General features: G+C 38.4%; 1 protein-coding gene across 2 annotated transcripts; it reads right to left on the bottom strand.

Annotated features, from left to right (window-relative positions):
• Positions 1–15481: 15481 nt before the first annotated feature.
• On the bottom strand, positions 15482–41824 carry LOC133797016 (aldehyde dehydrogenase family 2 member C4-like). Of its 2 annotated transcripts, XM_062234768.1 has the most exons (9): positions 41611–41815; positions 41218–41360; positions 37080–37463; positions 31898–31987; positions 31538–31711; positions 31255–31392; positions 30985–31122; positions 16155–16216; positions 15482–16053 (listed from the first exon to the last, which is right to left on the bottom strand). In XM_062234768.1, the coding sequence occupies exons 1-9, from the start codon at positions 41717–41719 to the stop codon at positions 15780–15782; spliced, it is 1512 nt and encodes a 503-aa protein (XP_062090752.1). In that variant the 5' UTR covers positions 41720–41815; the 3' UTR covers positions 15482–15779. The 2 variants fall into 2 exon arrangements, with proteins under 2 accessions (XP_062090752.1, XP_062090753.1); XM_062234769.1 differs by lacking the exons at positions 15482–16053; positions 16155–16216 and adding an exon at positions 17423–17511 and having other exon boundaries at positions 41611–41824.
• Positions 41825–72089: the final 30265 nt, after the last annotated feature.

The following is a 72089-nucleotide window of genomic DNA, read 5'->3' on the forward strand; positions in this document are numbered from 1 at the left end:
AGGTCGACGGGTTGTAATTTTTACACTGTAATGACCATTTTGGATTGTAAATAACTTTGTAAACACTTGTATGGGCCCATGTATAGTTTCATGTATTAAATAAAATATATCAATTCCTTTTAATCAAGATTTTCACCTTAGCCTATTAATAACACCTAGATGCACGTTTATAACCAAATTACTCGTTTAGCGTGTTAAGCACTGTTTAAAGTCCACAATAACGGTCTTGGAGTAACCAGGGCGTTACAACTTGGTATCAAAGTGTGTCAAGGTTTAGGGTTCCTGTAGACTGGTTGGGCATGTACACTCGCCACTGAAGACAAGCTCGATTCATGGTTTGGTAACTATTTATGTGGTTATATGTTTAACTGCTAAAATAGAATATAACTGCTTTACCTGTCTACATGAAATATGCAACGCCCTGGTTACCCCAGCACAGTTACGGTAAACAGTGAACCAGAAATTTAACTCGCTACCCGAGTTCTTTGGTTAAAAACGTGCTTCTAGGTATTATTAACAGGCTAAGGTGGAAAAACCAATAAAAAAGAAATGATATATTTTATTTAATAAATAAAACTGTTCATGGGCCCATCAAAACATTTACAAGTTATTTACAACTCAAAATGGTCATTACAGTTTCAAGTTTACAAACCCGCCGACCTAAGCGGCAAAAATAGGGTAAACCCCCTAGTTCCTCTAAGAACTCCTTGGCCGTGTTGGTCAAGCGGCCGCATAAGTACACAGCACCACCTAAGCTCTCCATTCAAGGCTGGGTGAGCTTTTCTTTCCCTTTACTTGCACCACATAGCACCCATGAGCCAAAGCCTAGCAAGAAAACACAATATAGCATGAATATAATATCAACAATGATCATAATATACATTCAGGACTTTCAGTCCAAAAAAGATGAGTGACAGTCGCAAAAGTCACTAAGGTGGGTTCCGTTCCCTCTATCCATGTGACGATAGGGTCACCGGGCTTTACAAATAAGTGATCCTTTCACTAGCTTAAACATAATAGGTGCTTGATGAACTAGTCACCAACATAACCTACCTCGTGATCATAGAGTCACAACCGTGGGATTCCGCTCCCTAGCCATGTGACAAGCAGTCACGTAGGCCTTTGGCCCTGGCTCTAAGTAACTAGTCTTAGACTAGTCAAGCGCTTATAATTTTCATTGACCTTAGGGTCGGTCCAGCATTAATCCCCCTAGAGTCATTCAACGCTGATATCGATTAGATCTAATCTTTTATCGGTCCTGCGTTCAAGACGCTTATGCCGTTTCTGACTCTCAAGTCAATAATATGCGACCAGTGTCGTCCCTGACTAATCAGTGCCATACACAAGTAAGCATGATCTGCTAAGCATTTAATATGCAATCATTGTCCACATTTAACTACCAAAATTCCTCAACAACAATCATGCATGTCATATACACAGGGTGCAGTTTTCTTACCTCTGATTCGAGCGAGAATGAATAAAAGAACGACCCTTGAGAACGATAAACCTTTAAGCCTTTAGCGGTCACCTAGTCATAACCAAATATGGGACACCATTAATAAAATGAATAACAAAGGTTCCCGAACCAAGATCTAGCCTCCGGGACATCGAATCCCACTAATCTGGGTAGTAGGAGCGATCCTGAGGCCTAAAACCAAGTTTCCGAGGTCAAAACACTCAAACGGCCTTAAAACCTTGCCTAAGCCGAGGCCCCCAGCCACACCAGGAGCAAGGGCCCGGCGCCCACTACCCAGGGCCGCGGCGCCCCATACGCCCAAAAGCCTCTAGCTGCTTCTTCGAGCTTGAGTAGCGGCGCCCAAGAACAGGGCCGCAACCCCCCACCCAGAACCAGCCATGAACTCGATTTTCTTCATCCCAAACCTTCCAAAACAAACCTAAACACTTCCAAATCCAAAAATCAAAGTTCCCAAACTTCCCAATGATCCAAAACCATCAAATCCGATAGCTCAAACAAACCAAAAACTCAACGATTCACAAAATCAAATTCGAAGCTTAGATTCTCTAAAAACTCAAAACTTAAAACTTAGATTACCTTTGATTGTGTTGTTTCCCATCAAATCCTTCGGTCAAGAAGCTTATAATCTTTCCTAGGATCGCTATGCCTCGATCCTCGCTTGATTCCGACTCCTAGAACTCGAGATTTCTTCGGAATTGTCTCGAACGGTAAAAGGAACTAATGGGAAGAGAGAAAGTGTTTTCAACGTACGGTTCTATCTGACGAGCTACTTCAAACTTAAGTAACCTCAAATAAAACCTAGTGCTCGGGGTCCCGAAAACACCCCCGGGGACATTATAGTCAAAACTCCCAGAATTTCCTCCTAATCTCAATAACTCTTAATTTATCATCAAATAGACATTCCCATTACTCAATATCCCAATAAAAGACCCCGTTATGACAAAACTGCTAATTTATAATATAAGATCGTCTCATGCCGATTAGCTTGAATATATCTCCATAATAATGGGATCTCATCCATAACTCACAATATGCACCAAAACACACAAATATGCCCTCAACGGGCCAAATTACCAAAACACCCTAATAATCAAATGTGGACCCACATGCATGCATTTAACATTATATTATAATATAATTCACATAAACATGCATATTATCATTTAATGGCATAATTAAACAATTATAGCCCTCCCGGCCTACTAATCCAGCCATTAAACTGCATTATGGATTTCAGGGCATTACAACTATCCCTTCCTTACAGAAATTTCGTCCTCGAAATTTACTTGAACGGATCGAGATAGTGACTCTGCATATCTGACTCCAACTCCCAAGTCGCTTCCTCGACTTTGATGTTCCTCCACAATACCTTAACCAAAGGTATCGTCTTGTTCTTGAGGACATTATCATTTCTGTCAAATATTTGGACTGGCTCAAGCTCCAGATCTTCATAACTCAAAATATGATTCACATCAGATACATACCTCCGAAGTGCTAAAACATGAAATACATTATGCACGACTGACAACGCTGGAGGCAAAGCTAGTCTATAAGCCACCTGACCAATCCTCTCCAGGATCTCAAATGGACCTACGTACCTAGGGCTCAGCTTGCCCTTCTTCCCAAACCTTCTCACCCCTTTCCATGGCGAAACTCTAAGGAAGACATAGTCTCCCACTTGGAACTCCACATTCCTACGCTTGGGATCTGCATAGCTCTTCTACCTACTTTGAGAAGCGAGCATCCGAGCTCTAATCTTCTCAATGGCCTCACTGGTCCTCTGAACTACCTCAGGACCCAAGTATCTCCTTTCACTTGTCTTATCCCAATGAATGTGAGATCTGCATTTCCCACCATACATCATCTTATAAGGTGCAACTCCAATGGTAGACTGATAATTGTTGTTGTAGGAGAACTCTATCAAAGGTAGATACTTATTCCAAGATCTACCAAAGTCCAGCACACATGCCTGCAGCATGTCTTCCAATATCTGGATCGTCCTCTCAGATTTCCCATCTGTCTGAGGATGATAAGTAGTACTGAACTTCAATTGTGTACCCATGGCCTTCTATAAACTCCCCCAGAACTTGGAAGTAAAAGTGGGGTCCCGATCTAACACGATTGACCTAGGCGCTCCATGAAGGCGCGCGATCTCTCTCACATAGAGATTTGCATACTGATCGACTGTATAAGTAGTCCTCACTAGCAAGAAGTGAGTTGACTTGGTGTAGCGATCCACTATCACCCAAATAGAATCATGCTGACCAACATTCCTGGGTAAGCCCACCACGAAATCCATCGTGATGTCTTCCCACTTCCACTTTGGAATATCCAGAGGCTGCAATAACCCTGCCGGCCTCTGATGCTCAGCCTTGACCTGTTGACATGTCAAGCACTTAGCTACATACTCTACTACATCCCTCTTCATCCCCGGCCACCAATACAATGATCTCACATCCTGATACATCTTCGTGGTGCCTGGATGCAAATAGTAAGGTGTAGTATGAGATTCATCCAGAATCTCTTGCCTCATAGCAGTGTCTAACGGAACACATATCCGCCCCTTGTATCTCAACAAGCCTAACTCAGACACTGTATAATCTCTGGATCCTCCAGCCAAAACATCCTCTCTAATCTTGATCAGCTGTGTATCACTCAACTGACCCTCCTTTATTCTCTCCAACAGTGTAGACTATAGCGTAATATTAGCCAATTGGCCCACCAGCAACTCTATACCAGCTCTGGTCATATCATCTACTAACTCTCTGGCTATCAACCTCGCACCATAAATCTGTCCCGGACCCTTCCGACTTAAAGCATCAGCTACCACGTTGGCTTTTCCTGGATGATACAAAATCTCACAATCATAATCTTTTACTAACTTCAGCCAACGCTTTTGTCTCATATTCAAATCTTTCTAAGTGAAAAAGTATTTCAGGCTCTTGTGGTTTGTATAGATCTCACACTTGTCTCCATAAAGATAATGCCTCCATATCTTTAAAGCAAAGACCACAACCACCAACTCTAGATCATGAGTGGGATATCTCTTTTCATATTCCTTCAACTGATGTGAAGCATAAGCAATTACCTTCTCTGATTGCCTCAGAACACAGCCTAAATATTGATGAGAAGAATCACAATAAATCACAAACTTCTCCTGATCTGTCGGGAGACTCAGAATCGGAGCTGTAATCAATCTCTGCTTCAATTCTCGGAAGCTGTCCTCACATTTATCTAACCACACAAATTTCTGACTCTTGCGTGTCAGCTCAGTTAACGAAGTAGCAATCTTTGAGAACCCTTCCATTAAACGCCTATAATAACCTGCCAATTCAAGGAAACTTCTAACCTCAGAAGCATTCTTTGGCCTTGGCCAGTCTTTGACTGCTTCAATCTTTGCTGGATCTACCTTAATCCCCTCCTTACTGACAATGTGCCCAAGAAAGGATACCTGAGATAACAAGAACTCACATTTCTTGAACTTTGCAAACAATCTGTGTTCCCTCAATCTCTGTAGAATTAACCTCAGATGTTGCTCATGCTCTGACTTAGACTGAGAATATACTAGAATATCATCGATAAAGACAATCACAAACTGGTCCAGATAATCCTTGAACACTTTGTTCATCAGATCCATAAAAGCAACAGGGGCATTAGTCAATCCAAAGGACATGACTAAGAACTCATAATGCCCATACCTAGTACGAAAAATAGTCTTTGGTATGTCTCCCTCTTTGACCCTCAACTGATGATAACCAGAACGAAGGTCGATCTTTGAGAATACCTTCTTACCTTGCAATTGATCGAACAAATCATCTATCCTTGGCAAAGGATACTTGTTCTTGATTGTTAACTTATTCAGTTATCTGTAATCAATACACATCCTCAGATAACCATCCTTCTTCTTTACAAACAGAACTGGTGCACCTCAAGGTGAGAAACTAGGTTTGATAAAACCCAAATCTAACAGCTCTTGCAACTGTACTTTTAATTCTTTCAACTCAGCTAGGGCCATTCTGTAAGGTGCTCTAGACACTGGCTCCGCCCCTAGTGCCAGTTCTATCACAAACTCTATTTCTCTGTGCGGTGGGAGTCCTGGCAAATCTTCTGGAAACACATCCAGGAATTCACAAACAAGTCGGGTCTCTTCTGGTCTCACTGGCACGACCTGAGTTGTGTCAACCACACCGGCTAAAAATCCAATGCAACCTTCTTGCAATAGATCCCTAATCCTCAAAACAGAAATCATAGGTATGCGAGGTCCATGCACAGTACCAACAAACACAAAAGGATCCTCACCTTCAGGCTCAAAGGTGACCATCTTCCTTCTGCAATCAATGGTTGCCCCATACTTTTCCAACCAATCCATACCCAATATCATATCGTAGTCAGTCATAACCAACTCTATCAAATCCATTGACAACTCTCTGCCCTCCACTGTCACTGGCAAAGATCTGACCCATCTCTTGGATACCACCAACTCTCCAGTGGGTAGCAAAGTTCCAAACCCCACAGCATAAAAATCACAGGGTCTACACAGTCTATCAATAATACTACTAGCAACAAAAGAATGTGTAGCACCAGAATCAATCAAAACATTATAAGGGTTTCCAGCACAAAGAAGCTGACCTGTAACTACTGAGGGAGACGCCTCAACTTCTGCTTGTGTCAATGCGAACACTCGAGCTGGGGCTGAGCTATCCGCTTTTCTGGGTTCTTCTTTTCTAGCCTTAGGGCAATCCTTTCTAAGATGACCCACTGCACCACATGAGAAGCAGGCCCTTGCCCTGCACTCTCCCAAATGACGCATCTTGCATCTAGGGCATTCAGGATAAGACTTCCAGGCTTCATTACCACCTGGACGACCCATTGAAATACCACGGGGTCGCCTGTCAGGACCTGGAACTGGGAAGGTGTCAGGAACCTTCCACTTCAGATCATTGGGGCCTCCACCCCTACTTGAACCCACAAATGGAGGACCTGTCCTCCTGAACTCCTTTCTGGCTGCATTGTCTCACCAGATCTTGTTCTCTGCACTCTCAGCTGTGAATGCCTTCTCAACCACATGTGCATAGGTAGTAACCCCAGCCACAGTGGTAATATGAACATCACGGGCTAGTCTGGGTTGTAGCCCCTGGAGAAATCTCTCCCTCCTGGTCCCATCAGTGGGCACCAGCTCCATGGCAAATTTTTCCAAACGATCAAACTTCAAGGCATACTCAGTGACTGACAAACCTCCCTGAAGTAGCCTAATGAACTCCTCAGCCTTTGCCACCCTGATGGCATCATTATAATATTTCTCGTTAAACAGAGTTTGAAACTCTTCCCAACTTAGGGCATTAATATTTCTGGTCTGGGTAATAACCTCCCACCAAATTCGGGCACCCTCCCGAAACATATTGTTAGGAAAATATAAATTGCCTCAATGGAAATTGATAATAATATTACAACTCTATGCAATATATTACAAATAAATAATGATTGATTTAAAAAGAGTTACAACTCTATAACTGAAAATTACAAATAAAAGGAGAAGGAGATGTAAGATGATAGAAATAGAAAATACAACTCTATTACAAAAGATACAAAAACAAGAACAAGTAAATAGAACAAGAAGAAATAGTAGAAAAGCAAATAGAAGAAAATAAGAACAAGAACAAGAACAATAACAATAAACTCTCACTCACACAACCAAAGTGAAGAGTGTTGGGGATCACCAACTTGAACAAGGTTTGAAACCTTTGTCCAAAAGCTTATTTCCCCCTAACTCAAGCACTAAGGGATCTCTCTCAGATATTGGAAAAGCTTTCTGGAATTATCAAGCCTCAAGGTGTTTCTAGCCAAGTGCTCTAATGGATAGAAATGTTGTGTCTTACAAGTGAGCTATAGGCTCCTATTTATAGAGTTTAGAGACACCCTTTGAATTTCAAATTCCACCAACTCCCATGGCTGTTACCAATGTTTAATCGGATTAATATGGAATTAAAAATGAGATTTGGGAGTTATTTGGGTTTTTTGAGCCGTTCAACAAAGATTGAAAAAACTGAAAATTTGGTCAGTTTTGGCCTGTGGCCGCGGCCAAAGACATTAGTGGCCGCAGCCACTGGTCTCTGACCCACAGGTCGCGGCCACTGAATGTTAGTGGCCGCGGCCACTGACCAAATTCAGCACAAAAAATGTGCTTTTTTTCCAAACGGTTCCAAACCCTCCCAAATGATTTTGTAACTCCCAAAACACATTATTGGGGCTAAAATCATATCTCTAACAGCCATATCACATATGGCTTTATGAAATTCATCTTAATATTGTGTAACAACAATTTACACAATAAAGGGTAATATTTGGAGGTTACAAATTTGTAACACCAAATATGTTACATTATTTGGATATATCTCATATATCTAAATATTGTAACTCTCTATTATATGTTACAATATGTGACACACTTTGTCACATTTATTTAATCTAAAACATTATATTATAATATAATATAATTTTACATTATATTATAAAATAATATAACACATATAAGTGGCACAAGCCACCCTCTCATTACTAGTCACCCTCATGAAATCCAGGATGGTGGTAATCATACTCATCCACTGTTCTGACTTGACAGCATCTGCACTGCCATAAAAAACTGGAGGTTGTTGCTTCCTGAACCTTTCATAAAGAGGCTCCCATTTATTTCCAACCTTAAGCAGCTGCTCAGTTGCTGGCACCGACATAGGAGGTGTCTCTGATACACTAGCCACTGCAGGTGCTTGCTGTTGTCTCAGGAGATGAAGTTCTTCCCCCTGTCTCAACATTGTAGCCTGCAGATCGCTAATTATCTGCTGCCAGTTTACAGGAGCTGGCTGTGGAATCTGTCCTTGGTCATTTTCTTGACCCTGATTGTTATTATTCTGGCCTTGATCACTCTTGCCAGCTGACATATCTGTCTGCCCTGGATTCATTCTTATTAGCTTATACCTTGCTGAAACAATAATCAATACGACCAGTCAAGTAGTGATAACTAAACCTCTTGCCGCCTTACGGTCCAAGAAAAAGCAGACAATTATCATATTCCATAGTCATACAAATATACACTGATAGATACATGATTATAGCATTTAGCACTCAACATGTATCACATAATAATTCACAATCAACAATACTAATAAGTATGTTCCAGCAACTTCAGTACTATTTAGCACACGGTTGCTGATTATATAATATTCAGGGCACAGGTTTAACTGTTATATTATTTTATAATATAATGTAATATTATATTATATTATAATATAATGTTTTAAATTAAATAAATGTGACAAAGAGTGTCACATATTGTAACATATAATAGAGAGTTACAATATTTAGATATATGAGATATATCCAAATAATGTAACATATTTGGTGTTACAAATTTGTAACTTCCAAATATTACCCTTTATTGTGTAAATTTGTTGTTACACAATATTGAGATGAATTTCATAAAGCCATATGTGATATGACTGTTAGAGATATGATTTAAACCCCAATAATGTATTTTGGGAGTTACCAAATCATTTGGGAGGGTTTGGAACCGTTTGGAAAAACAACACATTTTTTAGTGCTGAAAATGGTCAGTGGCCGCGGCCACAGGCTAAAAACTGACCATTTTTTTTCTTCAGTTTTTTCAATCTTTGTTGAACGGCTCAAAAAACCCAAATAACTCCCAAATCTCATTTTTAATTCCATATTAATCCAATTAAACATTGGTAACAGCCATGGGGGTTGGTGGAATTTGAAATTCAAAGGGTGTCTTTAAACTCTATAAATAGGAGCCTATAGCTCACTTGTAAGATACACCATTTTTCTATCCATTAGAGCACTTGGCTAGAAACATCTTGAGACTTGATAATTCCATAAAGCATTTCCTATAATCTGTGAGAGATCCCTTAGTGCTTGAGTAGGGGGAAATAAGCTTTTGGACAAAGGTTTCAAACCTTATTCAAGTTGGTGATCCCCAACACTCTTCACTTTGGTTGTGTGAGTGAGAGTTTATTGTTTTTGTTCTTGTTCTTATTTTCTTCTATTTGCTTTTCTACTATTTCTTCTTGTTCTTGTTTTTATATCTTTTGTAATAGAGTTGTATTTTCTATTTCTATCATCTTACATCTCCTTCTCCTTTTATTTGTAATTTTCAGTTATAGAGTTGTAACTCTTTTTAAATCAATCATTATTTATTTGTAATATATTGCATAGAGTTGTAATTTCTTACCATTTTCATTGAGGCAAATAAATATTTTCCTAACATTAACATGGTGTCTCATGCAAACAGGTAAAGCATATATACTATATTTAAGCAGTTATACATATAACTACATAAATAGTTACCAAACCATGAGTCGAACTTGACTTCAGTGATGCGTGTACATGCCCAGCCAGTCTACAGGAACCCTATCCTTGGCATGCTCTGGTACCAAGTTGTAACGCCATGGTTACCCTAGAATAGTTACAGTGAACTGTGAACCAAAACTTTAACTCGCTACCCGAGTTCTTTGGTTAAAAACGTGCTTCTAGGTATTATTAACAGGCTAAGGTGGAAAAACCAATAAAAAAGAAAGGATATATTTTATTTAATAAATAAAATTGTTCATGGGCCAATCAAAACATTTACAAGTTATTTACAACTCAAAATGGTCATTACAGTTTCAAGTTTACAAACCCGCCGACCTAAGCGGCAAAAATAGGGTAAACCCCCTAGTTCCTCTAAGAACTCCTTGGTCGTGGTGGTCAAGCGGCCGCATAAGTACACAACACCACCTAAGCTCTCCATTCAAGGCTGGGTGAGCTTTTCTTTCCCTTTACCTGCACCACATAGCACCCATGAGCCAAAGCCCAGCAAGAAAACACAATATAGCATGAATATAATATCAACAATGATCATAATATACATTCAGGACTTTCAGTCCAAAACAGATGAGTGACAGTCGCAAAAGTCACTAAGGTGGGTTCCGTTCCCTCTATCCATGTGACGATAGGGTCACCGGGCTTTACAAATAAGTGATCCTTTCACTAGCTTAAACATAATAGGTGCTTGATGAACTAGTCACCAACATAACCTACCTCGTGATCATAGAGTCACAACCGTGGGATTCCACTCCCTAGCCATGTGACAAGCAGTCACGTAGGCCTTTGGCCCTGGCTCTAAGTAACTAGTCTTAGACTAGTCAAACGCTTATAAGTTTCATCGACCTTAGGGTCGGTCCAACATTAATGCCCCTAGAGTCATTCAACACTGATATCGATTAGATCTAATCTTTTATCGGTCCTGCGTTCAGGATGCTTATGCCGTTTCTGACTCTCAAGTCAATAATATGCGACCAGTGTCGTCCCTGACTAATCAGTGCCATACACAAGTAAGCATGATCTGCTAAGCATTTAATATGCAATCATTGTCCACATTTAACTACCAAAATTCCTCAACAACAATCATGCATGTCATATACACAGGGTGCAGTTTTCTTACCTCTGATTCGAGCGAGAATGAATAAAAGAACGACCCTTGAGAACGATAAACCTTTAAGCCTTTAGCGGTCACCTAGTCATAACCAAATATGGGACACCATTAATAAAATGAATAACAAAGGTTCATGAACCAAGATCTAGCCTCCGGGACATTGAATCCCACTAATCTGGGTAGTAGGAGCGATCCCGAGACCCAAAACCAAGTTCCCAAGGTCAAAACACTCAAACGGCCTCAAAACCTTGCCTGAGCCGTGGCCCCTAGCCACACCAGGAGCAAGGGCCGCGGTGCCCACTACCCAGGGCCGCGGCACCTAGCACGCCTAAAAGCCTCAACCTGCTTCTTCGAGCTTGGGTCGCGGCGCCCAAGAACAGGACTGCGACCCCCTACCCAGAATCAGCCATGAACCCAATTTTCTTCATCCCAAACCTTCCAAAACAAACCTAAACACTTCCAAATCCAAAAATCAAAGTTCCCAAACTTCCTAATGATCCAAAACCATCAAATCTCAAGGCTCAAACGAACCAAAAACTCAACGATTCACAAAATCCTATTCGAAGCTTAGAAACTCTAGAAACTCAAAAATTAAAACTTATATTACCTTTAGATTGGGTTGTTTCTCGTCAAATCCTTCGGTCAAGAAGCTTCTAATCTTTCCTAGGATCGCTATGCCTCGATCCTCGCTTGATTTGGACTCCTAGAACTCGAGATTTCTTTGGAATTACCTTGAACGGTAAAAGGAACTAACGGGAAGAGAAAGTGTTTTCAACGTGCAGTTCTATCTGACGAGCTACTTCAAACTTAAGTATCCTCATATAAAACCTAGTGCTCGGGGTCCCGAAAACACCCCCGGGGACATTATAGTCAAAACTCCCAAAATTTCCTCCTGACCTCCATAACTCCTAATTTATCATCAAATAGACATTCCCATTACTCAATATCCCAATAAAAGACCCCGTTATGACAAAACTGCTAATTTATAATATAAGATCGTTTCATGCCGATTAGCTTGAATATATCTCCATAATAATGGGATCTCATCCATAACTCACAATATGCACCAAAATACACAAATATGCCCTCAACGGGCCAAATTACCAAAACACCCTAATAATCAAATGTGGACCCACATGCATGCATTTAACATTATATTATAATATAATTCACATAAACATGCATATTATCATTTAATGACATAATTAAACAATTATGGCCCTCCCGACCTACTAATCCAGCCATTAAACTGCATTAGGGATTTCAGGGCATTACAAAATACATTAATAAGGCCAGGCCTTGACTGCTGCATCATAAGCAAGAATGTGCTTATTAGTACTGATATTGCTAGAACATGTTTATTTGCATTGTTAACTAATAATGGTTAATTGCTAAATTCTAAATGTTAAATGTTATGATTATGTCTCAACATGTTTATCTGTATGATTGTGGAACATGGATGAATATCTACTTGATCTTGGACCGTGAGGTAGCAAGAGGTTTAGTTATTACTGCCTAACTGGCCGCATTGACTATTGCAGCAAGGTTTAAGTTTATAATATGATTCCAAGGCAGACAGGTTCGTCAGCTGGCCAAGACGAGCAAGGCCGGAATGACAGACAGGGTCAAGAGAATGACTAGAATCAGATTCCTTAGCCAGTTCTAGATAACTGGAAGCAGTTGTTTGCTGATTTACAGGCAAGAGTTATGAGGCAGTAAGAAGAAATTTGCCTCCTGAGACAACAACAGGTTCCTGCAGGGAACGTTTTACCTCAGGCACCACCTGCAGCGGTGCCAACAGTTGAGCAGTTTCTAGAGGCTGGAAGCAAATGGGAACCTCTTTATGAAAGGTTCAGAAAATAGTAACCTCCAGTTTTTTAGGGTAGTGCAGATCCAGCTAAGACTGAACAATGGATGAGCATGATTACCACCATCCTTGACTTTATGAGGGTGTCTGGTAATGAGAGGGTGGCCTGTGCCACATACATGTTTCGAGAGGATGCCCGAATTTGGTGGGAGGTGATATCCCAGACTAGAAATATCAATACCCTAAGTTGGGAAGAGTTTCAGACTCTGTTCAATAAGAAGTACTATAACAATGCCATCAGGGCTGCAAAGGCTGAAGAGTCTAGTAGATTACTTCAGGGGAGTTTGTCAGTGACTGAATATGCTCTGAAGTTTGACAGATTAGCTAAGTTTTCCATGGAGCTGGTGCCCACTGATGGGACTAGGAGGGAGAGGTTTCTCCAGGGGCTACAACCTAGAATAGCCCGTGATGTTTGTATCACGACTGTGGCTGGAGTAACTACTTGTGCACAGGTGGTTGAAAAGGCGCTCACATCTGAGAGTGCAGAGAACAAGATCTGGCAGGACAATGCAGCCAGAAAAGAGTTGCGGAGGACAGGTCCTCCATTTGTAGGGTCCAGTAGGGGTGGAGGCCCAGTGATCAGAAGAGGAAGGCGCATGATACCTTCCCAGCTCCAGGTCCTAATAGGCAACCAAGTGGTATTTCAATGGGCCGCTAGGGTAGCCTAAAGTACTTCTTCACACAGAAAGACCTGAAAATGAGACAAAGGCATTGGCTGGAGTTAGTAAAAGATTATGATTGTGAGATTTTATATCATCCAGGAAAGGCCAACATGGTAGCAGATACTTTAAGCTGGAAGGGTCCGGGACAAAATTTTCAGTGCGAGACTGATATCCAGAGAATTAGCAAAGGATAGGACCAGAGCTGATATAAAATTGCTGGTGGGCCAGTTAGCCAACATTACGCTACAGCAGTCTACGCTATTGGAGAGAATCAAGGAAGGTCAGTCGGGTGATCCACAACTGACCAAGATTAGAGAGGATGTTTTGGCTGGAGTGTCCAAATATTATTCAGTGTCAGACATGAGTTTGTTGAGATACAAAGGTCGGATATGTGTTTCGTTAGACACTGCTTTAAGGCGAAAGATTTTGGATGAATCTCATACTACTCCTTACTTTTTGCATCCAAGCACCACGAAGATGTATCAGGATGTGAGATCACTGTATTGGCGGCCTGGGATAAAGAAGGATGTAGTAGAGTATGTGGCTAAATGCTTGACATGTCAACAGGTCAAGGCTGAGCATCAGAGGCCAGCAGGGATATTGCAGCTTCTGGATATCCCATAGTGGAAATGGGAAGACATCACGATAGATTAGAAGTATGAATGAGTAAACTATGAATATTGAAGACAATGTAATGAAATTAGTTAGAATAAGCATAAATAATAATAGTGAGGAGTCAGAAAAAAAATTAATGTATACTTTTTATATGAGTAGCTTTATTCTTAGGTGCACATGTGTCGGGTTTTCGGGTATCGGATGCATCGGTTTCAGATTTTGCAGGTTTCGGGTAGGAAAATAGTGTACCGAACCCACTCTAAAGTTTTCAATTTTTGGGGTGATTTCAGGTTTCGGGTATCGAGTTTGGTTGGGTCGGGTGGGTTGGGGTCGGGTTTCGGGTGGGATCAATTTTTAAATTTCATAATAGAGTAATTTAAAAAGAGAATGAAAAAAGAAAAAAATATTGTTCCCTTCCCTTGTTAATTATTTAATAAGATATTTCATTTTCAATAGGGAATTTACTCATTTGGTACCCTTTGTTTTTGCAAAGTATTATTCTGGTACCATTTGTTTTCAATAATGCTCATATGGTATCCCGTATTTTGAAAACATAGATATTTGGTATCTTAATTGATAAAATTTTGTCAATATGACCAAACTGCCAACAATTATATATAATTTGTAGCTCGTATGATTGAGAATAATTTGATTAAATTGGTAAAATTTTATTAATTAATATTGAGCTTCCTCTTTTTTTAGATGTGGCATTACGTATTTTTCTATCTGTCTACGACCTGACATAAATCTATCCATATTAGGGCTAATTCTTGAAAGCAGCCACTCCTACACCTACCGCTACATTCACTAAAAAACTACCGATTCTCAAAACTGCTTTTGATTTTCCCTTTATGCTTGATAGTTTACTTTCTAGGGCATATAAAGTCTTCTTCTGGAATAAATAAAACAGGGGCCACAGCGAAAGGCAGTATGACACGATCCTTAGAGTTATATAGTTGCTCATTATGGGTACCAAATATGAACAATTTTAAAATACAGGGTATCAAATATGTACGATTTTAAAATGCAGGGTATCAAATATGTACGATTTCAAAATGCAGGGTACCAAATGAGCATTATTTGTAAACATAGGGTACCAAGATGATACTTTGCAAAAACACAGGGTACCAAATGGTTACCTATCATTTTCAATATTCTGTTTAGTGATTTAAAAATAAAAACACTAATAAATTGATCATGTATTTCCATTTTTCACCACTTTGTTGTCTTAGAACATCTCTAATGGGAGATGTAAATATTGTATTATATTTGGCACAAAAAATCAATATGTGATATATTTAGCATAATTTTTAGTATTATGCTCTAATGCACAATTGTAAAAAGGTAAAAAAAATGTAACATTTAATGCTGATAGATACACATAATACTAAAATAATAAAAGTAAATAAAAAAAATGTAGCATTTATGGTGATGCAAAATATACATCATACTATATTGTGTGCCAAATTTGGCACAACTTTTGGCACAATATTGGAGCAACTCTTTTATAAAGTGAATTATACTTTTAGCAATACATCACCAATTTGACACTCTATTGGAGATGCTATTACATACCTATTCAAAAACAATCAAACAAACTATCATTTAAGTCAATATATTTATATTTCTTTGTGTCACGAATATATAAAATAAATAAACAAAAAAAATCCCAAACTAAAGCCAAGGAGAATTGTAAATAGGAGTGACCACTGATTTAACTTGGAGATACTTATGAAGTGCCTCTAAGCCAAACTCTCTTCCAAATCCACTCATTTTGTATCCACCGTAGGGACAGTCTCGATCGAAAGCAAAGTAACAATTGATCCAAATAATCCCTGCTCTGATTGATCTTGAAACAGTGTTAGCCACATTCAAGTCCTTTGTAACAATGCCTGCTGCTAGCCCATATTTAGTGTTGTTGGCTCTAGCTATTCCCTCCTCAATTGTCCTAACAAAATTTCCTCACAACAATATTAGTAATAAGATCACCGATTAGCAATTAATTAACTGTTAAATAATGACAAAGGTTTATTTATTTAGTATACTTACTTAAACTTCATGAGCGCCATAACAGGCCCAAATATTTCATCTTTAACAATGAGCATATCCTCCTGTGACGTTGTGAAATATTTGAACAAAGTTAATTACAAAATAATAATACAATAAGAAATTATCAGCTGCATATGTCTAGTCACCTCCCAAAGACAAGTGCTTATTGTTAGGAAACTCAATTGTTGTATGAATAAAATCAATCCTCATTAATGAAAAATAGTATACAATATATATATACACAGAGTATATGTTGTAACTAATCCTAACCAAATGGTTAGTGATACAAACAAACTCTCTAACCCCCCCCCCCCCTAAACTAAGTGGTGGGAGAAGGACCAACACTTAGTTTGTCTCTTAAATACAAAAATCTAGGGCTGGAGAGAGACTCGGCAAAATACAAGTCTAACTCTATGTGTTTGGTCCGAGCATGTTGGATGGGATTGGCTGAAAGATGCACAGTACTGAGATTGTCACACCACATGACGGATGCTCGGGCTGCACTAAGTGGTGGGAGAAGGACCAACACTTAGTTTGTCTCTTAAATACAAAAATCTAGGGCTGGAGAGAGACTCGGCAAAATACAAGTCTAACTCTATGTGTTTGGTCCAAGCATGTTGGATGGGATTGGCTGAAAGATGCACAGTACTGAGATTGTCACACCACATGACGGATGCTCGGGCTGCAGAAATCTGAAGATCAGCAAGAAGACTTTGGATCCAGACAATTTTAGTTGTTGCACTTGCAAGACTTCGATATTCTGCTTCAGTACTAGATCAAGAAATAGTTATTTGCTTCTTAGAAGACCAGGAAACCATATTAGACCCAAGAAATATGCAAAAGCCCGAAGTTGAACGCCTATCATCAGGGTCAGATGCCCAATCAACATCACAAAATACGGTTAAAGGCAGCTGAGTACATCGTTTAAGAAGCAGGCCATGTTCTAAAGAACCATTGAGATATCTAAGAATGTGTTTCACAGTTTTCCAATGAGAGTCCAATGGGGTCTACATAAACTAAGAAAGACGGTTAACAACATAACTAATCTCAGGTCTTGTGACAATGGCATATTGTAAGGCTCCTACAATACTCCTATAGAAGTGAGGGTCCATAATAGGATCACTTCCAGTAAAGGAAAGCTTTTCACCAGCAACCATAAGCGTGGGGAGTGGATTGGCACACTGAAGTTTAGCTTTGCAAAGGAGATTAATAAGGTATTTCTTTTGACAAAGATAAATGTCTGCAGTAGAATGAGTCACTTGGATGCCAAGAAAATAATTCATTGAACCAAGATCTTTGAGAGATAATTCCTTATGCAGCTGTGTTAAAAGACTATCAACCTCCATGTTTGAAATACCTGTTGTAATGCCCGGAATTCTCTGATGTGGTTTAATGGCAGGATTAGTAGGCCGAGAGGGCCATAATTGTTTAATTATGCCACTAAATGAGTATATGCATGTTTATGTGAATTATATTATAATATGATATTAAATGCATGCATGTGGGTCCACATTTTAATTACAGGGGTGTGATGATAATTCGGCCCGTTGAGGGTATAATTGTATGCATGTCAATGATATGCTGTTGAGACCACATTATAATGTGGGTTTGTTCGAGCCATTCGGCATGAGACAACCATGGTATATTGATTAGCAGTCTAGTCATAACAGGTTTAAGTTCGAGACTCGGGATGATTCTCGGGGTGTTTTTAATGATTAGAGCGTTACCGGGAGTTAAAGGGTAATGAGATATAAATTATTGGTGTTTGTGATTATCGAGAATAACGGGAATTGAAGAGCGTTAATTATAATTAACGAGATAGGTTGGAAAGGACAAATTTGCCCTTGGGAGCCTTTAGAAACCCTTAATTGACCTAGGGTTATAATGGTCTTATTACCCCTAGGATAGATATAAACTGATTTAGGCTGTGGAATTGAAGGGAAAATAGAGCAAGTCTTGAAGCTTACCCGTACCTTCCTCCTCCTTCATCTTCTTTGTGATTTTTGAACACTTGTTGAGGATTTAAGCTTGGGAAGTAGGCCTTGGGAGTTTGGGAGAGTGGTCTACCATTGAAGAGCATCACAACCTGATTTTGAGGTAAGTTTCTAGCCACTAGTTTTCTGGTATGCTATGTTTTGATGTTTAGATTCAGCTTGTGATTTTGTTGTGGATAGTTGGAATTAATGGAAGATTTGGTTGGGGTATAACTTGGGTTTTTATGAGGGAGTGTTATAGATCAAGTTTAGGGGTTGTATTGGATGTTTGAGTGGTTTTTGAGCTTGGTTTGAAAGGTTGGTTCCAAGGAAAATCGCAAGGGAAGAAAAAACCAGGGTTTTGGCTGAACTGGGGGTTGGGCCGCGGCATGGCCAAGGAGGGCCGCGGCTCTTGAGGAGTGCTGAAGGAGGCCGCCTCTGTTTGAGGGGCGGGCCGCGGCATTGCCAAGGAGGGACGTGACCCTTAGTGGCATTTTGGCCAGAAATGAGTTTTTGGCTTGGAGATTCTAGCCTTAGGCCTCGGGATCGATCCTACTACCCGGTTTAGTAGTAGTCAATGTCTCGGAGGCTAGGTTTTGGTTTGGGAACCCTTTGTTATTCATTTTATTGATGGAATCCCATAAATTGGTTATGACCAGGTAACTGCTAATGGGCAAAAGACAGGTCGTTCTCAAGGGTCGTTCTTACCATAATTCTTGCTCGAACCAAAAGTAAGAGAACTGCACCCCATATGTAATATGCATGGTTGTCCATGAAGCATGTTGATTGTGTAAATTTGGACATGGATTGATTATAGAATTCTTAGCAAATCTTGCTCACTTGTGCATGGTACTGGCTCATTAGTCAGAATTGGCAAAGGTGCCAGTATCAACTGTGAAGCTGTGACTCATTAGTCAGGTTCGACAGTGGTACTGGGCACTGGTCACACAGTGCTGACTCATAAGTCAGGATGGCCTTAGCGTGTTCAACGCAAGCCAATAAAGATCAGATCTAATCGATATCTGCATTGGATGACTCAAAGAGCATTATTGCCGGACCGACCTCAAGTTCGATGAATATTATTATAAGCGCTTGTGTGACTTACCCATCAGTCACTCATCTATTAAGTTAGAGACTTACCCATCAGTCTCTCATCTGTTTAAGGCTAGTGGCTTACCCAGCAGTCACTCTTCTGTTTAAATTAGTGATTTGCTTTTCAATCACTCAGTATGGTTTACTAGAACCTCAAGTGATATTCACTCATCTGTTTAAGAGCTATAAGCTTTGTGTGATTATAATGATAATCATTTGATAATGTTTATACGCAATACTGTGTTTTCTTGCTGGGCTTTGGCTCATGGGTGCTATGTGGTGCAGGTAAAGGGAAAGAAAAGCTCACCCATCCTTGAGTGGAGAGCTTAGGTGGTGATGTGTACATCTGCGGCCGCTTGACCATCACGGCCAAGGAGTTCTCAGAGGAACTAAGGGGTTTACCCAAATTTTGCCGACTAGGTCGACGGGTTTGTAAATTTGAAACAGTAGTGACCTTTTTGTGTTACAAACAACCTGTAAATTTTTTGATGAGCTCATGAACAGTTTATATATTTAATAAAATATATCCTTTCCTTTTTACTGATTTTCCACCTTAGCCTGTTAATAATACTTAGAACACATTTTTAACCAAAGGACTCGGGTAGCGGGTCAAATTTCTGGTTCACCGTAATTGTTCTGGGGTAACCAGGGCGTTACACCTATCACCAAGATATCGTCAATATAAACCAAAACAAAGGTAATGTGATGACAGGTAAATCAGATGAAGAGAGAATGATCAACTTTTGAACAGTGAAAACCAAATGAGTTGAGAGCAGACTTGAGCTTGTCAAACCAAGCTCGAGGAGCTTGTTTAAAGCCATTAATTTCCTTATGCAGCTTACAAGCCATTGTTGGTGAACCTGAATCTTCAAAGCCAGGAGGTTGTGCCATATAGACTTCTTCACTAAGAGTTCCATTTAAAAATGCATTGTTAATATCAAGTTTTCGTATAGACCATCCCTTGGATAATGCAACTGTAAGAACAATCTGAATGGTTGTGGGTTTAATGACAGGGCTAAATGTCTCAGTGAAGTCAAAGCCAAACTGTTGGTGAAATCCCTTAGCTACAAGCCTAGCTTTATGCTTGGCTATAGTGCCGTCAGGATGTTCTTTGAGTTTAAAAACCCATCTACATCCTATAGATTTCCTACCAATAGGTAAAGGAACCAAAGACCATGTGGCATTATGTTGCAAGGCATCAAACTCTGCCTGCATAGCCAATTTCCACAAAGGATTAAGAAGAGCCTCCTTGTAAGTGAGTGGTTCCTTTGAAGCAATAAGAGCTTTTGCTTTATACACATCTGCCTTACCCCTGGTAATCATTGCATGAGTGTTGGTGTGACCTATACTAGTACCTAATGTTGGTACTTCTGAATGAGACAAAGATGAAAGAGAAATCTTTACAGGTTCAGAAATAAAAACAAGAGGAGTAGAAGAAGATATGATATTATGATGTATGGAGGAAGAGAGAAGAGGTTGATATGGAAGAGAAGTCTGAGGTAAAATGGTTGTGGTAGTGGGTGGTAACATAGACGTTGGAGCTCTGGTGGAGGGGGGAATAGGTTCAGATGATAAAGTGGCCTGAGGTAATGCATTTGAATAAGGAATAATGATTGTAGTTGACAGTGTAGGGATAGTATTAGAGATTGAAGTTTACAAGGGAGGAGGATTAGAGTGGACAAGAAGGATGTTGTGCAGTAGAGGACAAAGAGGGAATTGTGGGGACCATGAGAAGAATAGTATAAGTTACAGTGGGAACAGTAGAGGGTATAGTAGGGGTGGCTGAAGTGTTCAGAATTTTGGAAAAAGGAAATTAAATTTCATTGAAAATGACACCTCTTGATATATAGACTCTACCATTTGGTGCAAGACACTTGTAACCTTTATGTTTTAAGCTATACCCCAAAAAAGTACACTCAACACTCCTAAACTCTAATTTATTTTTATTGTAAGGTCTGATATTAGGGAAACAAGGACAACTGTGGGAAGTCTGTTTATTAGGAAAGCAGAGGCTCTTACAGCCTCATCCCAGTAAGTAAGAGACATAGATGCATGAGCTAGTAAGGTAAGGGCAGTTTCAATTAAGTGTCTATGCTTTTTCTCATGTAAACCATTTTGCTGGTGTGTTGTAGGACAGGAAACCCTATGTTGAATGTCGTTTTCTAGAAGGTAAGTTTTGAAGGCTTGATATTCCCCTCCCCAGTCACTTTGAATAAATTTAATTTGGCATTCAAATTCCTTTTCAACTTGGGTTCTAAAATGGATAAACATTTGGAAGGCTTTTGATTTGGATTTGTGTATGTAAACCCAAGTGTATCTTGAGAAGGAGTCAATGAAATGAATGTAATATTTGTATCCATTGGATGACAAGGTTGGAGATGGTCCTCAAAGATCAGGATGAATCAATTGTAAAGGTTGAGTATATTGAAAATTGGAAGTAGGAAAAGGAAATTAATGAATTTTTCCTCTGCAACAAGCATTGCATAAATCAGAAATGGTTTTATTATTAAGATGAATATTACAAGAAGACATTATTTTTTTAACTACTTTAGCATATGGGTAGCCCAATCTACTGTGCCACAAAGAAAAAGGAGAACAAGTAGAGACAACATTACTGCTCATCTGAGCATTATTTACAGTAAGAGAATTAGAAGCTAATGAATGTGAGGCTGAAGAGTGTTTGGGCTGATGAAGGAATTGAATTTGAGAAGGGTGGAACACGTAGAGACCTCGATCAAGAGTGCCCTCCATTAAGGTTTCCTTGGAAAACAGATCCTTAACAAGGCATAAATCAGGATAGAATTAAAAAAAAGATAGCATTATCTCTAGCAAATTGAAAGACACTTATTAAGTTTTTGGTAAGAGTAGGAACATGAAGTAAATGACTAAGGACAAGACACTAGTTAGAGGAAGATGAGGTAAAGAGAGACTTACCAACATTCTGTATAGCAAGACCAACACCATCACCCATATGTAATTGTTCAGAACCAAGAAAGGGTGCTTTCTGACCAAGATTACCTTCATCATCTATGCAATGACTTGTAGCACCGGAATTGGGATACCAAGCCAAATCAGAAACTGTATCAACAATAGAAATATTTACAGAAAGCTTGTAAACATTAGTAGCTCCTACCCTAGGGAACTCAATGTTTAACCTTTGATAGCACCTAGAAGCAACATGACTAGTTCTGGAGCATAGTTGGAAACTTGGTCGATTAGTGGAAGGAGCATGAGAACCAGGCACACCACAACCAGAAGAGGAGGGACTAAAGGAGTTGCCACCACGACTAACAGCATATGGATTCCAAAAGCCTCGGGATGAAGGCGAAGAGAATTGATCGAAACCTCTACCAACTGAATTCAGTGAAGGAAAAGAGAAGTTGGATCTGTTTGAACCGACGAGGAGGAATTGGTAGTACGAAGACCACGATGAGCCACATTAGCAGAAGCAAAGTCAAGTTCTTTAGAGTGTTTATCGATCCGATGTTCAGTTGCAAGAAGGAGATACTCAATCTCAGCCACATTATATGGCTGAGATCTAGAGTTGAGTGAAATCACAAAGGTATCGTAATCGAAAGGAAGACCATTGAAGATAGATGCAACATGTTCTTTAACTGAGATCTTGTGACCAATAGAGGTGAGTGTATCGACAATTGATTTGAGACGAAGTAAATACTCATTGATGGACCAAGAGCCTTTCTTGAAATTGCGCAGTTGTGTAGTGAATTGATCGATCTTAACAGCGGTTTGAGTAGAGAAATAGGTGTGAAGAGTCTCCCAGACTTGAGCAAATGTATCGCTCCCAACAACATGAGTTAGCATGCTTTCATACATAGAAGATAAAAGCCAGGAGTAGAGAAGATTATCTTGATGTTCCCAATCAAAAAACTTAGGGTTAGCAGTACCTGAAGTTTGATTGAGCTCTGTGAGATACTGCTTTGGCGGAGTAACAGAGGAGTCGATGTATTGTTGGAGTTAATGGCCTTTAATGGTGGAGAGCACCTGAGGACGCCAGAGATGGAATTTTTTTTGATCAAGCTTGTAATGCCCCGAATTCTCCGATTTGGTTTAATGGCGGGATTAGTAGGCCGAGAGGGCCATACTTGCTTAATTATGCCATTAATTGATAATATGCATGTATATGTGAATTATATTATGATATGATGTTATATGCGTGCATGTGGGTCCACATTTGAATATTATGATATTTTGATAATTTGGCCCGTTAAGGGTATAATAATATATTTGGGTGCGTATTGTGATTTGTGAATGAGATTCCATTATTATGGAGATATATTCGAGCTATTCGGCATGAGACAGTCATATATAGTGGATTAGCGGTTTTGTCATAACGGGGTCAATTTTGGGGTATTAGGAATGTTTATTTGATGATAAATTGGGAGTATTTGAGATCAGGGTGGAATTCTGGAAGTTTTGACTATAATGTCCCCGGGGGTATTTTCGGGACCCCGAGCACTAGGTTTTATTTGAGGTTACTTAAGCATGAAGTAGCTTATCAGATAGAACGTACGTTAGAAAACCTCTCGTTCTCCCTTTTGTTAGTTCATTTTACCGTTTGAGCATTTTTGAAGAAATCTCGAGTTTTAGGAGTCGGAATCAAGTGAGGATCGAGGCATAGTGATCCTAGGAAAGAGTAGAAGCTTCTTAACCGAAGGATTTGATGGAAAACATCCCAATCGAAGTTTAAGTTTTGAGTTTTTCGGGTTTCTAAGCTTTGAATTAGATTTTGTAAATTGTTGAGTTTTTGGTTGGTTTGAACCTTGGGTTTTGAGGGTTTTGGAGATTGGGAAGCTTGGGAACTTTGTTTTGATGATTGGGAAATGTTTAGGTATGATTTTGGAGGCTTTGGAGTGTTAAAAACACGTTTGGGAATGGCCCAGAGTTGAGGGCCGCGACCCTGTTCTTCGGGTGCCGCAGCCCTTCTTTGAAGAAGCAGGTGGGAGTTATGAACCTGCTGGGCACCGCGGCCCTTGCTTCAGGAAATTATGGGGGCCGCGGTCCAAGGTGCCAGGGCCGCAGCCCTTGCCCAGTTTTCACCCTGTTTGCATGTTTTGACCTCGGGAACTTAGTTATAGGCCTCGGGAGTATTCCTACTACTTGGATTAGTTTGGATTGATCTCTCGGAGGCTAGATATTGGTTTGGAAACCTATGTTGATCATTATTATTAATGATGTCCCATGTTTGGTTATGATTAGGTGACCGCTAAAGGACTAAAGGTTGGTTGTTGTCAAGGGTCGTTCTTTTAATCATTCTAGCTCGAATCTGAGGTAAGAAAATTGCACCCTGTGTATATATGACATGCGTATTTGTTATTGAGGCATGTTGATTGATAAATGTGGACATGGATTGCATATCATATGCTAGGGAATGTTGTATACTTGAATATGTACTGACTAGTCAGGGATATTGACCTAAGAGTCAGGAATGGCATAGCGACATGAACGCAAGGCCAAATGAAGATTAGATCCAATCGATATCAGCATTGAATGGCTCTTTGGCATTAATGCTGGACCGACCCTAAGGTCGATGAACTTATAAACACTTGGCTAGTCTAAGACTAGTTACTCAGAGCCAGGGCATAAGTCCCCGGTGACTATTGTCACATGGCTAGGGAACGATGTTCCATAGTTATGACTCTAGAGTCATGAGGAAGGTTATGTTGGTGACTAATTACCATGCACCTATCCTGTTTAAGCTATGAAAGGTTCACTTATTCGTTAAGCCCTAGTGACCCTATCGTCACATGGCTAGAGGGGGCTGTACCCACTTTTGTGAGTTTTGCGACTGTCACCTATCTATTTTGGATTGATAGTCCTGAATGATTATTATGATCATTGTTGATATTATATCATGCTATATTGAGTTTTCTTGCTGGGCCTTGGCTCATGGGTGCTATGTGGTGCAGGTAAAGGGAAAGAAAAGCTCACCCAGCCTTGAGTGGAGAGCTTAGGTGGTGATGTGTACATATGCAGCCGCTTGACCACCATGGCCAAGGAGTTCTCAGGGGAACTAGGGGGCTTACCCTATTTTGCCGCTTAGGTCGGTGGGATTGTATATTTGAAATAGTAATGACTATTTTGTACTGAGAACAACTGGTAAATGTTTTGATTAGCTTTGCAGAGCAGTTTGTAATGAAAAATATCCTTTCCTTTTTATTGGTTTTTCCGCCTTAACCTGTTAATCACATTTAGAGCACGTTTTTAACCAAAGGACTCAGGTAGTGGGTCAAATTTCTGGTTCACCGTAACTGTTCTGGGGTAACCAGGGCGTTACAAAGCTTCACTGGGAGTTTATGAGAAAAGACAACAAGAGCGAAGGAGGTAGAAGCAGTAGTCGAGGATGCCATGGAGAAGGATGAAGAAACGATCAAGAGAAAGAAAATGGGGGGGGGGGGACGATGAAGAAACCCTAGCAGAGCAAGGAATGCTCTAATACCATTGTTGGGTTCAGCTCACTTAAGTTCTATTGTTTGGTAGTTAAAACCGTTTTCTTATTGATTGGTCCAAGTCAGCATTACTTAGTTATAAAAGGAAGGCTGAAATCATTTCTAATACAGAGAAGAATTTTACAGCAAGAGATTAGAAGAGAAGAGAATTCAGAGGAGATTAGAAGAGAAGAAAGTTCAGAGGAGAGAACCTAAGTTCTAAACCTTTCTTCTATTTTATGTCTATTGTTTTGTTTGCGGTGCATGACACCATTGTTGATCTAAGGCTAAGCTTGTTATCTTGTGTAATCTGTACTTAAAGCTTCATTAATATAGATCAGAGCCAACTGGCTATTCTCTCTCGTGGATGTAGGCACAATCATTGTGCTGAACCACGTAATTGTTGTGTTGTGTTCATTTGTGTTCTTTGTTTTGGCTGCCATTATCTTTGTTCTTGTTAAGTTTTATGGTTTCTTGTTTGGTGTTTTCAGGCACCACAATTGGTATCAAGAGCACAGGTTGTATTAAGTTGATTCAAGAAACCGGTTTGGGGTTCAAGAACTGACCAAGAAATGGGGACAGCCAAGTTCGAGGTGGACAAATTCACTGGAGCCAATGACTTCAACTTGTGGAGAATCAAGATGAAAGCACTCTTAGTGCATCAAGGCATATCCGAAGCTATAAATGCATATTTATTAAAGGATGTAAAAGATGAGAAGGTTAAGAAGGAAACCGAATCAAAGGCTTATAGTGCTATCCTTTTGAGTCTTGGAGATGAAGTTTTGAGGGAAGTGTCTAACGAAGATACGATTATTGGATTATGGAACAAACTGAGTTCAATCTACATGAAGAAATCCTTAGCAAATAAATTGTATCTCAAGAAGAAATTATACACTCTTCGGATGGATGAATCTAAAGAACTAAGGAAGCATTTGGATGATTTCAACAAAATTATACTTGATTTGAACAATCTTGGGGTCAAATTTGATGAAGAAGATCAGGCTATAATTCTCTTAAGTTCATTACCAAAGATGTATGAACACTTTGTGGATACAATTCTTTATGGCAAAGATACCTTGACCATGTCCGAAGTCAAGTCTACTTTGAGTTCTAAGGAGATACAGAAATGAGGAGATGACAGAAGTTAAACAGGTGGAGAAGGGTTGTTTGTAAGAGGAAGGTCAAAAAAGAAAGAGTACAGAGGAAGAAAATTCTCTCGAGGCCAAAGTTATCACAGATCCAAATCAAAGACAAGAAACAATGCAACAGGAAAATAATGCTATTATTGCAAAAAGGAAGGCCATTTCAGAGGTGAATGTTTGGCTTTGAAGGCTAAATTGAAAAGGGAAGGTAATCACAAGAACATAAATAATGGTGAGGCAAGTGTAGCTACTGATGGTTATGATTCTGCAGATGTGCTGGTGGTTTCAAATTCTGTTTCAGGTGGAGAATGGATCTTGGATTCAGGTTGCTCATTTCATATGAGTCAAAGCAAAGATTTGTTCAGCTCCATAATAGAAGAACATGGTGGAACTGTGTTGCTTGGGAACAATAAAGCTTGTGAAGTCAAAGGAATTGGATCAATATTGGTAAAAATGCATGATGGCATTTCAAGAACAATACAGAATGTGAGATATGTTCCAGAGTTAAAGAGAAATCTGTTATCAATTGGTATGTTTGACAAGAATGGATTTACAGTTAAAATTGATAATGGAATTTTGAAAATTACAAAGAGCTCATTGGAGGTTATGAAAGGTAAATTGACAAATGGCTTGTATTTCTTGGATGGGAAAACTGTAACTGGAAATGTTGCTACTGTCATCAGCAACAACTCAGAAGAAACAACCAGATTGTGGCACATGAGGTTAGGACATGTGAGTGAAAGAGGTATGCGCGAGCTCAATAAACAGGGACTATTCAAGGGAGGTTTGAAAGACAAACTTGAGTTCTGTGAAGAGTGTGTTTATGGTAAGAGTAGCCCAGTCAAATTTAGTAAGGGTGAGCACACAACTACTGATAAGCTTGCATACATACACTCGGATCTCTGGGGTACTTCAAGAGTTCAGACTTTAGGTGGAGCAAACTACTTCATGAGCATCATTGATGACTACAGTAGAAAGGTATGGGTTTTCTTGTTGAAAAGTAAGGATCAAGCTTTTGAAACCTTTGTTAATTGGAGGCAACTAATTGAAAACCAAACTAGTAAGAGAATCAAAGTGCTGAGGACAGATAATGACCTTGAGTATTGCTCAAATGAATTCAAAGAATTCTGCAACAAAGAAGGGATAAGAAGACATCTTACAGTGACAAGAACACCTCAACAGAATGGGTTGGCAGAGCGCATGAACAGGACACTACTTGAGAGGGTTAGGTGTATGATGAAGAGTGCATGTTTAGAGAAACATTTATGGGGAGAAGCCTTGAAAACAGCATGCTATCTTATAAACAGATGCCCCTCAGTTGCCAATAATTTCAAAACCCCTCAAGAATTGTGGACAGGACAGCCACCAAAGTTTGATCACTTTAAGGTATTTGGTTGCACAACCTATGTGCATATCAAACAAGACAAACTTGATTCAAGAGCACTTAAGTGCATGCTCTTAGGCTATCCTGATGGTGTCAAAGGCTACAAGCTATGGTGCTTAGACCCAGGGCACAATAAGTGTATTATCAGTCGAGATGTGGTGTTTAGAGAGAATGAAATGGCTATGAAACCAAAGCCTCAAGTGACAGCTTGTAAATCTAAAAAATCTGACAGTGTACAGTTTGAGGTGGAACAATAACTTAGGGATAAAACTGATGAAGACAATGCAGATAAAACAGATGAAATAAACACTACACATAAAGATCTAAGGTCATACCAGCTAGCTCGAGATAGAGAAAGAAGAGAGACAAGACCTCCAGATTGACTTGGCTATGCTGAATTTATTGCTTTTGCTCTGTCTGTTGCTGAAGAGATTGATAATGCAGAACCAACAACATATCATGAAGCTACTAACAGTAAAGATGCTGCAGAATGGCTTAAAGTCATACAAGAAGAAATGTTGTCCTTGCAAAAGAACAACACCTGAGTGTAGTAGACAAACCAGAAAAGAAAAGGCTTGTAGGCTGCAAGGGGATTTTCAAGAAAAATGAGGGCATTCCAGGAGTTGAAAGTACAATGTTCAAAGCAAGATTAGTAGCTAAGGGTTTCACACAGCAAGAAGGCATAGATTTCAATGAGATATTCTCACTAATGGTCAAGCAAACTTCAATTAGAATAATGATGTCAAACGCTGCAAAGTACAATCTAGAGGTGGACCAAATGGATGTTAGAACAGCTTTCCTAAATGGAAGTCTAGATGAAGAAATATACATGCATCAACTCGAGGAATTTGAAAGTAAAGACCCAAATAAGGTGTGCTTACTTAAGAAATCTCTTTATGGACTTAAACAAGCCCCAAGACAGTGGAATCTTAAATTTGATGATTATATGACTAAGATTGGTTATGAGAAGAGTAAATTTGATCCATGTATATATTTTAATAATCAGATTTACTTGCTGTTATATGTTGACGATATCTTGATTATTGGAAAGGAAAGAACATGAATTAATAAGCTTAAAGAAAAGCTTAAGCAAAAATTTGAGATGAAGGATCTCGGGACAGCCAAGAAATTTTTGGTATTGACATTAAAAGGCCTCAACCACATGTCATTACCTTGTCTCAAAGAGGGTACTTACAGAAAGTTTTAGAGAAGTTTGGAATGATCAATTCCAAAGCTGTTTCTACACCCATTTCCCAACACTTCAAGCTGTCAATGAAACAGTCACCAAATACAGATGCTGAGAGAGAGTACATGAACAAGGTTCCCTATGCTAGCTGTGTTGGTAGCTTAATGTACTCTATGGTTTGCACAAGACCAGATTTGGCACACTCTATGAGTGTTGTTAGCCGATACATTACCAATCCAGGAGCTGAGCATTGGGATGCTGTCAAATGGGTTATGAGATACATTAAGGGAACATTGAATACAAGCTTGGTGTTCAGAAATGAAAGTCAATTTAATGAAGAAGTAACAGGTTTTGTTGACTCAGATTTTGTTGGAAACATTGACACTCGAAGGTCTCTAACAGGTTATGTCTTCACAGCTCTTGGAAGTTGTATTAGCTGGAAATCGAACTTACAAAAGGTTGTTGCACTATCATCTACAGAGGCTGAATATATGGCAGCTACAGAAGCTATCAAAGAGGCAATTTGGCTCAGAGGATTAATTGAAGAACTAGGATTTAAATCGGATGATATCACAGTTCATTGTGATAATCAGAGTGCCCTACATCTAATGAAGAATCCTATGTTTCATGAGAGGTCTAAACACATAGACATCAAACTACATTTTATTAGAGATATCATTCAGTCTAAATAAGTTTTTGTCAAGAAAATTAGCACTTATGACAATCCAGCTGATATCTTTACTAAAAGTGTCACTACAGAAAAGTTTAGACATTGTCTAAACTTGCTATGTGTTGAAAATTGTTAAGTCTCTTACTGAGACTTATTTATTGGAATGAGAGAATAGTCAGCTCAGTTTCTAGTTGCTCAATCAAATTCTTTAAGTGATCTAAACCAGGTGGAATTTGTTGGGTTCAGCTCACTTAAGTTCTATTATTTGGTAGTTAAAACTGTTTTCTTACTGATTGGTCCAAGTCAGCATTACTTAGTTATAAAAGGAAGGCTGAAATCATTTCTAGTACAAAAAAGAATTTTACAGCAAGAGATTAGAAGAGAAGAGAATTCAGAGGAGATTAGAAGAGAAGAAAGTTCAGAGGAGAGAACCTAAGTTCTAAACCTTTCTTCTATTTTTAGTCTACTGTTTTGTTTTCGGTGCATGACACCATTGTTGATCTAAGGCTAAGCTTGTTATCTTGTGTAATCTGCACTTAAAGCTTCATTAATAAAGATCAGAGCCAACTGGTTATTCTCTCCCGTGGATGTAGGGACAATCATCGTGCTGAACCACGTAATTGTTGTGTTGTGTTCATTTGTGTTCTTTGTTTTGGCTGCCATTATCTTTGTTCTTGTTAAGTTTTATGGTTTCTTATTTGGTGTTTTCAGGCACCACAACCATGTTAGGAAACTCAATGTTGTATGAATGGAATCAATCCTCGTTAATGAAAAACAGTATACAGTAAATATAAATACAGAGTATATGAAGTAGCTAATCCTAACTAACTTAAGAAACAAATATAAATAAGTTAGGAAATAAAAAACTAACCAAATGGTTAGTGATACAAAATAACTCTCTAACACTTGTAAGGAACAAAGAAAATTAAAATTGCACCTTAACATCGGCGAATATGGTGGGCTCAATGTAATATCCCTTATCTCCTACACGTTTACCCCCAGTTAACAAGGTCCCTCCTTCTCTCTTACCGTGCTCAATGTAGCTTAGGATTTTATCGAACTGGGCCTTGTCAACCTGCAATGCATATCAACTCAAAATATTAATGTGGCTACTAGCTATTTTGGAAATATTTAACTACGTATTAAAAGTAGTAGTGTTCGAAGTAATTAGTAAAACTACTGACTAATTTTGGTCTATCTTACTTACCTGGGGTCCTTGACGAACTTGAGGATCAAAAGGGTCTCCAACAACCCAAGCTTTTGCCTTCTCCACTAACTTCTTTACAAATTCATCATAAATCCCTCCTTGAACATAAACACGAGAACTTGCCACGCATATTTCCCCCTGAGTGAACAGAGTTATAAAACGTAAAATTAACAAGGGAATGAGCTAATAGGTTAATTAATTAACTAGCTACAATCCCAAAATGCTAAATTTACATATCAATACCAAAGATCAACTAAATTGTCGATGGAAAAAAGTTAAATACCTTGTTAAAGAGGATTCCAATAAGAGCAAGATCAGAAGCCATTTCTATATCAGCATCATCAAAAATGATTAAGGGTGACTTGCCTCCTAATTCTAGCGAAACTGGTTTCAAGTTGCTCATTGCCGCTGCCTTCATTATCTCTCTCCCTACCTCGGTGGAGCCAGTAAAGCACACCTACAACAAGACATGATCAAACCAAGACAACTATTAATTAGCCAATACATACACAGAATTTGTTAGTGCACATATACTCACTGAACTGTAATTAATAAATTAGAAATTACAACTCGGTTGGACATTAATTAACATTTTCTAGCTAGCTCAAACTATAGTAGTAGTAGTAGTACTAGCTTGCATTACCATGTCAATGTCCATGTGAGAGCTAATAGCAGCACCAGCAGTTGGTCCGAACCCAGTTACGACATTAAGCACTCCATCAGGTATACCAGCCTGAATGAGTAAACAGAAAACAGAGTAAAAGAAAAGAAAACAGAGCAAGGAGAAAGAAAGCCTCAGAATCAAGAATGCTTCCTTATCATTCTGAGGAGAGAAACGTTTTATTTATAGTGATTAGTAATACAATTACACAAACAATAATTCTGTTATAACAGAATTAGTTACAAGAAATTAAACTGAAACGTAAGTCTGACCAACAAAGTCAAACTAGCTTTTTATTGGCTATCATCCCCCCTCAAACGAAAAGGGGTACTAATCACTTTGAGTTTGCTCTTGAGATAATGAAAACGTTCCTTTGGTAGAGGCTTTGTGAGGATATCAGCAACCTGGTCAATGCTTGGTACATGTCGAACAGAGATTTCATTCCGCAGTATTTGATCACGCACAAAATGTAAATCAATCTCTATATGTTTGCAACGAGCATGGAAAATTGGATTAGCAGCAAGAGCTACCGCACCTTGATTATCTACCCAAATAACTGGAGTGTCTTGGAGTTGAATATGAAGCTCAGATAGCAGGGAGAGAATCCACTTAACCTCTGCTGCAGCATTTGCAAGAGCTCGAAATTCAGATTCTGTAGAGGATCTGGCAACCACTTGTTGCTTTTTGGCAGACCAGGAGATGAGATTCGGACCAAGGAATACTGCATAGCCACCTGTAGATCGCCTATCATCTAGGCAACTTGCCCAATCTGCATCAGAGTAGACTTGTACAGATAGTCTAGGGACTGGTCTAAGCAATAGTCCTTCAGTGAAAGTCCCTTTTAAGTACCTTAAGAGACGTTTGCAAGCTTCCCAATGCACACTTGTAGGTGCATGAATAAACTGAGATAGTTTATTGATAATAAAGGCAACATCAGGCCTTGTAAGTGTCAAATACTGTAATGCACCTAAGGTACTTCTATAAAGAGTTTGATCCTCAAAAGGTGTCCCTACAGAGAGAGAAAGCTTGTGAGCACTGCTGGTGGGATTTGAACAAGGTTTAGCTCCCTCAAGGTGAACTTTGACAAGCAAATCTGTGATATATTTGCTTTGTGACAAATACATACCCTCTGAGCTTCTGTGAACTTCAACTCCAAGGAAGTAATGAATGGCACCAAGGTCCTTTAACTGAAAAGAGTGGTTCAGATCAGTTATTAGTTTTGTAATGAGTGAAGAGTTTGGTCCAGTAATAAGAATATCATCTACATACACCAGGAAGATGATCAAATTCTGTCCAGAGCCAAAAACAAAGAGTGAGGAATCTGCCTTAGAAGCAATAAAACCCCAGCCAACCAAAGTTTCTTTTAGCTTGTCATTCCAAGCCCTTGGAGCCTGCTTTAATCCATATATAGCTTTATGTAAGTGACAAACATGATTTGGCTTGGAAGGATCTTCAAATCCTTGAGGTTGCACCATGTAAACAGTTTCTTGAAGAACACCATTTAGAAATGCATTTGATACATCGAGCTGCTTAACTTCCCATTTGAAAGTGACTGCTAAAGTGAGCACCATTCGTACTGTTACTGGTTTAACCACAGGACTAAATGTTTCAGCATAATCAATCCCAGGAGCTTGAAGATAACCCTTAGCAACTAGTCTTGATTTGAATCGATCAACACTGCCATCAGAGTTTAATTTAATTCTATGAACCCATTTATTACCTATAAGATGCATATGAGGCTCATAGGGTACAAGTGTCCATGTACCATTTGATTTGAGGGCTGTAAATTCCTTATGCATTGCTGCATTCCAGGCAGGATCACTAAGAGCAGCTTTTACAGATTTGGGCTCTCGAGGTAGAAGAGACTCTGGAAGTTTATGTTTTGTTGCAAGATAGGCTTTGGGTTTATAAATGCCATGTTGAGACCTTGTAGTCATGGCATGTGTTCGCTGTGGTGCAGCAACAGGAGGAATCTCAGATGCTGAAGATGAAGTAGAGTTGCTGTTGGCAGTGTGAAGGGAAGCAGATGAAGCACTACTGTGAGGAGTTTGAATCTGCGGAGACATATTAGGGGTAGTGCTGGAGGCATCTGAAGTAGATAATGTCTGAGATGGTGCTAAAGGGAGGCCATTAGAGCGTGAATTTGAGGAAGCAGAAACATCATCAAGTGGACGCAGCTCACGTACAACAGCAGGATGTAAAATATCATGAGTATTATTCTTATCAAAATGAGTAAAAAACTGAGCTGTTGGAACAGAAGTGTAGTCATGAGAAGGTACCTGTGAAGAATTGTTGTTGGAGAATGCAGGGAAATAAGACTCATTGAACACCACATTTCGAGCAACAAAAATTCTGCCAGTATTGTTTTCACAGAGATAACCCTTGTGTTTGGGAGAGTAACCAAGAAATATGCATTCCTCAGATCTGTATTCCAGCTTGTGATGAGAGTAAGGCCTCAAATGAGGGAAGCAAGCACAACCAAAAGGTTTCTGAATTGTGTAATCAGGTTGTTGCTGAAACAGGCATTCATAGGGACTTATGTTGCCAATAACTGGAGTTGGCATCCTGTTTATAGAGTAAACAGCACATTGAAAGGCATGCCACCAATAGCTCATGCCAAGACCTGAATGAGCAAGCAATGTTAAGCCAGTTTCTGTTACATGTCTGTGTTTCCTTTCCACTCTCCCATTTTGCTCATGAGTATGTGGACAAGATAGTTGAAATTTGATTCCTTGATCAGTGAGGAACTTCTCAAAGGGTCTATATTCACCTCCTTCATCAGCTTGCACTCTCTTAATTGGTAAGTTAAATTGCTTCTCAACTAAACTTTTAAATCTGATGAATATTTCAAAAGCCTGAGATTTTAATGTTAGTGGAAAAATCCAAGAAAATCTGCTATAATCATCAAGAAATAGAATGTAGTACTTATAGTTGTCTTTGGACACAACATGGGAGGGTCCCCAAAGATCAGTGTGAATGAGCTCAAGAGGTTGAGAGGCTCTACTGGATGACAAAGAAAAAGGAAGTTTGTGGCTTTTTCCTAATTGACAGGAATTACAAAACTTCAGACTTTTCAGAGAGTGAGATATATTGGATGTGGACAGTATTTTGCTTAAAGTTGCAGGAGCTGGATGTCCTAATTTGCAGTGCCACAAGTTTATGTCATTATGCAAAGTAGTGGTAAAAACAGTAGGAGATAAAGAATCAATGTGAGAAGAAAAGTCATCTTTATTGATTGACAAATGAGTACAAGGAGGAACTGCAGTAGCAGTGATTTTACAGCAAACATTACAATTGCTATTGCAGGAAGATGTTACTGAGGTGGCAAGATGACATTCTAGTGAGTGGTGGGACGACTTTGAGTGTTCATCTCCTAACAGGTACAGATCATTCTTGAGCTTCCCTTTGAGTAGGACAGCACCAGTTTGTTTGTCCTTAACAAAACAACAAGATTTATGAAATTCAAGAAAGACATCATTATCTCTAGTTAATTTGGAAACACTAACAAGATTTTTTGTGATTGAGGGAACATGTAAAACAGATTGAAGTTTTAAAGGCTTGGATGTTAAAGAAGGGAGAGTGGCTTTACCAACATGAGAGATAAGCAATTTCTTACCATCTCCTACAGCAACAGATTCTTGTCCATTGTAAGGAGTGGGAGAATCAAGATTTTCCATAGCAAAAGCAACATGATTTGTTGCCCCAGTGTCCACATACCAGCCTGCATCATCACCAAAATCTGGGAGAGTTTGAGTGACATGAACTTGAGGATCAAAAGCAGAATTCTGTTCTGTCAGGTTCACTTGTGGTTGAGAGGAGGTCTGCTTTGGTGTCACCCAGTTTTTGTCGAATCTGTAATGGCAAATTGGTGCAGTGTGGCCATATTTCATGCATAATTGACACAGAGGTCTGCTGTTGGTAGGAGGGCGACCATAGTTGCGAGGAGGTAATCTTGATTGGTTCTCTGCATTAGTGCCTCTGCCAGAGGCAAAAGGGTGACGATAAGGAACATTTCTTGAACCAAAGGTAAGATTGGCAGCTATCTTTGTGGAAAGATCCATCACAGACGTGTGTCTTTCAAGTCGAGACTCATGAGACATGAGAAGGGCTTGAACTTCTTCAAGCGTGAGAGCATCGCTTCGAGAGGTAATACCAGAAACCACAGGGTCAAACTCCGGTCCCAATCCATTAAGCAAGTGAAGAATCAAGTCAAGATCAGTAACGGAGTGACCAGCAATAGCTAAAGAATCACAAATTGACTTGATCTTGTCAACATAGTCAGAAATGCTAAGGTTACCTTTATGAATGTTGGATAATTGACCTTTTAGCTGGAGTAACCTTGCTTTGGACTGACTGGAAAATTTTTGCTCAAGGGCTTGCCAAACAGCATAGGACGAATTGTAGTTAGAAACTGTTCCAAGAATCGCTTCAGTCATGGAGGATCGAAGCCACGATAGTAACAACTGATCTTTCTTTCGCCATTGAAGATACGCAGGATTGTTGTCACCATTGACGAGCTTTTGTGGAGGACTAATATTGCTGAACAATATTTCATCAAGGTCATGGCCAATGACCGTGGGAACAACTTGGGATTTCCAAGCAAGAAAATTAGCTCGATCGAGCTTGATGGTGAGAAAAGATGTCAGGGAATTCGAGAAAGGATTCCATTGGGAAAGTGCAGCAGCATGTGGTGGAGCCTGAGGCCGAGGATCAGTGACACCAACTGGAGACGAGTTGTCGCCGGAGGAAGCCATGGACGTGAGTCAGAATGGCTGTGATACCATGAATGAGTAAACAGAAAACAGAGTAAAAGAAAAGAAAACAGAGCAAGGAGAAAGAAAGCCTCAGAATCAAGAATGCTTCCTTATCATTCTGAGGAGAGAAACGTTTTATTTATAGTGATTAGTAATACAATTACACAAACAATAATTCTGTTATAACAGAATTAGTTACAAGAAATTAAACTGAAACGTAAGTCTGACCAACAAAGTCAAACTAGCTTTTTATTGGCTATCACAGCCTAATTAACCATCATGCAAACGCAGAAATCTTATCAGCTTCGATCAGCTCGCTAAACCACATTTAAAACTTTAAAATTTTGAACTTAAGTAATTGTTGATTATAGTAATTTGCTGAAATCATATAAGCATGTATAAACATAAACCTGCTTAGCGAGATGGGCATAAAACAGAGCCGTGAGAGGAGTTTGCTCAGCGGGTTTGAGGATGATGGTGCAGCCTGCAGCCAAGGCAGGGCTGACCTTGGCAAAGAACATGGTGGAAGGGAAATTCCATGGAATGATGTGGCCCACAACCCCAATAGGTTCAAGCAAAGTGTAAGCTTGAAACTCACGTGACATTTTCAAAACTTTTCCGTGGATTTTGTCGGCCGCGCCGGCGTAGTACCGGAGAGTGGCCGCCACCCCAGGTATGTCGATCGACTTGTTCCGGTTAAACAATTTTCCGGCATCCAGGCTTTCCAGTGTGGCTAGTTCCTCCACGTTTTGCTCAATTAAGTCCGCGAATTTCATCATAATCTTTCCCCTCTCCTGATCATCACCATTTTTTTTTTCAAAACATAGTTAATAATAACTACAGAGAAAAAGTTTACTCTCCCCACGTTTCTACTTTAAACTGCTTTTTTTAAGCCGAGTCATTCAAATATTTCCCTGTTTTTTATTTGAGGTTGAAAAAAAAAAGCAAGAAATCCAGCAATCATCTCAGTAGCATTATGTTTTCACCCCGAACTCTCTCAGTGCGCTTCCTCATTTTTTTTCTCCTCTCTCTTGTTCAAATCTTGAAAAAGAGCTTCTAAAAATAATCTTGAGGAACAAAAAGACAGAGATAGTACATTCGGGAGAGGGAACACGATACTCCTCAAGTAATCACTGTAGAAGTTTCCAAAACCTTATTTATTTATTTATTATGAAAATTTGATGAATGACCAAAAAAGAAATGACGGAAAGAAGAAACATGAAGGATCAATTCCATTTAAGCAGCTTATTATCTAAATAAAGATTATGCAAACTAATATATTAGCAGCTTAATAAGAAAGTCAACCAACAAATAAAAAGATGACTCCTGATTTAGACAAAAAAAAATTCTACAAAATAAATGATATGAAAAATTTTGATATTAGAAGAAAATCTTCAGAAAATATTATTTTAATGAAAAACTAATACTTATATATGGAGTTCTTGTATTTGAAGATATCACATTTTAATTAAAAACCAAAACCTTATATTAAAAAAATAAATAAAGAGATTATAAAATATATAGATCTTGTATGTTGATCGAAGCCTATCGCTCGCCATAGAGTAAGGTTGGCACTCCCATAACATTAAATTGTTGCCAATAAAGTACAAAGAGAAAATTCAGACTTTGTTATATGATTAATGGAAAGTCAAATAATATATCACATCATACACAAGTTGATGATTTAAAGTTACTTATCTTGTTATTTTGCATAAAAGGGACCGTGCAACGTGTATCTAGATCTGAAGCCTATGTAGGTAAGTAATTTAGTCAAACCAGTAAAACATCTCTAACAGAATGCTAAAACGATGACGCAACGTTATATTTAGCGTATTTTAAAAAAAAATATTTATAACTTCAACAGTCTTCCAAAAAAAATATATTAAATTTGACCCATAATAAAAATTGTATCAAATTTGACATAAATAAATACTATTTTTTATTTATTATATTATTATTAATTATTATAATTGAATAATTGACAATTAATGACCAATTATATATAATTTTTTAGTGATAAATTTTTTTAAATATATAATTTGAATAATAAAAAAAAAATTAACTTATAGATATTCTCAATAAATATTAAATGAATTATTGATTTTTTGGTCTTAATTTATATTTTGTACATTAGAACACAATTATAAATAGTAGGTCAAATATATCATTAACTCTTTTTATTATTATTAAATTTAGCAAAAAACTTTATATCTTGAAATGGATGGTCAACTTTAGACAAGCAAAACCCAAAATAACATCAATGGAAATGGTCAACATTAGACAAGCAAAAACCAAAATAACATCAATGATATAAAATCATAGGGTAATTATGTGGTGCATACTTTTTGTAACTTTTTTTATTTTTCGGCTCGTGAACAGTTTTTGGTGCGATTTTTTTTATGATTGTGTTTATTGTAGTTATTTAGAGCATCCTGCAAATTTTCATAAAATTCTGAATAATTTACAATACCAAAAACTATGTTCAAACATACTGTTTTCCACGCGTATAAAAAAAATTAATCACGCGTGCAACAACCTGTTTGAACCTAGTTTTCGGCATTGTAAATTATTCGGAATTTCCTGAAAATTTACAGGGCGCTCTAAATAACTACAATAAACACAGTCATAAAAAAAAAACTCGCGCCGAAAACTGTTTACGAGCTAAAATATACTAAAAGTTACAAAAAGTATGAAGGTATGGACCAGAGCAATACCTAAAATCATATTGCATACTAAAAGCAAAAACCAGCCGACATGCCACGTTTGCCACCTTTAAGTACTAAAGAATACACTACTTTACAATCTTCTTATCTACTCCACATAACTTTAATTTAAACTACTTTTAGTTTCATTTTAATTGTTTTTTAATGCAACTTGCATTAGAATTTTTCTACCCACTACATAGTCACTTACCTAATCACTTAAACTAGTCTCAAATAGGATACTACTTTTAATTAATATCAAAATAATATCTTATATATGATAAAAGCAGTATATAAACATATAAATTTTAATTAAATTTACTTTTAACAGGACTAAAATGTTTTTATTTTAATTACATAATATATCTATATATTAGAAAAATAGAATTTTAATATTATTTTTTTAACAATTAAAATTAAAGTTAAAAAATAATTTTAATTCAATAGAACCTAAAAATAATAGATACATTATTTTATTTAATTAAAAATTTAAGAAGAAAAAGAAATAAAATATTGATTTCTTTTAAATTTATATTTGTAATTAAATAAACTAATTTATTTATTAATAGGAGAATAAATAAATTTGGAAACATAGTACATAATTAAGCAATATAAATAACCTTCAAAATAATAATTATTAATAACATAAAAATCATATTTTTTAAATGTGATTTATTGACTGCATCACAAATTTGTATATTGTATAATAGTAATTAATGTAAGAAATACTCACATACATATTATATACAAAAATTACATAGTATAATATATAATTAACTTTAACTATTAATATTTTCAAGATTGAAATTAATTACTCATTAGTGCATATAAATTACTTATATGCATAATTGTTTGATATATTTTTGTTTACTCAGTATGCTTATCTTATACATAAAAAACAAATAAAAAAGAAAAAAGTTTACTACTTTTATTATATTGTTGATGAAACGTATGTACTAATCTAAATCGTTAAAAATTATTTTATAATTAAGTAATGAAATTTGTATTTAAAATATAAATATTACTCATAGTTTCCTGATAATATAGCATAACCTATCACGTTTATCAAAATTAGAATTTATATTTAGGTACAGGCCACGTATTGTTACTCATTATAATTATAATTATAGATATTTTAAGGTAATCATATTTTTCAGGATGGCAGCTAGCATTATTCTAATCCTTAAGAATTTTAGGTATTATTATTATTATATGTGCATGAAATAAACATTGGCTGCTGCCACATTATACAGCTATTTAAGCCAAAAATACCCTTAAATATAAAAATATAAAAAAAATAAATAAATAAATAAAAACTGCCTGGGATGGGACCAACTATATGTGTGTAGGTAAGGTAACACCAACTTTTCCATCGATGATGACACAACCCGGTCCCCAATGCAAAGCCAAACGATATCATCAATATCTCTTCTAAAAATGAATTGAATGGAGAGAATGAAGATAAACTTTTTATTTGTTATTTTATTTTATTTTATTTGGAAAAGGAGACTAAAGATAATATTTCAAACCATTGAAAATTCAAACGGTGAAGAAGAAAAAATATATACAACTATAGACAGAGATGCATATACAGTTTTTTATTAACGGGATTCAAGGTGCATGTGTGGTGGCCCTTCTAACACGAATTAAAGATTAAAAAAAAGGAAGAGGCATTGTTTTATAATTAGATACTAGATATAGTGATGGATATAGTTAACTTTTTTTTTTTTTTTTTTTGCAGCAAATAGTTATCTGAATTAAATTAAGACGATTCTAGCAAAAAAAAATTTAATTAATTGATTAAGGTGAGAGTCAGATAGAGTAAAAGAGACTGAAGAAGACATACACAGCCCGAGAGGCGAGGCCATGGGCCATGGTCGAAAGCGGCACGGGCGGCTTTCACGGCTAAGTCGACGTCGTTTTGGTCTCCTTCAGCGATTCTCGCTAGTACCTCCCCGTTTCTGGGATCTATTGTCTCGAATGATTTCCCTGTTTTTATTTTTAAAAACTTTAACATGAGAGAATTTTGAGACATGTTTAGTTTAAATGAAGATTTATGGGATTTATTAATTCCAATATTTAAGTTTGATTATACTGTATAGATTTACTAGAGAAACAGATCATAACCATAATAATAATGATGACAAGGAGTACTGAATCTTTAACTATATAACAAATAAAAATGGTAATAAAACTAATTATATAGGTAGAGATCTAAAGAGGGATTGATCGAGAGAACCTGAAACTGAATCAACAAATTCTCCATTAATGAAAAGCTTTGTGAACTTTATAGCAGGCACCTTCTCCAAAGTGCTTCCATTACTGCTGCCCTTGTAATCACTTCCCATATCTCTCTCTCTCTCTCTTTGTAAAGGAGATGTTATGATGTGTTCAATTATTTATAAGCAACAAAAACCAAAATAAATGCACCATAAGACATTTCCCTTCCCCGTGTTGACAAAAGACAAACTTTGGAAATTATTAGAAAATATCATCAGAATTTAGAACATTACAAGTTATACAAGTAATAAAACATAACATTTGTAATTCAAATCTCAACGAAAAAATAATAATAAGGAATAACATTCACATTTATTTTTTTTCCCTAAAAGAACATTTACTTTTATTTTTTCCCTAAAAAAACATTTAATTTTAATTTTTAATAAATAAATATAAGACTATAAATAAAAATATTTCAGAATAAGTAAAATACACTAACAACATTATTGTATGTACTTCCCACAAAAAAAAACATTATTGTATGTACTACAATATATTTCTCTTATACAGGATGTTTTGTAAACATAAAAACACTCATATTAACTCCATAAATAAAATAATAAAAAGTATATATCTTTCAAATTAAAATATCGACTCTTGCTATGCATCAAACATGTGATGGATTGTTTTGCTTGCCAATTTTTCATAGTATTCAATGGAAAACATTTGTTCTAAAAATATATTAATATTTGTTTATAGTTTTCTTTTTCTTTTTATATTCAAAATTTTAAATAAAAAATAATATTTAATAAATTCATTTTTTTTAGAATTCAAACTCATCCAAAATCTAAAAGGGAAAATATTTATAATCTCAATTTTTGGAATTCAAACCGTTAGGGTTTGTTTCCTTCTATTTTAGGCACGTGATAGTTATAATCTTAATTTTTTTAAATGACGATATACACTTTCATTAGTTTTATAGAACATCTTTCAGAATATTTTAAATAATTTAGTAGGCTGAAAATAGGGTTCAACTAGCTTGATGCATACGTGTCTTTTTATATACATATATTTACGTATGTGAAACATGATACTTTAACTCTGTTTTTAACATAATAAAATATTCAAAATTCCTCAAAATTTTGTGGAAAATTATAAATAAATATAATATAAATCGCCATAAAAAATTAGAATTATAACTATTCAGTGGAAAACTAAAAAAAATAGGGCACCATGGACAAACCCTTAATTTTATTATCACAACTATTATATAAGAAAAAAAAATTATATAAATTTAAATTATAATTTATATTAAATACTCAAATCTAAACACTCACACAAAACAAAATTTTAACATCATTTTAACCATAAAAACATCTTTTTTATAATGACTAAAATCATAATCAACACAATATCAAAATACTCATACACTACAAGAAAAAGACTCTACAGCGACGACATCTATTGCGACGAATCCAAAGTCGTCGCTATATGTAGGCAAAATCCACGAAAAATTATTTTTTCTTAAATTATAAAAAAATAAGTTGTGGGTCGTCAACAACACACGATCAGGCCATCCAAATTCCTGATACCCTACAGCGATGATGCGTTGTCACTGTAGGGTACCAAGAATTTGGAGGGAACATGAGGCGGGGACTGACTCTATGGCAACGACATATCGTCGTTGTAGGGTCTTCATAAAAAAAAAAAGAGGAAAATATTTTTGTTTATAGCAACGACCTGTCATCATTGTTGGATGCTCAGGGAACTTAACTACCCAGAGTTGGTTGCCTATTTGCACCCCCTATAGCGACGACTTGTCGTCGCGATAGAGTCATTGTGGAAAAAAAAAGAGATAAATATGTTATTCTAGAGCAACGACATGTCGTCCCTATAGGATAGGGAGGGAACTTAACCGCCAAGAGTTGCTTGCCTATTTTTCTCTCCCTATAGCGACGACATGTCGTTGCTATAGGGTCCAATTTAATCCACTGATAAGTTATTTTGTACTCTATAGCGACGACATGTCGTCGCTATAGGACCAAAAAAACGTGGGAAAGTGAACCGCCAAAAAATTTAAGTGAAACGGTGGGAAAGTGAACCGCCAAAAACGGTAGGGTAGACGCGTAGCACACGAGGGGATTCGTGTACTATTCACTATCCTACAGCGATGACATGTCGTCGCTGTAGGGTCTCACCGTTTGAGTGAAACGGTGCGTTTGATATCAGCGACGATTGGTTTCGTCGCTATAGGTCACAACGATATAACCTCCTAGTCCGAGCCTTCTTCATTTTCTGGAAAATTTCTCTGCCAAACCAGAGACGAATCACCGCCCCTCGCCGATCCAACGCCCCCTAGTCTAATTCTTGCCCATTTCTTCCAAGGTTAGGTAATCTAAACCCAATCTCTATCTATTTTAGTCTTTAAAATGTATTTTTTGTTAAATATTTATGTATTTAGTATTTAGTAGAAATGTGTTTTTGAAATGTTTTTTTTTTTGTTTTCTTTTTAGATTGGAGTAGTGGAGCATCATCCTTAGCTAGAGACGCCTTTGGATAATCCCCAAGTCTTGGGTATTGTTATTACTTTTAATTTTTTTTGTGTTTGATTAATGTTTAAATTATGTTTTTAAGTGTGTGACTGATTTGTTTCTATAGTGTTGAATTTTGTTTTTCATTTTAGATTTGTATATTTTAGACAGTGGTAAATATGTTAATATGTTAATTTAATTGTGTAATTGATTAATATGTAAATTGTGTAATTGGGTATTATAGATAATATTAAATATGTTAATGTCATTAAATGTTAATATGTTAGTTGTGTAATTTGTTATTTTAGATATATAATGTTGATATGTTATTTTAATTTAATTTAAGTAAATGTTATGTTAGATATTAGTTGAATATGTTGATTTATATAAATGTGAATGTGAAGTGTATTTTTAAATTGTAAGGTAGGTTATATTAATATAATTAGATGTTTTATAATTAGTATATGTATGTTTTGGGACTGGTTTTGTAGTTTTTATGCAGATTTTAAATTTTGGGATAGGTTGGATTACAACTGTTATGCTGCCGAAATTTTAGTAAATTTAGAAATATTAAACATTACAAAACAATTTTAAAGTTAGTGTGATTAAATTTTTTAATTAATTTTAAAGCAACTAATACAAATTTATAAAAAAAAATCATAAATTGGAAATTAAAAAAATAATTTTACAATTATAAAACTTTATTGTTATTTTAATTGGACATTAATAATAATCATTAATGGTAAGTTTATAAATTTATTATTAAATATTTGTATATTTAATTAATTTTATAATAAATTATTAAATTTTATAATATATATTCATAAAATTTAATAATTTATTCATAAGATTCAATAAGATTTCACAATTTATTTGAAAAAATTAGTGTCTTGCGATAAAAAAAAATTATTAGCAAATAAAGGTAGTTATTTATGATTATCACATTGTGAAAATTTATTTTCCAATTGAATCAGTTATGACGATTGACAAGAGTTGGATAACTAATAGACGATTTACACAAATGGTCAAGAATCATGTGAATGCTTCGGGAGAAGTCAAATGCTCATGCGCTCAGTGTGTCAATATGCTGAATCAAAAACTGGGTGTGGTGGAGGCTCACATACACAGATATGAGTTTCTGCAGCGATACGTGAAGTGGACCTACCACGGTGAAGTTGATATGCCTTCAATAGTGGACGACGGGGTCCAGTGACTGATGAGATGATTGACATCATCAATGATGTTATTGGTGAACAAGACACTAATGAAGAAGGCGTAAATGAAGGAATTTTATATGGTGGTGGCAATAGTGTGGAGAATCAATTTGATGACCTGCTTCAAGAGGTCGAAGCTGAGTTATACCCTGGTTGTACTTGGTTGTCTTCCTTGAACTACTTGGGGAAGATGATGCACATGAAGGTTATGAATAAATGGACAAATAGTTCATTTGATGAACTTTTGAAGTTTATGAAATTTGCATTCCTGAAGGAGAATAAGATTCCGGCTTCATTTTATGAGTTTAAGAAAAAAATGAGGAAGTTAGGGTTAGGTTATCAATCAATTCATGCTTGCAAGTATGACTGTTGTTTGTTCTAGAAGGAGAATTCCCAAAAACAGAGTTTTCTTGTATGTGGTGAAAGCCGATGGGTTGACAAAGACACTAAGGGGAAAAAAGTCTCCCACAAAGTGTTGCAGTACTTCCCTTTGACTCCTATGCTAAAGCGCTTTATGGTTCAAGGCATACAGCAAATGATATGACCTGGCATAGTACGGGACAGTCGAAAGAAGATGGTGTGATGCACCATCCTTTTGATGAGGGTGCTTGGAAACAATTTGATTCCAGATATCCTGATTTTTCCAAAGAACCCAGAAACGTTTGATTGAGTTTGGCAGGTGATGGTTTTAATCCATTTGGTAACATGAGTCTATCTTACAGCATGTGGCTGGTAATATTTTGCACTTACAATATGCCTCATTGGTTGTGCATGAAAGAGTCATCATTCATGTTGACCTTATTGATTCCCGGTCTAAAATCACCTGGGAAGGACATGGATGTCTTTTTGAAGCTTGTGGTAGACAAATTGAAGGAGTTGTGAGATGAAGGAGTTCAAACCAGAGATGCTGCAACGAACAGTGTATTCAGAATGCGTGCAGCACTATTATAGACTATCAATGATTTTCCAGCTCGTAGTGGTTGGAGTGGCCAAGGATATATGGCATGCCCTTCATGCAACGAAGACACTCCTTCATGTCGGGTAATTGGGAAGACGGCTAATGTTGGTCATAGAAGATTTTAAATTTTGGGATAGGTTAGATAGTTGTAATGCCCCAAATTTCCTAATAAGGTTTAGGACCTTGATTAGGAGGTCGGGAGGGCCATAATTGATTTATTGTGTTATTAAATGATGATATGCATGTTTAGGTGAATTAAATATGCATGTGAACTCATTTTTGAGTAATTGGGTGATTTTCATATTTTGGCCATTTCGGGCATATTTGGCATATATGTGATATGTGTGTGGTACTTTATTATTGCTTGGTTATGCTAGGGTTACTCAGCACAAGACGATCCTAGGAGGTAAGCTAGTGGGAAAGTCACAATGGGATTTAAGCTTGACTTGGAATAAGTCAAGGGGTATTTAGAGTATTACCGGGTTATTGGGTAATGGGAATTAATATTTGGTGATAAATTGGGAGTTAGTAAGATCAGGGGGAAATTGCGAAGGTTTTGACTATAATGTTCCCAGGGGTGTTTTCGGGACCCCGAGCACTAGGTTTTATTTGAAATTACTTAAGCTTGAAGTAACCTTTTAAAAGAATAAAAGAACGTTTTGTACGTTCTCTCTCCCTCAAAGTTTCATTTTCGTCTCCTGATTGTGTTTTCAAAGGTAACTTGAGTTCTAGGACTCGGATTCAAGCGAGAATCGAGGCATAGCGATCCTAGGGAAGATTAGAAGCTTTTTAGCTGAAGGATTTAGTGGGGGACAACTCAATTGAAAGTAATTCAAGTTTTAATTTTAAGTTTTTTTAAAAGTTTTAAGCTTGAATTGGACTTTGTGTTTTGATGAGTTTTTTATTGAATTGAAGCTTAGGTTTTATGGGTTTTGGATCATGGGGATGTTTAAAAACTTTGATTTTTGGATTTGGGGGTGTTTAGGTATGTTTTTGGGAGGTTTTAAAAGGTTGAAAACGGAGAAAAATGGCTGGCCCGAAGTTGGGTCGCGGCCCTAGCTCGAAGAAGCAGGAGGAGGGCTTTGGCCTTGCTGGGCGCCGCGGCCCTTTCTCCTGGTGAGGCTGGGGGCCGCGACTCAAGGTTCTAGGGCCGCAGCCCTTGGGCAGGTTTGAGCCCGTTTGAGTGTTTTGACCTCGGGAACTTGGTTTTAGGCCTCGGGATCATTCCTACTACCCGGATTGGTGGGGTTTGATGTCTTGGAGGCTAGGTTTTGGTTCTGGGATTGGTTTTAGAACTTGAACTTATTGGATCACCATTTTTTGTTGTGACTAGGTTATCACTAGAGGCTTGGAATCAGGATTGTGCTTGTGGCTCGTTTGTTGGTAACCTGTGCTTGAACCAAAGGTAAGAAAACTGCACCCTATATGTGACATGCATGGCTATTCTGGATGCATGTTGGATGTTTAAATATGATGCATGTGATGCACGAGAAACATGTGATTAGGGCATGCCATGAATATTGAATATGAGATTGTTCAGAGCTTGAGCCTCTGTATGTATGTTGGATGCCCTGTATTTGGATATTAGATATATGATATATGTTTGGTAGCATTGCTTACTTGTGCATGGCCCTGATCACTCAGATTTGGCATTGGTCGTGTGTTACCGACCTGGGAGCCAGTAACGGCATAAGCGTCATGAACGCAGGGCCGATAAAAGATTAGATCTAATCGACATTCTGCATTAGATGACTCAACAAGAGCATTAATGGCTGTAACGCCTCAACTCCAGGGACCGCTACAGTGCACATTGCAAGCAGTGCTAAACTCACTAATCGAGTCGTTTGGCCATAAACGTGTAACTAAGCGTGACTAGTGGTTTAGGGGTTAAAAACTTTGGTTAAGGTTTAACGTTTCACTAGAACGTTTACTGTATACATTGGGGTCCCAAAAATATAATTTCAGAGTTTATTACAAGAAAGTGTTTACAACAGGCCGTTCTAAGCGGCAAAACAGGGTTCAACCCTAGTTCCACTTTCAAACCTCGCCCAAGTATTGGTCGAGCAGCTGCATATGTACACGTCATCACCTAAGCTCTCAAACTCAAGGATGGTCCAGCTTTCTTTTGCCTTTACCTGCACCACAAAGCACCCGTGAGCCGAAGCCCAGCAAGAAAACTCATATGCTCATAAACAGTCATATCATGATATCAAATCATATCTGGCATGCCTAGCATTCATAGCTCTATTCAGCATGCAAATGAATTCAAACAGATGTTGGGGTATCCAGGATAAGAAATCCTGCCCTTCTGATTGAAGGACTATCAAGTCAATCCTAATAAGATGAGTGTCGCAACACTTAAGGTTCTGGTAAACCATACTGAGTGACCAACAAGCGAGTCACTAATTCTAGTGGAAGGGTGGCTGTTGGGTAAGCCTCTAACCTTCAACAGGTTCTGGTAAACCATACTGAGTGAGTGACTGACAAGCAAGTCACTAATTCAAATGGAAGGCTGGCTGTTGGGTAAGCCTCTAACCTTCAACAGGTTCTGGTAAACCATGCTGAGTGACCAACAAGCAAATCACTGGGGCTCCAGTGCCCAAAGCCATGCATATGATGATCAAAATGATCATACAGAGCTCATAGCTCTGATCAGATGAGTGAATATCACTTTGAGGTCCTGGTAAACCATACTGAGTGACTAACAACCAAGTCACTAGAGGCCCAGTGCCCATAGCCGTGTAACAACACCGTTACCTAGGCTTTCTCGCAATGGCTCTTATCAAATGAGTGACAGACAAGCATGTCACTAAGGGGCCAGTACCCATAGCCATGTGACCTAACAGTCATGGGGCTCGCTGGCTCTGGCTCTGGCTCTAAATGACTAGCCTTTGGCTAGATAGACGCTTGTTTATGTTCATCGAACTTGAGGTCGGTCCTGCATTAATGCTCTTTGAGTCATTCAATGCAGAGGGTCGATTTGGTCCAATCGACATAGCTTGCACTAAACACACTAGGGTTGTCATGACTAGTGAGTTAGCACGATGTGACCAGTGCCCAGTACCACTGCCGAACCTGACTAGTGAGTCACGGCTTCACAGTTGATACCAACACCTTTGTCAATTCTGACTAATGAGTCAGCCCTGTGTGACCAGTGCCCAGTACCACTGCCGAACCTGACTAATGAGTCACAGCTTCACAGTTGATACTAGCACCTTTGCCAAATCTGACTAATTTGTCAGTACCATGCACGAGTAAGCAATGCTATCAATGTGTATCATATGCCAATTATCCAAGAACAGGGCATTCAGCATGCTTACTAAACAGTTGCTAGCATAATTATGATCATGCACAAACACAGAGACTCAAGCTCTGACCAATCTCATATTCATCGTTCATGGCATGCCATAATCACATGTTTCTCGTGCATCACATGCATCACACTTAATCATCCAGCATGCCTCAACAATAATCATATGCGAATGGGCAAGATTGCCAAGCATTCATTATGCTATCCATGTTTACATTTAAACATCCAACATGCATCAATCATAACCATGCATGTCACACATGGGGTGCAGTTTTCTTACCTTGGGTCCAAGCACAGGTTACCAACAAATGAGCCACAAGCACGATCCTGATCCAAGCCTCTAGTGTTAACCTAGTCACAACCACAAATGGTGATCCAATGAGTTCAAGTTCTAAAATCAACCCTTGAACTAAAACTTAGCCTCCAAGACATCAATCCCCACTAATCCGGATAGTAGGAATGATCCCGAGGCCTAAAACCATGTTCCCGGGGTCAAAACGAGCAAACGGGGTGAAAACAGGGCAAGGGCTGCGGCCCTAGCACCTTGGGCCGCGGCCCCTAGGGTTCTCTGAGGCAAGGGCCGCGACGCCCTCCATCAAGGGCCGTGGCGCTCGAGAACAGGGTCGCGGCCCAACTTCGGGGCAGCCATTTTTCCTTCGTTTTAACCTTTTAAAACCTCCCTAAAACATGTCTAAACATTCCAAAATCATTAAATCAAAGTTGCCAAACTCCCCAATGGTCCAAAACCACCAAAACCCAAGGTTCAAACCAACCAAAAACTCAACAATTCACAAGGTCCGATTCTAAGCTTAGAAACTTTAAAAACTTAAAACTTAAAACTTGAATTACCTCTGATTGAGTTGTTTCCAACTAAATCCTCCGGCTAATAAGCTTCTAATTCTCCTTAGGATTGCTATGCCTCGATCCTCGCTTGATTCCGAGTCCTAGAACTCAAGTTATCTTCGAAAATGTGATCGGGAACGAAAAGGGAACTTTAGGGAGAGAGAACGTACATAACGTTTCTTTTCTTTCTTAAAAGGTTACTTCAAGCTTAAGTAGCTTCCAATAAAACCTAATGCTCGGGGTCCCGAAAACACCCCCGGGGACATTATAGTCAAAACTTCCAAAATTTCCCCCTGGTCTTACTAACTCCCAATTTATCACCAAATATTAATTCTTATTACCCAATAACCCGGTAATGCTCTAAATACCCCTTGACTTACTCTAAGTCAAGCTTAAACCCCGTTGTGACTTTCCCACTAGCTTACCTCCTAGGATCGTCTTGTGCTAGGTAACCCTGGCATAACCAAATAATAATAAAGCACCACGCCCATTTCACATATATGCCAAAAATGCCCGAAATGGCCAAAATATGAAAATCACCCAATTAATCACAAATGGGTTCACATGCATATTTAATACACCTAAACATGCATATTATCATCAAATAGCATAATAAATCAATTATGGTCCTCACGGCCTCCTAATCAAGGTCCTAAACCTTATTAGGAAATTTGGGGCATTACAATGGCGGATCGACCTCAAGTTCGATGAAAACTAAAAGCGCTTGTGTGACTTACCCATCAGTCATTCATCTGTTAAGTTAGAGACTTACCCATCAGTCTCTCATCTGTTTAAGCTAGTGACTACCCATCAGTCACTCATCTGTTTAAGCTAGTGACTACCCATCAGTCACTCATCTGATTAGAGCCATTGCAGGAAAGACCAGGTAACGGTTTCGCTACACGGCTATGGGAACTGAGCCCCATAGTGACTTGCTTGTCAGACACTCAGTATGGTTAACAGAACCTCTAAGTGATATTCACTCATTTGTTCAGAGCTATAAGCTCTGTATGATCATTTTGATCATCATGTGCATGGCTTTGGGTATTAAGCACCGTAGTGACTTGCTTGTTGGTCACTCAGTATGGTTTACCATAACCTCAAGTGTTGAAACACTCATCTGATTAGGATTGACTTGATAATCATCCAATCAGAAGGGCAAGATTTCTTATCCTTGATACCCCAGCATTTTTTAAACTTATTTGCATGCTTGAATAAAGCTATGTTGCTAGGCATGCCAGATATGATTTGATATCATGATATGACTGTTCATGAGCATATTGAGTTTTCTTACTGGGCTTCAGCTCATGGGTGCTATATGGTGCAGGTAAAGGCAAAAGAAAGCTGGACCATCCTTGAGTTGGAGAGCTTAGGTGACGATGTGTACATATGCAGCTGCTCGACTGCCACGACCGAGGTTTGAAGGAGAGGAACTAGGGTTAAACCCTGTTTTGCCACTTAGATCGGCTAGTTGTAAATATTTTGTTGTAATAAACCTTTAAATTATATTTTTGGGATCCCAATGTATATAATAAACGTTCTAGTGAAACGTTATGTCTTAACCAAAAAATTTAATCCCTAAACTGCTAATCATACTTAGTTACATGTTTATGGCCAAATGACTCGAATAGCGAGTTTAGCACTGTTTGCAATGTGCACTGTAACAGTCCCTGGAGTTTAGGGCGTTACAGGTTGTGTTGCCGATAAACTTTGACTTTTTGTTCGTAATATCTTCAGGGCGTACAGACTAAATTTAATCGTTCAGAAAGAAAAGCGGATGTTGTTATTCCTAAAAGACAATTGTCAGTTTTTGAATCACAATGCCATCCAAGTAGCAAAAAGAAAATCATATCACTTGACTATCTTCATCAAAAAGAAGCGGAGTGGTTTGTACTCAACAATTGCTCTTAAATCCAACCATATATGGAGTAAGTAGCTCAACACATATATGAATTCATTAAATTTAATTCATGGAAAACAGTTATCTTACCTTATCCTTGTACTATACAGTGAATGCCTTCGAGAAAATTCAAACATAAATCTTTAAAAAGATTTCCCTATCTGGTTTAAATTGAAGGTAAATTATCAAAATTGTAGAATTCTTACGAAATTCGTATTGATTAATACTCATTTCATTGTGTTTTCTTTTTTTGTGTTATACTCTATAGATGGGTCGTTTGTGACAAGTACAGTCAACTGAGTGTACTAATGAATTATTTGCTTTAGCAAACGGGTCCAATCAGAATGCATACTCCTACACGGCTTGCATTGTTAACAGTGTGAAGTTTTTTGTCCATACTCGTGACGAAAGATGTACCACTCAAAATAGTGGAGTTTCGGTATCAGGAACCAATGGTTTCACTTTCTATGGCCAACTTGAGGAGATTGTAGAGTTATGATATTCCCATGGTTACTCAGTAGTATTGTTTTGATGCAAATGGTTCAACACGGATGCAAGCAAGGGTCGAAATGTGAGTGAGAATAACATAACTAGTATCATGATTAATTCTGAATGGTACAAAAATGATCAGTTTATTCTCGCCACTCAAGCAAAACAAGCTTTCTACTTGGAAGATCCTTCAAGAAACAAAAATTAGAAGGTAGTAGAAGAAGTCAATCATCGAAAGATCTGGGATCATCCAAGTATTGATGATGATAACGAGGTTGATGTTGTGCATAGTAGCACTTCATCAAATTTTGTACCCACTATGGAATTAGAAGAGTTGAAGATTATGTATTTGGATCGACCTGGTCACACTAGCATAATTGGGGAAACGTCTCAATTTGTTCCGGATGTGGATGATGATTTCATCAATGACGATGATGATTTCATACTAAGGAATTGCCCAACATTATCGATACGTTCCATGATATGCACAATCATCTGACACGTGGATGGGTGAACACGAATGCTAAGGTTGCATGTGTAAGTAAATTTCTAAGTTTTGTATATATGTATATTATGTAATAATTGTCTTGTTTCTAAACTGCAGGATGCCTTGCAGCAAGAAGTCCAGACATAATCTCAATCTCAATCTGAATCTAAATCTGAATCTGAAGTAGGAAGTGCCATTGTCAATGAGATACAAGTTATCTCAAAGGTACTTGGTCAACGTCATGGCCACAACCGAGGTATTGGATGCAAATTGAAGGGCACTAGTACCTTTGCCTCAAGCCCCATCGAATCATCTTCACAATCAGAGGCATCACCGTTTCCGTCCACCTCAGTTGGCCCTCCAACGATACCACCTGAGGCTTTCCAGCCCATGATTCAACACTTCAGTCAAGCCTTTATGACCCAGAATAGCACTTCATCAAATTTTGTACCCACTATGGAATTAGGAGAGTTGAAGATTATGTATTTAGATCGACCTGGTCACACTAGCATAATTGGGGAAACGTCTCAATTTGTTCCGGATGTGGATGATGATTTCATCAATGACGATGATGATTTCATATTAAGGAATTGCCCAACATTATTGATACGTTCCATGATATGCACAATCATCTGACACGTAGATGGGTGAATACAAATGCTAAGGATGCATGTGTAAGTAAATTTTTAAGTTTTGTATATATGTATATTATCCAATTATATTATGTAGTAATTGTCTTGTTTCTAAACTGCAGGATGCCTTGTAGCAAGAACTCCAGACATAATCTCAATCTGAATCTGAAGTAGGAAGTGCCACTGTCAATGAGATACAAGTCATCTCAAAGGTACTTGGTCAACGTCATGGCCACAATCGAGGTATTGGATGCAAATTGAAGGGAACTAGTACCTTTGCCTCAAGCCCCACCGAATCATCTTCACAATCAGAGGCATCACCGTTTCCGTCCACCTCAATTGGCCCTCCAACGATACCACCTGAGGCTTTCCAGCCCATGATTCAACACTTCAGTCAAGCATTTATGACCCAAAACAACAACTTCCAACAAATGCAACATTTTTTGCAAGCAACGAATCCAAACATCCAAGCTCCACAATTTCATTCTGTCAACTTGGACATGAATATGATACAGTCCATGATGGGAAGCTTTCAACCACAGCAGCCACAACAACAATCACCACAGCCACCACAACAGCCCAGCGATAATGGCTTTGGAATTGATTTTGATGACATTTAGTTTTATTATAATACTATTTTTAAATTATTAATATTTTGTGTTATTTTTTTTATTTTGGTGACAATACTACTTATGTTTTGTTATCTTATATTTTGGAGACTATGAATATTGTTAAATTAGTTTTATTATTTAATTAATAAATTGGTTTTATTATTTAATTAAATAAGTTGGTTTTATTTATTTATTTAATTAATATTTAATATTTTATTAAATAAAATTTAATCAATATATTTAAAAAAAAAAATTAAATTGTACCTACGACATGTCATCGCCATAGGGTGCACGCTGAACACGAAAATCTGAGTTTTCGTGACACTACAGCGACGATATGGCGTCGCTGAAGGCATATAAACTCACACACTCTTCAACGACGACATATCGTCGCTGTAGATGGGGCGGTCGACGGACCTACAATGACCACATGTCGTCGCTGTAGGAGTTTTTTAAATTCAAATTTTGCATCACCAACAGCAACGACATGTCGTCGCAATATCCCAGTCCAATAAAAAAAAGATTTCCTACTGTGACTAACATATCGTCGCTGTAGTAAATCATTTCTGCGACGACTGTGTTTTGCCGTTGCTGTAGATTACTACACATACGGACCTACAGCGACGTTTTCTTGATCTACAGCGACGACAAAAGTCATCGGTGTAAATGCTTCTTCTTGTAGTGATAACAAATACAAAAATACTCCATTCATTTTAAATGGACAAAATCGCTTAGAAATTTAGAATGACTTAAAAAAAATCCATCTTCATGTTTTATTTCAATTTAAATCAAATATTAACTAAGAAAATACAAAAAAATACTAAACTTTAATATATCCTGAAATATATTAAAAAATAATTAAAAAAATCAACGAAGTCTAATTAATATCCTGGAATATATATTAAAAAAACTACCGAATTTTATTAAATTATTTTATTTTTATCTTCTGACAGATCGATACCTAGTTACCTCTACTAACCTAATGACTTGTCAAAACAAGGCATTTTTAATCCTGAAGTTGGGTCTTAAAAAAAAATCCACGGGTTAATTACTACTTGTAGACTTTTGAAAGAGAAAGTTCCTTTGTGATTGGTCCAACATTTTCCTTTAAATGAATCCAATTGACTAGACTAGCGGCGGCGTTCGTACGTAATTAAATAATGCACAGCTGCTTTTAAATAAATTATCCTAAAACTCTAGGATCGATTTTGCAAATGAGTTCTGTGGACCTTTCTTTTGTGCAAGTTATTAATTAGATATTATATTTTGTTAAATAATAATTTAGATTTTGAACTTTATAAAATAGAATAAAATAATACTTTAAATTTAATTTTGGTCAAATCTTTTTGAATATGACTAAAATATCTTCAGTTTTATAAATGAGTTGATTTAATAATGTTAATAAAATGTTATTGAATTAAAAATTAAATAAAGAATAAAATGCATTTAAAAATCAATATTCAAATTTATGAAATACTTGTTTTTAAGAAATCACTAATCCGAAACTACTCTCCTACTCTTTCTTCTTCCATGAACAAACCCTAACCTTAAATTTCCACAATATTCCTCTTCTTCATTTATCGATGCTTTCTCACTCTTAGATCTAGGCTTTTTATTTTTGTGGAACTAGGCTTCCTCCTTCTTGATTCTACTTCGAATGGAGGTGGGGTTGGGCCAGTGTGAATCTAGGCTACATATGGAGGTGGAGGTTTTCGTCATCGAATAAAGGTGGAGGTGGTCTCTGGGTCGTCGTGAGTTCGAGCTGGGTCTCTCTGATTCGACCACGGTTTTGGGCTTTGATGGGATTTGTTCTACATTTCCTTTAAAATTTAAGTTTTCTTGATCATAATATCCCGTAAGACCCTGAAGCTTGAACCCATAAATGCATCTTAACAAGACCCAGAACCCAAAAATGCATCTTAACATGATCCCAAACCTAGAGATGCATCCCAACACGACCTCGAACACAAAAATGTCTTAAATTAAACAATAAGTTGAACCCAAAAATTCATCACAATCTACAACAAATTGGTCAAATAGTTTTAGAAATATTTAAGCAAAGACAGGGTACTTTTTTGTTGGAAGAACCCCTTCAACCGAAGGGGCAAAGAACTTCATTGAAATACCAGGCCCCAACGCCAAAGGAAACAACACCACTGTTTATAGTGATGCACATGGGGTAGAGAATTGGCAGGGAGTGCTTCTCTATCCCCATCCCCATTTATACTTTTTATCATCGTCCTCTCCCCATCCCCGCTTATTCCCCGTTGGGAATGTAGTGGGGAATTCCCTATTGGGGCGGGGAATCCCTAAGAGAACCCATTTATTTAAAAAATTAATTTTAGATTGAAATTTTAATATAAAAATAGTAAATTATATTTAAATTAAAATACTGCACAATAATTATGATTTAAAATACTAAACATGATCCCAAATAAAATTAAAAATATTTAAAAAATTACTAATATAATACAATAACGCATAAAGAAAGATATAAAATGCATATAAAATATTATAAAAATATATAATAATTTAAACGATGCCCGTTGGGGCGAGGAGTGCCATCCTTGCCCCATTTGACATTCAGTGATTGAAAATTATCACTGTCCCTGCCCCGTTCCCATTTAGAAGGGGATTTCCCGCCCCATTAGGGACGGGGCCCTGGGGAAAATGTGCATCCCTAACTGTCTATCAAAACAAAAAAACCATAACAATACACCAGAACAAAAAATGAAGCCCCTGAATCAAGTAGAATCCAGAGCAAGCATAGTGGAAACAAAAGAGTCAATGTTCATTTTGTTTTTGGAACTAGATCAGGAAACTCCTTAATGATTTTGCAGAACTTAATATGGTATCATCCGATCAAGTAGTGACTATTGAATGGCGGGGATGGTGGCTGAGACTCGCTGGTCTAGGCGGCTACACAATAGTGGGTTTGGGCAATCGTTGGTCTAGGCAATTGCTCGATGATGGGTCTGGGCAATCGCTTTTGTGGGCGGCTGGTCTGGTGGACGGAGATTGGAGCTAACGCTATCTTACCCTGAATACATGGAGGGGCGGCTAGGGCTTATAGGAAGAGAAGAGAGAGGGGTTAATTTTAATTTTGATTTTGTTTTAAGTTTTATTTTATTTTTTAATTAGTTTATATTTTAAAATCAATTGAATTTAATTATTTTATTTATATTTTATAAATTTTTAATTTAATACCATTATATTAATATTATTAAGTTGGCTAATTTATAAAATATGGGGGCATTTTAGTCATATTTAAAAAAAAGTTTGACCAAAATCAGGTCTATGGTACCATTTTGTTCTATTTTGCAAAACACAAGGTCTGAATTGTCATTTAACAAAATACGGGATCCGATCGGTAACTTTTGTAAAACACAAGGTCCAAAATGATATTTACCCTATTTTCAATGTACAAAAGTATCTATCAATTAAACAAAATTTGAGTAAAAATACTTATTATCAAATATTTGTAAGTTTTCTTTCTATTTTCACTAAAAATAACTCCTATAACCCCACTCCAAAAACACATACTAAAGTTTTTTTTTCCAATTTTTTTTCATGGTAGTTTCGTTGTAGTTTCAACTTCATCTTTGCAAATTTTTGAAAAAATTCTGAATAGTTTACAATGTCGAAAACATGTTTGTATTTTTTTCGAACAAGCATGGTGAACCAGAATACCAAGAACTCTATCTTTAGCACTGTAAATTATTCAGAATTTTTCAAAAATTTACAAGAATGATGTAGTAACTACAACGAATACTATCATAAAAAAAATTGGAAAAAAAAATACTCTGATATATATATGTATATATTTTTTTTTAGGGACAAAAGTTGAAAGAAGAGGCTGTTGCTAACACTCTTCAACGATTGAATTTGAATACCACTCATTTATCTAACCGCTTAAGCCAGTGTGTAGCAAATGAAAGTGTATTCCCTAGCCAAAAAATACAAAAAAAAAATGTATGTGACAATTAATCTAAACTAATTATTTTTAACTAAATTCTTTAAAAAATGAAATTAAATCTTAAAAATAATAAAAAAAATCAATTAAAATCAATTAAAAAAAACTTTTAAACTATTAAAAATATATATTTTTATTGATAAAAAATAAAAATTTTAAACAAAATCCTATAATTAAAAAAATTGAAAACACTAAACTTAAACTTAATACTAACCCAGTAAAAAAAACTAACAAACATTCAAATTTCACTGAAATAATATTAATTTAAATTAAAGAAAAATTGAATCTTTGGAACACATATTATTGTTGTTTTAAGAAAATTGTTTTTAAGAGCAACTCCAATGGTGTTATACCCAAATTTCGATAATAAATAAACAACCTCAAAATGTAGGTTCCAAGGAAATAAACTCGAAATTAATAATATTCAACATGATACTTAGGCAAATGATCATAAAGTTCCAAGGTGCTATGTCAGAGGCACTCGAGCATGAGTTGCAGGCTCCAAAGCAGGAGTTTCCTCCGAAAGATGAGTTTGACAAACTAATCAAGCAAGGAGGTGACAGTAACTAGAACGATGCTCGAAGCTACGTATGATCTCGAAAGCGTATTGAAGCAGCGTACCAGCTCGAATACGCGTTAAACAAATACACAGAGATGTTGTTAGAAAATCTCTATTTATATTGGATTAGGATAAACCGTGTATAACATCCCTATTTTTATGAGATCCTTATTTAAATAATGCATTTAAGTTGTATTGTTCAAATATTCATTTGATTTTGAATTTGAATATTATGTTGTAACTTCCCTAGAATTAAGGAAAGACTATTCTTGTAACAGGGTCTATAAATAGCCTGAATTCAGTCTTTTGTACTCACGCACAATCTTGTACTGAGAACGCTCTGTGAAATTTCTCTCAAAGCTTTAACGTATACCTTAATAAAAGTGACTCATGGACATAGGTAGATTTTAACTATTAAACCACGTAAAATTCTCTTTCTTTTATTTTCTTCCTATATCAATTGTTTAATTGCTCTAATTAATTTAGTTGACGAAAAACGATATCAATAGTTTGGTGCTTTCATTGAGAGCATTAAGCAATTCTTTACAAACCTTTCATTTGACAACAATGGCGGCTTTGAATATCCCTGGAACCAGTGGGCGACCACTTCCACAAATCCCTGAGTTGAATACTTCACGCACTAAGGAGCATCCTCGAAGGCCTGGCAAACAGTCAGTCGTCGATCAGAGTCCTGATGAGGGGAGTACCTCATCGTCACCCAGAGAGCGAAATGCCCCTCGGGATCCTGGTCAAAGTTCCAAACCTACTAAGCAAGATTATTATAATCCTGAAAGGTATGTACCAGCGGTTGAGCTCAAAAATCAGAGATTGCGTGAAAGATTAGTCGAAGTTACTCAGCTAAATGAAGAGATGGCAAGACGGGCAGTTGAAGCCCAGACACCCCCGCGGAGGACCAGGGGGTGAACCACGAGGAATTACGGCAGCCAAAATGGCTAAAGAAAGGACCCAACAAGCTCAAACAAGGCCCAGGACAAATGCTGCAGATAAACGGCCCACGGTGTCATCTCAAAACCTTGCGAGAACCAACCCAACCAGGGATAATTCTGCAGACACAGGGAATTGTTGGAAAAACAATCAGAGCGCGCAGGGAAATTGGCGTGGTGAGCCTAGTTTACATAACACCAAAAAATTTCCATCTCTCATATAAACAATTTATATGATCAAGAAAAATATCCAAACAGAAACATTAACATACAATATTATTAATCATGCAACATATATATAAATATACAATATATTTATATATCATATAAACATACACAAAAATATTCAAGAACATGAGTATTTACCTCTTGAAGCCTATCAAGTGTCCTTGAGTCTTTTCGTTTATATATATATATATAAAATATATATCGATCCTCCTATCTAATGCTTTGAACACTCAAATTACTATCTTTTGGAGTGTTCTCTACACCTTAAGATATGTATGGGCACATAGAGAACATGTGTTGTACTTTAGGAATCACAAGTATATCTCAACACATAAGAACTTGGATTATGGCTTGAGCATGGTTAAAATAAAAGAAGAAGAAGACAATTTTTGTCTGACAAAAATTCTGAAACTTTTTGAATTCTTACTAACTTGTGTATGGCTTTTTCTTTTTGTTCTTGTTATTCTATAGCATATATAAATAGAGATTATTGTATTACATTATTGTTCCTCGTAATAATAGTAATATAATAATAATAATATCATAATGATGATTGTTATCCAAAAAATAGACACGGATGACGTGGCAGGAGATTTCTGAACACGTGGCTGACACCTGGCAGAGTTATGTTAGAGTATCGACCAGTAAGATATTGCAAGCATAACGGTTGAGTTCTTCTTACGACCAGCCTGGTCGTACACTCCGCATATTTCAAGATAATTTTGTAAAAATCATAGTCAATCCCGAGATTGTCTCCAATAATTCGTGATGATCCGATTAATTAGGAGAGAATATCTGTAACAAATTACTGTAATCCTCCTTGAGCCTATAAATAGAGAAAGATAGTTCAAGGAGGGGACTTTTGGCTTTTTGATTACTTAAGAGTATAGATTTACGAGAGAATTAGAGCTAATACATTACGATATATTATTTATTCTTCAGAGGTTGGTGAAACTCATAGAACCCTAGTTCTTTGATCACTCCTTTGAATCCCATATCAATAATAGCTCAAGTGGACGTAGGTTATTACCAGTTTCTGGGGCCGAACCACTATAAATTCTTGCGTGCTTTATTGTTTTTGTCATTATTTTCATTCCAACATATCTATCCACATCAAACGTTTTTGACTCCGTGTCAGTTGACTAAAATCAGGGTCAACATTCTGGTGCTTTCATTGAGAGCTTGATACGATATTGTTAAAACACTAATGGCGAAAACCACAAAGAAGATTGGGCAGGCGACTGGCGCTGCACCATCTCAACCGCCTCCTCCTCCAAACGTGACTGAAGATGAGCCACATTTGGAATTCAATGAGGAAGAACTGGATTCCGAGACACTGAGGAATACCCTGGGGGCATTGCAGGATGAGCTGGCCAATCTGAGGGCCAGCCAGGAAAGTTCTGCTGAGATTATGGCGCGGCAGCAACAAGAGATTGAGCGACAGCGCCAGGAACTGAGTGAGAGACAGGCGGAGATGGACCGCCGTCAAAGGGAGGCCATGGCAGCCCTCGAAGCAGCCCTACAGTTAGCTAGGAATCAGGCTGCACCTGCCTCACAGCCTGATCAACCTACAAATGGGCCACCCCAAAGGGGTCCCAATCCTAGCCCGCCGATCCAGCCCTCGAGCCCCTAGAGGCCCGAGCAACCACCAATGCCTCAGGACGATGTCCCGCTAAGGGATCCTGAAGCGAAGCCTCCATCCCAGGCTGGTTGTGACATTCCCCCGCAGCCAAGGAAAAATAGGGCCGGACAACAGCCCCGCAGTCCTAGACACCATAGGGGCGAAGAGCCGAACCCACCGAGCAGAGGGCAGCGTCCTTCTGGTAACAGAAGGAACTCGGAGATAAGCTCTGCGGTCCGGGGCCCCCCACGGCATGATAATGCTCGGGGACCTACCAACCAACGCCGGCCACCCTCTAACGCTCGGGAAGTTCCAGCCCGAGGAGGCAACCGAGGGAACATTCGATCCCACCATAGCCAGTTGAGGTTCAGAGATGGCCATGGTTACAATGAGACCGACTCAGGCAGAGGAAACGCCATTCGGAGAAATGAAGATAGAGGTGGGGGCAGAAGCCCACCACCTAGAGAAGGCCAACCCGAGAGACGTGATGTTGGGGGGCAACCCAGGCAAAATAACGTCGTTAACCGGCTCGGAGCTAGCGAGCAGCGGCGAAGAGACGAGGATTTAAGAGACGTACTCAACGATCGCCAGGAACGGCACGACGAGTACGTTCCCCCAGCACCAGAGGCCCCATCAATTCCCGAAGCCGTGCAAGCCCAAATAGATGCCCTGAACCAGGCAGTACAACAGCTAGTCGGGGGAAGAACGTCTCATATCGAGTACGACAGGAGAAGAGGCACTCCTTTCGTTCAAAGGATAGCTATGGCAGAAACTCCTAGCAAGTTTAAGATGCCCACGCTTCCAAACTTTGACGAGTATGGTGACCCGGTATCTCATGTCAACAAGTTTGAGATACAGATGGACATTCAGAAAGTGTCTGAAGACGCTCGGTGTAGGATCTTTCCTGCAACACTTTCTGATGCTGCACAGGAGTGGTTTTTCAAAATTCCCTCCTGCAAGTATTGTTTCTTGGGAGATGTTCGTGAAAGAATTTTACGGACAATTCTATGCAAGTCGTGTGCACCCAACTGAGGCAAATCAGCTGGTCGAGATACGCCAGCAAGAAGGAGAGCCACTGAAGGATTACGTCCAGCGCTTCATGCGAGCAGCGGCTGGAGCCAAAATGGTGGGAGATGAGGGCAAGATGATGGCCCTAACTGCGGGAGTTAGGCGCCGCACGCCTTTGTGGAGTAGCCTTAGAAAGCATGGAGTTAAGACTACTCAAGAGTTTTTGGATCGAGCTGATCGCTACATCAAGCTCGAAGATGCCATCGCCAGTGAAGGAAAGCCCCCAGGCAAGGATAGAGGACTGTCGAGCCCGCCAAAGCCGCCAATGGGTCAAAGCCCAACGGGAACGATAATGGAAATGGCAAGAATGGGGGGAAACAGCTGCATAATGAGCCTTCCACCTCTGACAATAAACGAGCCAAGGGCAATCGTTATGAACCGCGGTTCACTAACTACACTGCACTTATTGAGTCTCGGGGAGAGGTGTACTAGGCCACGAGTTCTAATGTGCCTTATAAAAAACCTGCTCCCATTCGAAAAGATATTTTGAAGAGAGACACTACCAAGTTCTGTCGTTATCATAACGACTACGGACATGATACAAATGAATGCAACCAGCTGAAGGATGAAATCGAGTTCCTTATTAGACAAGGACACTTGATAAGATATGTACGGGCCTCGGGAAATTCCCAATGAGAGGCTCCAGGTGGCAACGAGCATGCGCCCGCACGCCAACGCTCACCACCTTTGCAGCCTGACCCCGTAGCTGGCACTTTACTCACCATCTGCGGAGGCCCACACCTCGCGGGAAGCAGTGGAAAGGCGAGGGAACGATATGCTCGGACCCTACGTCACGACCAGGACATCGAGATGATGACTGTGGAGGACAAGGCATCAAAGAAGGCTCGGTCGGAGGATGGTGAGATAACCTTCTCTGATAGCAACGCCCAGCTTGTCCGGTTTCCATATTCCGATCCGCTGGTCATGGACGTTCAAATTGCCAACATGATGGTGAAGAGAGTACTAGTTGATACAGGAAGTTCAGTAAACATCCTGTACAAATCTTCGCCGGAACGCATGAAGTTGTCTGTTAAGGACTTGGAGCCCTGCAACCAAATGATTTACGACTTCTCCGGTGAGGGACTCGCCCCGGCAGGGTCAATCAGACTTTCAGTGACAGCAGGTACAGCGCCTGCTACCAGGACATTACTCACTACTTTTATAGTAGTCGATTGTCCTTCGGTGTACAATGTTGTCATTGGAAGGCCCGTACTGGTTGATCTTCGGGCCGTCACCTCAGTATGGCACTTGGCCATGAAATTCCCGACAGACGCAGGGGTAGGACGCGTGTTGGGTAATCAGAGGGAAGCAAGGGAGTGCTACAACGCCTCAGTCACAAAGGCAAAGAAGGGAACATCGAAGAGTACTCCCCCAGATAGGTTGCAGATGGCAATTGATACACAAGCCCAATCCGGTGATGGAGTCACGAAATAGGGTGTTGCCCAAAGGAGGATAGGGATTTGGATCCTTGCTTTGGGGATTTTGTGGAAGATGTTGGACCCGTCGAGGACCTGGAAGAGGTCCAACTTGATGAAAAAGACCCGACCAAAGTTGTAACGGTCAGGACAAATTTAGAAGCAACAACGAAGCAAGCACTGGTGGAATTCTTGCGAAAGAACCAGGAAGTTTTTGCCTGGTCACACAAAGACATGGCTGGGATAGATCCTGCAGTTATCGGCCATGTCTTGAACGTTGACAAGATTTTTCCACCCGTGCAATAGAAAAAAGAAGGCTGCTCGATAAGGATAGATCGAAAGCCTTAAAGGAGGAAGTCGAAAGACTGAAGGAGAATGGGTTCATCAGAGTGGTGTTTTATCCATCGTGGGTCTCTAATCCAGTTTTGGTTCCCAAGCCTAATGGAAAATGGCGAACCTGTGTGGATTTCACAGACCTTAATAAAGGCTGCCCAAAAGATTGCTTCCCACTCCCAAGGATCGACCAGCTGGTCGATGCAACTGCAGGACACGAGATCCTCTCATTCATGGATGCATACTCAGGATACAATCAGATCAGTATGCATCCCCTTGATGAGGATCACACTAGCTTTCGGACTGATACAGGGTTGTACTGTTATAAAGTAATGCCCTTCGGACTGAAAAACGCTGGTGCGACTTACTAGCGATTGGTTAACCACATGTTTAAGGAGTTAATCGGAGTAAATATGGAGGTGTACATGGACGACATGCTGGTAAAGTCAAAAAAGGCAGAAGGACATGTAAAGGATTTACAAGAGTGTTTCAATGTTCTGAACAAATATAAGATGAAGTTAAATCCTCTCAAATGTTCCTTCGGAGTAGGATCAGGGAAATTTTTGGGGTTCATTGTTAATTCAAGAGGAATCGAGGCCAACCCCGACAAGATCAAAGCCTTGATCGACATGAAATCGCCGATGAAAATCAAGGATGTGCAAAGTTTAACCGGAAGAATTGCCACACTAAGTAGATTCATTTCCAAGTCGACGGATAAATGCGTCCCTTTCTTTAATCTACTTAGAGGCAACAAGAAGTTCGAATGGACCGGAGACTGTGAATAGGCTTTCCAAGCCTTAAAAGCCCACATGACACAGCCTCCTGTTTTATCAAAACCCATGGACGGAGAAACTTTGTTCATTTACCTGGCGATCACCGAATTTGCTGCTAGTACGGTACTAGTATGAGAAGAAGAAGGCGTACAAAAGGCGGTTTACTATGTAAGCAAGAGGTTAATCGGGGCCGAGTTGAGGTATCCTCCAATCAAAAGATTAGCCTAATGCTTAATCTTGGCCTCAAGGAAGTTACGTCCTTACTTCCAAGCCCATCCCATCACAATCTTAACTGACCAGCCCCTTCAGCAAGTTCTGCAAAAGCCAGAGGCGGCTGGGCGCTTATTAAAATGGGCAGTCGAACTCGGACAGTTCGATATCACATATTCACCGCGAGCCGCAGTAAAAGGACAAGTCTTGGCTGACCTTATCGCTGAATTCACTGAGCTCCCAGACGACGAACAGCGCGAAGAACCTAGTGCGCCTGAGCCCCAAGTTCAAGTTCCTTCGTGGAAGTTATTCACGGACGGATCGTCCAACGAATCTCATGCAAGAGCAGGAGTGATATTGATAACGCCAGAAGGGCATCGATTTCACTGTGCTATTAGGTTCGATCTCACCGCATCAAACAATGAGGCTGAGTATGAAGCACTCCTTGCAGGACTAAGGTTAGCCAAAGACATGAGTATAAAAGTGCTTAATATCTACAGTGATTCACAGCTGGTAGTGAATCAGGTCTTAGGGGAGTATCAAGCACGGGGCCTCAAGATGGTGGCCTACGTAAACAAAACTAGAGATTTGTTGGCGCAATTCAAGAAGTATACCCTCCAGCAAATTCCACAAGATCAGAATTCAAATGCAAATGCCTTAGCCAAACTCGCGAGTGCAAAAGACGCTGACACTTTAAATATAGTGTTGGTAGAGAGATTATGCGAGCCGAGCATACGAGCAGACGAAACCATTATGGAAATCCAGATGGAGGATACATGGATGGCACCGTACTTGGAGTATCTCACAAATGGTGTACTACCAATAGATAGAAACAAAGTCAGAACTCTTCAAAGACAGGTTGCTAGGTATATACTGGTCGATGGTGTTCTTTACCGAAGAGGATACTCCATGCCACTGCTCAGATGCATTACACCAGAAAAGTCTAAAGAACTAATGAGGGAAGTACATGAAGGCTTCTGTGGGGACCACGCTGGGGGGCAGAGCTTATCAAAAAAGATTATGAGGCAGGGTTATTTCTGGCCGACTATGAATGAAGACTCAATGGAGTTTGTGCGAAAATGCAATAAGTGTCAAAGATTTTCAAAGATCCCGTGCGCAGCTCCCAACGAGTTAAAGCAGATGCAGAGTCCGTGGCCCTTGGCAGTATGGGGTATAGATTTAATTGGATCCTTGCCAACAGGAAAGGGTGGAGTAAAATACGCAGTCCTAGCAGCCGACTACTTCACCAAGTGGGCCGAAGCTGAGCCACTCGCTACCATAGCGACCAATAAAGTTCTTGACTTTGTCACCAAGAACATTGTTTGCCGATATGGTTTTCCTCGAAAAATTGTCTCAGACAACGGCACCCAGTTTGACAGCGACTTATTCACAGACTTCTACGAAAGACATGGAATCTTCAAGAGCTTTTTTTCAATCGCACATTCACAAGCAAATGGGTAAGTCGAAGCAGTGAAAAAAACACTTAAAGATACCCTGAAGAAAAGACTCGAAGACGCCAAAGGAGCATGGCCAGAACAGCTGCCTGAACTACTCTGGTCGTTTTCCTTGGCGTACGGGTATGAAGCTATGTTGCCAGCAGAGTTAGATCCGCCCTCACATCGACAAATCACATACGACCAAGACCAGAATAGTCAACTGATGATGGAGTCCCTAGACTCGCTTGAGGAGAAGCGGGGAAGTGCCCAACTCCGAGTAGCTGCGTACCAGCAAAAAGTCGCCTGGTATTTTAACTCAAAAGTGAAAGAAAGAAAGTTTAACGCCGAAGATCTAGTACTTCGACGAGTTTTCTTAAACACCCGCGACCCAACTGCTGGAGTACTCGGACCAAACTGGGAAGGACCTTACCAGATTGAAGAATTCCTTCATCCAGGCACTTACAAGCTTGCACGCTTAAATGGAGATCTCGTTCCACGCTACTGGAACGGAGAACACCTGCGCAAGTATTATCAATAAGCAGTCCTTTTTAAAGGACTGGCTTGTATTAATTTTTACTTTTTACAAGTTTTGAAAAAGGGTTAGCCATGTTATATGGCTAATCGCTTATAAGTGTAAGATCTTTTTAAGATCACTCATAAAGACATGTTTAGTCCATTTTTAATACGAGAATTATAAGAGACTGTGCGCAGCCAGTCATTCTTGCCAACCTTTGTAAAAAAAAATTTACAAGTATTTGTTCATTACGTGTGTTGTTTTGCTGTATTATAAGTGTTGTATTTCCTACCGAGCAGTAATGTTCGTACATGTCGTGGTCAAGGAAAGTGACCAAGGACCTAAAGCTCCTCAATCACTTGGGGGGCATACAAGGTACATCGATAGCAAAGCATACCAAGAGGTATGTAAACACATGAACAAAATGAGTGAAAGCATGCTACGGTACTTAGAGTATTTTTAAAATTTATATTTTGTTAAATCAAGCCAAAGTACCATGCTAAGTTCGGTCATGCGAACAGATGTTATAATAAGCAAAAATATTATAATGTCAAAAAGAATTCTCTTACATCGCAAGCAGTACTGCTTGGATGTAATTGTTTTAAGTAAAAGGAAAGTATGCTGCCCATGCATCAAAATTAAAAATAAAATATAGTCTTTACATCACGACCCGTGGGTCGTATAATCAAAGAAAAGAAAAAGAATAAAAACTTCAAGGAGCATTAGGAGCAGGAGGATCTTGGTCAACATTCTGGTTGACTACGTCCCCAGTGGCTTCTTCTCCCTCCGCTCCGGCAACTGGCTGATTGCTTGGGGAAGCAAGAACTCTGGCCCTTTCTTCTTCGGTAGCCAACCGAGCAGCACAGCGAGCTAACTCGGCATTCCTGGCGTCATCTGGGAGGTAGCTGAAGTTGGCACCTTAGTTGTGTTTCCAAAAATCGTAGAAACACCGAAGTGTCGCATTCTTGTACCTCTCCAGGTCCTTGGCATTAGTGAGCTTGAGCTGATCCACCTGGCTTTTGAGAACAGCAATGGTCGCGTCCTTAGCGAGATGCTCCTCCCTAAGTTTCTTAACTTCACACCATTGGATTTGGCTGGACTCTAGGTAGTCATCCCTTTGCTTCCTCAAAGTTTCCTGAGAAGCTTGCTTCTCAGCCAGTTTTGCTACCGATGCATCCCTCTGCTGGGTGACCACCTCCAACTCCCTAGCATGCCTAGCCTCCGCGGCCTTAAGCTCCTCGGCAACCTTCTCCCAGGACTGCTCGATGCTAACGATGGCGCGGGTGCGAGCAGCAGTCATTGTCAGCATGGCCTACAGTCAAAGAATAAAAGTTAGGCTATATTACAAGAAGGAAAGATAAAGGCCAAGAGAAAGAATACTTACACTGGCCACTTCGTTAAGAGCCCTGTTAAGGATCTGATCGACCCCCATGCTCTCAGCTTCAGCCATTGCTTCCTTGCAACGGTCATGCTTCAGAATATGAGCAAGGTGATCTTTAGCTGATCGCAGGGAACGACTCGAGAGTTTAGCCCCGGGAAGTTCTGCTTGCGGGGCCTGTTCTTTTTGGGTCGCAAGCGAAGGGTTGGCAGCAGGGGTAGTCTCCTTTTCAGCCAAAGCAGGAGGTTGGGCAGAAGGTTGGCCAGTAGGCCTGTCCTTGGAAGGATCAGCTGTTCGACCCTTCTTGGCCGAGGGTGCTTGGCTTGATTCGCCATCGTGTCTCCTAGCTGATTTCCTCCATCGGACCAGGGGGGCCTCCTCTTCCTCCTGGGTCTGGTACAGATTGAAAACATTGGGGGAAGCCATCTCTGCAGATAAAAAAAAACATGCAGACAATAAGACAAAGGTAGATAAAAAATCATGGCAAATCAGAAAAGAGGTCACAAAGTTTAATACCCGAGCTACAACTACTTATCGCTACACTACTGACTCTATTAGTCATACACTCACTATCTGGCACGAAGAAGTCTAGCCCTAGATTTGGAGTATACGTAAAATTGTTGTCCCCATCAGACAAGTGACAGGGAATTGGCAAGTTATTTAAAAGCAGAATCACAGTACCGTTTTCGTCAGAAGACTCATCCAAGTCTATGACGGGGTCTGTTGCCTTTTGTTTCCCCTTCCCTTGGGGCGCAGAAGGCCTCTCTGCTGAAGGGTCACCAGTGGGTTCCCTGATCATGACCCCCTTTGGCCTCCTTCGCGGAGGAGACGCTGGGGGTTGCTGCTCGGGATCCCCCTCGACAGTGGCGTCTGCCACCACAGGTCCTCTCGTTTCATGGCGAGGAGCCAGGAGGCCAGATAGCCTCAAGTTTTCATCACTGACCAGGGACTTAACGCTTTTTTCAGCGTCTGCCATCCTGGCCAGTGTGTTGGACCTCAACACCATGTCTGGTGTTGGGTTCGAGCGTTGTTGGACCCAAAACAGGTATGTTTTAAATATTTATACTCGCAAGCGCACGAATCATATTTATAGAATAGTTTTCGTGTAAGCACGAGGTCGAACCCAAAGGAGTTGTCTAAAATAAAAAAGAAAACTATTTTAAATCAAAAGTAATAAATTCTAACCTAGTTCCAAAGATTGATGAGTTTTAATATTATGAACATAAAATAAAAGATTGAAAAATAAAGCTATTTAAGAGAATGAAAATAAACCAATAATGATTTGACAATAAGTGTTAAAAGAAAAGATTATTAAGATACTAGAATCCACAAAATGTAAGTTTAATAATATTTATTAGTATATTGATTCCCAAGTTTTAGTGATAGTTAAAATAATTCAAACTATCATTTTTCAAAAAGATTTATAATTTTAAGCACAAATTTCTTATAAAAAGATAAGATTTTTCTTCACTTTTCAAAATTATAATTTCAAAGCATTTAGTGTAAATCAATCTAATGAAATAACAAATAAATCAATGAACATTATTTATAAGACAAAACATAATATTTTTGTTCTAAGCATGGATGTGTACAATTTAATGACACATCTTAGACAAAGAATATTATGTTTATGCACTAATGAAGAACAAAGTGTAAATATGTTCTAACAATCTAAAATACAAGATATTTAAGATGAAAGAAATATATGAAGAAGAAAAATCCATAAACTTTGTTGTATTACAAGCGAAATCAACATACAACATAAATATTACCTAGTTACAAGTTGCTTCATCATGATCTTAATAATCTTATGAAAAAGATTAGAAGCACATAACTAGAGTAGAAATTACAAAATAAATGACATACATACTTGCAAAATGCTCTTGAAAAACCCAAATGGAAGAGAGAATGGCAGAGAGAAAATGGGAGAAAAAAAAGATGGTAACCAAAAATTAAGCACCCTAAAATGGTCTTGAAAGTCCATATTTATAGCCAAAGTGAGATTATTAAAATAATCAATTTAAATTAATTAAATTGATTAGATTAATTAAATAAAATAAATATGGTATGTAGAGGTAAATTATAGGGTGTAATGATGATGTTGTGGTGAAAATGTGTAGACAAAAGGGTAAAAAGTTGGCATTTTTGTCATAGGGGACACATGAGCAAGTTGATGGGCTCAAGGGAATGGTGTACGACACACCAGGCGGCTGAGCAGGAAATGGGTGGCATGGACCTGGAGGAGTCTTCGGCCCAAGTGGTGAGTGCTGGGCATTGCTTTGGCTGGGCATTGTTCAGCTGAATGGGGCGTGAAGTGGCATGAGCTTCATTGTGGGTCTTGGCTTCATGGCTGGGTGATGAAGGTTGAATGTTGAGAGAAAAAAAGGATAGGTGGCGGCTGGAGGATTAATTGCTGGAAGAGAAAGTGTTGAAGATGGTACACGGCTGGGACATGGTGGCATCAGGTGGTTGGGCCTGGCTGAAATGGTGGGCCGGCTGTTGAAGGTGGCCCTTTTGATAAATACCACTTTTTCCATTCTTTTCCTTGATAATGCATTTATTTTTCTCCCTTTTTATTGCTTTTCAAGACAAAGTTGCAACAAATTATCTACAAAAATAAGCATAAATTAAATTACAACTAAACATTTTCAAATATAAAATAAATCAAGTTAATTCTTTGAAAATATTAATTATAACTTAATTTATATTTAACATTTAAGTTTAACAATTGCATCTTTTTACTCATAACTCAACAATATTAATTTTAAATAATTAAACTATAACATTTTACAATAATACAACTATAAAAATACACAAAAATATAAAAAATCAAAATAAACCCAATAAATTCAAAATTACTTTAAAACTTAATAAATTAATTAAAAACTCAAGAACTAAGCAACAATTAGCATGTAAAACATGGTAAAATAACTCTATTTTGTAGAGTTATTAGGCGTAACCATGGTCCTGAAAGGCACAATATACTTTAGAGAAGTGTAGAAGAACTTGCGAAGGAAAAGTAGCGACCAGTGAAAAGTGACATTTACCTCCTCGAGCGAAGGCCAGGTTGT

The sequence above is a fragment of the Humulus lupulus genome, chromosome 8 (assembly GCF_963169125.1).
Source record: "Humulus lupulus chromosome 8, drHumLupu1.1, whole genome shotgun sequence".
NCBI classification, from domain to species: Eukaryota; Viridiplantae; Streptophyta; class Magnoliopsida; order Rosales; family Cannabaceae; genus Humulus; species Humulus lupulus.

Bases quoted from the DNA above. Each gene is read 5' to 3' on its own strand.
- LOC133797016 (XM_062234768.1), bottom strand. From the start codon at position 41,719: ATGGGAAGTGATTACAAGGGCAGCAGTAATGGAAGCACTTTGGAGAAG. The intron at 41,361-41,610 runs GTTCTCTCGATC...AAATAAAAACAG, and splicing joins ATTTGTTGATTCAGTTTCAG to GGAAATCATTCGAGACAATA. The intron at 16,217-30,984 runs GTGCAATTTTAA...ACAACGTCACAG, and splicing joins CCATATTCGCCGATGTTAAG to GAGGATATGCTCATTGTTAA.